Source organism: Lepidochelys kempii, chromosome 26 (genome assembly GCF_965140285.1).
Source record: "Lepidochelys kempii isolate rLepKem1 chromosome 26, rLepKem1.hap1, whole genome shotgun sequence".
NCBI lineage: Eukaryota > Metazoa > Chordata > Testudines > Cheloniidae > Lepidochelys > Lepidochelys kempii.
The window spans coordinates 6,024,533-6,088,263 of NC_136405.1; the positions used below are offsets into that span (position 1 = coordinate 6,024,533).

Consider the following 63,731-nt stretch of genomic DNA (forward strand, 5'->3'; position numbering starts at 1 on the left):
CTTAGGTAGCTGGCATACTGTCTTCCTCCATTGCCAGGAGAAAGACTTTTCTTCACGCCATTCTTGCTGTTTATGGCCCAGGCCTAAACCCTACTTAGTTGAGACCATCTTTTACCAATGAATGCTTGATACGGGTTGGCCCAACTTTGCCAACTCCATTTCACCAAACCCTTCCTTGACATGTTTATAAAAGAACTAGAATAGGGGCCTCTGGAAAGCAGTAGACCCATCTCCTTTCCCACAGGATAACCATCATTGTGGGATTCCTGCTGCCCAGTTGAGAGGTGAATGGAATAGGATGGCACTCTTTTGTGTGAGTCACACGGGAAATTTTTTGGTCAGGCCAGCATCTGTCATCAGCAGCTGACCAGGAGAAGTTCTCATTGTAACAGTGAGGAGGCAAGCTTCTGGGAACAGTACTAGAGAGGGACACTGCCTGCGGTCAAAAAGCATGCACTTCCACTGGTAGGAGAGCTGCAGCCCTCTAGCTGAGTTACGTAATGTTTGAGAGTGAGAGATTTAACCCCTGTCTTAAGGGGAAAGGTCTGGCTTGCCTATTCTCTCTCGAGGAAGTTTTTTGGAAAGCACATGACATCTAGTGCATTCCAAAAGGGAGAAGAAAATGGCTTAGCTTTTTCATAGTTCCAGAGCTATCTCTGGCAAGGATGGTTCAATGGTACACGGAGAGGAGGCACTGCACTGTCAGCATTTGGCAAATCGGCCCATCTCCTGGAACAACATCCCCACCCCCACCCCCAAACTGTACTTACTAACAAACCAACTAGAAACTAAGCTGTGCTCCAGGTGGTAGGAAACTATAAGAACCGATGTGTAATTTCCTCTGGGCTGTTCCGAGCCCTTGAACGTGACAGAGCAATCCTTAGTCTTTTCTCTAGTTTCCCTTCAAGGTGTTCTTGGGAGCTGACTACATCAGGAAATTTGCAGGCTGGAAATTGGGGAGAGTTACCTACGAAACATTCTCTAAGTACACGTGTAGCTGGGGGAGGCAGGTAATCAATGTGTTATTTCAAAGGGGTGCCTGGAAGAGGCTCCTCTCTCTTGTTTGTGCAGGATGGTAGAAACCTGAGGGAGGGAAGGTGTGTGTGAGAGGGGCCGGAGGGATGGCTGAGAAAGGAAATTGACATTAAGTTGAGCTTGTGAGTGTTTTTATTTATATTTCCCTTTACACATCTGATTAGAAACTCAAGTTCCATCTCAGTATTTTAATATCTCAGGTGTTATAAGAAATACTTGTTGAAACACTTCTTGAAACAAAGAACATAACTTATGTCTTGTGAACTGTAAAGTTTTTATTTGTAAAATTCCATAAATTAAAATCTATTCTGTAATGAAAGAGAATGGCAAGTGTGCTCTGTGCAGTATTGAATTCTGATTTAAAGGCAGTATATAGCCTGAATATTAAAGAACTTCCCTGCGGTGAGATCTGTTCAGGTTGCAGAATAGTCTCCCTTGGGAAGAGACTGAAGCTTCATTACTTCAGATGTTTAAAACTAGACTGGGGGGCGCGGGAGGTAGGGGTGGCCTGGAGGGAGCGATCCTACATTAGAAGGCTGGGCTGCATTGGATGATGTAATATGACTTTTCCATCTATAACTTCTGATTTACCCAGCTTGGGCGGATGCTGGCTTTAAGTGCAGTGCTGCATTTTAAACAGAAGATGGCATTGATGCCCACTCACGCATCATTTGATCGGTTGGATACTTTGGTTTGTGGTGCCCCTTTCTCACACTTTGACTTTGTATGTGTTCACCTTCTTAAAACGATATGTCCATTCAAAATGCTGTCTTTGTGCATGCAGCAAGCCAATTGCCTGTTACGACTTTAGAGTCCCCTAGAGGGGCTTGGGGATGCCTTGTGGATCTCACTCTAGTTCACATGAAGCGAGTCTGGGCCAGAGGTGCCTGTGTCATTCTGGCTGCTTTATTTATTTTTTTAAAATGAGCATAGTCAGTTTTGACTCAATATCAGGTTCCAGGCTCTTGTACGCTTAACCCAAAACTGCAGTAGCCCGGTTGTAACCACTTTTGTTTAAATAAATTTTTTTTTTATTGCTTTCAAAAACAACAGTTTCCCACCAAGTTTAAACAAACAAACCTTGAACCATCCTGGCTGCGCTTACAATACATAACACTGAACAATAAATTTTGGACAAATGTGACTTACTGCTGTCCTCCTAATGCAGTGTTTGAGTTGAGAAATCAAGCATGCTCATCCAGATCGTTGATCAGTAAGGTTTCTTCAGGATTAACTTGGCTATGTTGGGCATAGATCAGAGCTTCTTGACTGTTTTAAAATCATGGCTACACAAGTACCTCTATCTATTTATTTATTTCTGTCAGCAACTCTGTACCTCAGACTACTGGCTCAGTTGAAATCCCAGAAACGTTTGCAATTTTTGCTACAGTTAACCCCTCTTCTCTGCTAATTTAAAATGACTTTTCCCCAATTTTAAAAATGGCTCATTTAAACTGTTTTCTCTAAAGATGGGTACCTGTTTACCAATAATTCTCACGCTTCTGGTTTCAGTCACTGCTGCCTATCCTTAATCTCTAAATTTGTCAGTCTCATTCAATTACTCTGCCTGTATAGGAGTACTTGCAATTCCCTTTTTTCCTGTTTAAAGGTGAGCCTAATATTCTTGTTTTGTTAAATGCATACCCTTTGAAGAGCGTGCGTTAATGGAGCCCTGTGTTCTGAGTGCGTGATGTCTCCTTTTGCCTTTTGAAGGGCTAGCTTGAGCCCTGGGGCTAGGGCTGATGGCTGAGTGCCCTGCAGCCTGTTATTTCAAGGGGGCGGCGAGGCAATGTGCATTAGCATGTAGGTGGGCAGTTGGGCAGAGTGGTGGAGGCAGTGTCCTCTGTGCATCGCCATCCCTACACATGTCATCAAAGGAAAACTACTGCACAAAGCTGGGGAGGGGAGGAGAGGGAGTGTCCTCTCACGCCCCTGCCATGCTTTCCTGCAGGATGCAGAATCCTGGGGTCTGGGCCACGCTTTGGGCCTCTGCCGCCGTTGGGCAGGAGGCCTTTCCCCTCAGGCGGTCCCTTCTGTGAGAAGAGGATGCTGGGTGGAGGGGGCCCCTGCAGCTCTGCCCTCAGAGCGAGCAGCACCAGCCCCCTCTTCCCAAGGGCGCAGCGAGGGCGACCCTGGGTCTCCTCCCGGAGGGGGCACGAGCTCTGCGGTCCAGGAGCTGAGGCAGGCTCCGGGAGGCGACCCTTAGCCCTGGGCTCAGGCCGCCTGGATCCCGCCGCAGGCCGCAAGCAGGGCCGGACCCTCGTCACCTAGCAACACTGGTCAGGCAAGATGGGGGGGGGTGGGGAGGAAAGGGTTCCCCGCAGCTTGGTCACGTGCCCTCCGAGGCGGGCCGTTCCGAAAGGCGCCTGCGGGAGAGCGTCAGCGCGGGCGGGGCCGTGCGCGTGCGCCGGGCACGGCACGGGCCGGGCGGGGTGGGGGTGGGGAACTGGGGCGGAACACCAGTGGGGGGCATGCGCGCAGAGGAGCACAGGGACGGGAGGTGGCGCCTGCGCACGAGAGGACATGAGGGGGTTGGCGCCTGCGCGCTCTCTGCTCGGGAGGCGGAGGCAGGGCGGCGCCTGCGCGCTAACGGCGTAGGCTCGGGGACGGGGTGGGGAGAAGAAGAGCTCGGGAGGAGCCGCCGCTGCCCGGACACCGAGCGGATCCGGATCCCTGCGGCGCCGCCAGCAGCGGGGCCTGCTCAGCCGCCGTCGGAGTCCCAGCTCCCCGGGGGAGGCCGCGCGGGGAGGGGCGGTCCGGGAGCCGACGCGGGGAGGCGGCACCATGACCGGGCGCGGCCACAACAAGCTGCCCACGACCGAGCGCATCGTGAAGGGTGAGGGGCCGGGGCCGGGGCGCGGGCGGGCGGGGCTGCCCCCCCCCCCGGTTCTGTGGCGACGGGGCTGCCGCGCTGTGACTGCCGAGGGGAGGGGCCTGGGGGTTCCCGCGGTCTGGGCCCGTAGGGGGAGGCTGGGGCGGTTGGGCTGGGCACCGTTAGAGGCGGCGGCGGGGGGGGGGCGGTTACTGCGCGCGGGGGGGGGGGGCCCGAGTGTGCGCGCGCGGGGGCTGGGGGGGGGCCCTGCCTGCAGGGAGCAGGCGGGTGAGCGGTGCAGGGTGGGGAGCTGGCTTTCCTGTTGAGCTCGCTCTTCACAGGTAAAGGAGGGGGGCGAGGTCAGGGAGTTGAGGGTTGCGCCCCCCCCTCCCCCCCCGCAGGTGGGGCGGTGTGGGCACGTGGGCGACCCCACTTGCCCATTTCCAGTCTGGGCACTCAGCTTCACGGAGACGAGCCCTGGCCAGTGCTGATGGGCTTTGGGCTCCAAGAAGGGTGGAGATTTGCCCTTGCCCTCCCTAGCCCCTGATGTGCAAGGCACCTCGTTTTGTGCCTGCGGCTGAGTGTCTTCCTGAAGTCCTTCTGCTTTGACATGCTGTGCTTGGTGCATGCTGCCCTGGGCTGAGCACCTCACCTCCTCGATGCTATTTTAAAAGAGCTGATGATGTTGGAAGCGGTTAATAGAGAGGAGGGCAAAATGTTAATCGAGAAGTTCCTGGATTAGTTGGAAGCTTGTACAATGTAGATTTAGCTGCCCTAATTAATTTAATGCCATCTCTCATACCCACGTATTGGAGAACATCTATTTTATATGTTTGATTTGTTTAAATTTTTGCTCAGCAGCCGTCCCTGCTATACAATTGCACCGTTACAACAGCTGCTCACTTGGGCATCTTAAATTGTTATATTCAGTCATGCTACCCTGAACCCATCCTGTGACAGGGACTGAGATATGGACAGAAATATGTCAAATTTCACATGTATAGAGCCTCTGCTGACCATTTAGCTGCTTACACTGTCACTTCTACCTACTACTCTAACCTGGGCCCAAATTAATTTTTACCTGTTCAGATGTTAATAGCTGCTGCTTGATACATAGACAAAGTGAAACAGGGTGACAGCCAGGACCCTGAGGTTCCTATGAGTTGGTTAGATGTTTAACATTTGGTCTTTTTTGTGATTTTAGTTTAATATTGCTGCTAGAAATGAGAGGGTAATGTCAATTCAGCTCTCTTGTATAGTAACACAATGTTAGCTTACATTGTAGCTGAGCCTTTGGACTCATTTCTGGGAAATCCTATTAACAACGATGTGTGCGTTGTGGATGCACTAGATTGAATACATTCAGTAGAGAGAGTATCTTTGGGTCTAGACAGCAGTGCGATATCCAGAAAGCCAGAGTTTGGGAATGGCCTTTGATAATTAGTCCTCAGCCAGGTGGAGCTCACACACATGTAGTGAGTTATTCACTGGAGCTTAAAGGGAGACCGTATGATCATTCACTACACAAATGCATGCTGACAGTATGTAGTGAAGCATGGGGGATAGTCTCATAAGGAGGCTGCCCTATAGCTAGAGTGCTGTGATTTGGACTGGCTTTGGATGCCTCGGGAGGAATTTCATCGATCTTTTAAAAAAAAATATTAAAAGGTGGTTGCATTGCACTTATTAAAAAGTGGTTGTAAAATGTATTCACATTTTAAACCTAAAGAGAAATGAGAGCTAATTTTGTTCAATTCCTGCACTGAAAAAGTTTCTCCTGTTCTGTTACAGATTTTAATAATGTTTGTCTTAAGAACTTACATTTCCAAAGGACTGTGAAAACATTAGCCTTAATTATGTTCAGTCATAAGCAAGTGGAAACACTGTAGTTCCTCAAGTTTGTCTACTTATACCTATTATTTTAAAGCAGCTCAGTTTTTCAGTCCTGTGTTAGACCCCCTTGTATTTCTGGTTCATGAGATATCACTATTAAGCAGCTCGGCACAAAACCAAGTGATGTCTGTTTTAACCAAACATCTTAATCGTCAAACATTGTTAATAGTTTCGACGTGGCCAGAAGTAGGTCTCAGTGGAAGCTGTCAAGACATTACTTGAAGCAAAATCACTCAGCTATTAAGATAGGTATAGTTTTGCATATTTTTTTTTTTTACTAAAAAGGCCTGGCATAGATCAAAAGCCTCTGAAGTTTTGTTGCATTTCATAATGGTGGAATGTGATACTTTAGTTAGATGTAAACCCTCTGAAATGGGACTGCAAATGAAATTTCTATTCAGTCCCCTTATTAGCAGTCTCAGCAGTGAGGTTAAGAATTGGTAAAAAGAAGTGGGTCTGCAGCCCACTCCATCAGAGGCATAGAATGGAACATAGAGTAAGAAGATATATATACATACAGAGAACATGAAGTTGCCAGACCAACTTCCACCTTTTCATGTTCTCTGTATGTATATATATCTTCTTACTCTATGTTCCATTCTATGCCTCTGATGAAGTGGGCTATAGCCCACGAAAGCTTATGCTCAAATAAATTTGTTAGTCTCTAAGGTGCCACAAGTACTCCTTTTCTTTTTGCTGATACAGACTAACACGGCTGCTACTCTGAAACCTGTCGTTAAGAATTGGGTGGACCATGGGGGCTGACCTCCCTTCTCACGCCTATTGGTGGATCATGCAGGACAGAGGTGAAGCATGTTGTCAGGGAATAATGCTGTACACCTCTCCTCCTCTGGGTAAATAGGGCATTGATCTACAAAGAAGTAACTTGTAAAAATAGGCCTTCAGACATGTCTGTTGTACAGTAAAGGTTCTATTTCATTGTACATGAAGGATAAACTATCACCCTTGGGTGTAAAATAAATAGTCTGGAAAGTAGTGGTGACAGTGAGAGTAGCTGTCTGCAGTGGGGATCCTGATTTTTTTATCTTAACTAAAAGTTATGTCCTGATGACTCGAGTGGACTGGAGAGAGCAGCCTGACTACTGAGCTATATTTACATTTGTCTTTATGAAGAATTCTTAAAAAAACCTGATATTGTTATTTTAACACTTGGCCAGATCAAGGCAAAGAAACGAGAGCCTCATCTTTACTTCTTCCTGAAAAAAAGTCACCAAGTTATGTCAGTGTGTTGGGATCTTGACTAATCGCTATGAGGAACTGAATTGCTAAAATCTAGTATTTTCTCTTTTGGCTACAACCACCGTTTCATGTTTCTCAGTAATCCGCGTAATAGCTTTATAATGTAATACTTAACACTTATATAGTGCTGCTGGCTAGCCACTAATTTGCAACCCTTCTGTGAAATAAGGAAGCATATTCACTGTTTTACAGCTGGGCAAACTGAAGCCCTTAAGAAATAAAGTGACTTTCTTAAGGCCATGCTGTGAATGATAGCTAATGCTGGGATTAGCATTTAGCAGTTCCTGCTTTGGTCGAGACCACATTGATAGACATCTCCCACAAACAAGAATTGTTTCTTCGGGTTAAGATAGAGTTTATCATCTTTCAGAACTCCCTGTGTGCTCCTCTCTCACAAACACTCAAACTTTGTCAGTCTCATAGCTGCATACGCAGCTTATTTGTATTAAGGGAACAGCATAAGAGGGGGTGAGTTTACAAGCCCTCAGCTTTTCTTTGCTAGTGCTTGAGCTGCTGCTCTGACAATTCACCCAACAAATTTATCATAAGAACGTTCAGTTCTCAAGATAAAAGTGTTTCCTTTCTCGTTTCAGGAGTCTAGTTCTTGGTTTGGATTTTCCAAACATGAGTTAGATCTCAAGACCTATGGCAGCATGCCATTGAGGAGTTAGCCAAGAGAGTAAATAGCAAGTCTAGGAAAGAAGGACTCCTAATAAGAGGTAGCCAAAACTTGGAGATTTCAGTATTTATGGGAATGGAAGACACTGTGTGCTGGTCAAGGTGATGTGTTAACAGTATGGTTGTTCAGCTCAGATGAGGCATAGTTTTTGAGTGGAATATAAATGCACAAAAGATGGTTCATCTTGCTCTTTTTGTGCAGGCCATGTCCCATATATCAGTTGTGGCATGGGCAACTCTTAGTATAGGGCAGCTGTTATTTTTAGAAAGATGGGGTCTGATTATGCAGTCCATATTCGGGCAAAACTCCCAATGATTTCAATGAGAGCTTTACCACTGAGTGAGAGCTGTAGGGTTGATTCTAATTTGGTATATTCTGCTTTTCTGTGGCTTTGAAGGGGTTCCTTCAGATTGTGTCAAAGCGAATCAAGATGGAGCTAGAAAATTCGCTGCTTTACCATGCTAGGTCAAAACTGTTCTGAGGCCTTGCACTTCGTAAAAAGTTGTGGTTTTAAAATATATACCTTGTTAATATACAGTATTCTTATTTTGAAGTTGAATATATTTCTCCCCTATCTGAGGTACTCACAGATGCTGTACAGCTATTTCATAACACACCACATGGATAAAAATATCAAACAAATACTAGCCTAAAACTGCATACACTGGGAATGGGAATCTTATAAGGAGGCACAGAGATGGACCTTAATATGAGGGAAATGTTTATTAAAAGACATAAATATATGTGTGAGGGTCTGCCATAATATTTAATGTTTTCTTTTGTGAGATTAGACAAGATAAACCAACTTAATTGGTTTATCTTGTCTAATGAGAATGAATTTATGAAACACTTGGGGGCTGGGGGAAAGCCTGCTGTAGGTAGTGGTTAAAAGTAAGGACAAAGGGTGCAAACTTGTTTGGGGGACGAGGGGAGCTTTCTCAAATCTTTGGAGCACCACGCTAAAAGTGCCAATACCAGCTGACTTAAGACACATCAGTGGGATCCCTAAAAGCCAGGTGGTGTCACAGCACAAGTACTCATCTGGACAAGGCTCAAGATCTTGAGCATAGATATGGCTATACCATTAAGGGCTATAGAAATCTGGAGATCTCACTGAATATTCCTTAATTAATGACTGATCTTTTCTGCCCCAAAGACACTTCTTAGCTCAGGTGGTCTTAATTTGATGTGGTTTGAGATGGGACAGCTTGCAGCCTGGGCTTGAATTGTCTGCTGCAAAACTCATGCTAACGCTATCAGATCATGTGATGATACATCCAAAAGTGCAACAGAAATCAAATACATTGCAGACCGTGGCACTCTAATACCTTATGGAAGAGTGAAAGATTAAACTATAATGTGCATCTGGGATTAAATGTCTCCTGCTCAGTCCTGCATATTAGAAGTGGGACCACCAGTTCATGTGTCTATCAACCTTTATAATATGAACCTGGCTTGAGCAAGTGCTCTAAACTGGGTCTTGGTAGTTAAAAATATGACTGCTCTCTCGTCGTCATGCTATCCTCTGATTTATCTGCATTTTAGCAGAGGTGTCTAGGCTGCTACTAAAGCCTACAATATGGTAGCAAAGGTATAAAATCATTAGAAATCATTGATGAGGCTTTGTGAAAATATAAAATATTGAGGTGCGTTTGTATTCCTTTGGAGAACCACATATGAAGTGCCGGAATGGTGCAACAACATGGAAAGGAGGGGGAGAATCCCATGTGTAAGTGGCAAGAGTTGCTGTTAATGGGTGAATCTTCTGTATATAATGTGATTTTTCTCTATTCCTACTGTCTGGATATTCTTCTGTGAAAGGTTAAAACTCTGTTCTTCATATTAAGGTCTGAACCTGCTGCTCAGAAGCCCAATTCTCTAGCAGTCAGAACAAATGAGTTCAAATCAGCCAGGTATCTTGATGAAATTAAAATGCTTAGCATTTTTCATTTAATAAAACAAAAAAGACAGGACTCGAATCTACCACTCCTAGCTGTAATATCATTTTCAGTGTTTAACTGGTTTTATGGCTAGAAAATGAAGGAAGGCTGCTTGCTTAGGAATTGAGTCTGCAGGAAGTAGGGCAGGGTGCCGGCTTAAAATAGTAACAAAGGCTGGCCTGTTTGTGATGAGCAGAGCTATTTAGGTAAATCCTGGAGTCCCAGTGGAGGTAGAGCCACACGTTAATCTCAAGATATTAGCTTGTAGACCAGTAATTGACTGAGTTTATCTCTGATGACTCTTTATTGGTTTTCAGGCATCTCCTGTTCAGTCCCTTACGCTTCTGTACGGATTGCCTTGCGATGCCGGGTATGTTTACTAGCTGTACAGTGTGTTAATGGGTTTAGACGTTAAGCAGTTTGAAGCAAGGGAGCGGGCTATGTGAAAGCAGCAGTGTTAATATATAAAACTCAGCTGTAAAGCCCTTCTTCAAGACTGGTCTCTTGGCCTGCAATACTGAGCTGGGTTGGAGTCCTGGGTCAGGAGTACAATGAAAGCTTATGGAGAACAGAATGATTTCTGTTTGATTGGTATTGGTGGGCTCCACAGGGAGGTCAGTCTCTGACTAAAAGGCTGATGGGCTGACAGGATGAAAAACAGTTGGGAGGATGGGGGTTGGAAATGGGATACATGAGGAAAGTCCACATTGATGTGGCAGACCCCAGGAAGGATAGGAGAATGAAATCCTGTTCAGCTCTTTTAAAAGACTTAATTTGCAGGGAATGGTAGTGTTGTGCTATCTAAACTGCACTCCTGACTTCAAACCTCCAATCTCCGAAGAGGAAGTCTCTCTGGCTTCTCTAGCAGCAGCATCTCCAGCTATGAAGCTATAATAGATTCTTGCTATGTTGCCATTAGTAGCAGAGGTGGAGGTGACTGTATTGAGTAATATGACCTCTTCCAGCTGGGAGCCTGGGTATGTTACTTACGTGAGACTCCTAGATTTTATTTATGTGGGATCCAGAAATCTAAATCCATCTCTACACTGTTAATTTTTTTGAGGGTGGGGGTGATGATAAATACCTTCTGGCTTCTGCAAGAGCAATGATGATGGTTTCTGAGACTTAAATTTTGCCCCTCTGCCCCCACCCCAAGCTGAGCAGGACCAGGTGAGAGAGAATATGCAGCATTAGCTCCCATAGCTAGCTGCAAAAGGCTTTCCATTTCGTAAGCAGGCGAGGGATGGTGATCAGGCATAAAATGGCTTTAAAACCAGTAGCAAGATAATTCATCTTATAAAATTGCAGTGCTCAAATTTGTAACCTGAAGATTTCCTAGAGCATAACCAATAATAAAGATATGAAGAAGAATGTTCATTCTGGTGATAGTTGTAGGTTTCTTTGTATGATTACTGTAAAGTGATTTCACTTTTTACCCATGTTCATACCTGTAGGATTAATTTTTTGGCACTTACCAGGTTTTATAACTGATTTATGAGTAAGGCTGTAAGAAAGTCATGATTTTTTTGGTTCAAAAGTTGTTGCCACGGTTTGCTAAAGCTGTGGCTTTGGTGCAGGGCCAAATTTGAGTGTGCCAGGTGCAGTGCCATTCACTCAGTTGGCCTGGCCACCTCCCGTCATGACAGAGGGGCAGCTGGGCCAACTCTGAGTGAGTGGCTCTGAAACCCCGTGAGTGGATGGCATGACGGAGAGCTGGCCAGACCAAATTTGAGTGAGTGGTATTGCGACTTGGTGCATGTGATCGCAGTGCTAATCAAATTTGTGGGAACTACAAGAAGATGTGATGTGTGTTTAAAAGTTTCTGTTTCTACAAGAAAATCACAGCCTGTGATTTTCTTACAGACTTGTATAAGAATCTTTTGATATGTTACAATGGGGTGGAATAACTCCTCTTAAAATGGTGATTGAATTTAGGTGATTTTATAAAGGGGGTTTGGTCCTGCTTCGCTTTATAAGTTGCTTGGAGGTGAACTGCTCCAATTGAGCTCTAATATAGGCTCTTTGGGACTGGAGGGTTAGGTTTTATAATACCATATATTGCAACATCTTTCCTACAAACTATCACAGTGATTGCAAGACATTGTCTGGGTGCAGATGACCGGGAACAGTGGAGTAAAGACATTGTCCGGTGATTTAGAATCTGTTTGTAACCAGAACTGATCCCAGTGTAAACAGCACTTACACTGAAGCATTCAGCCATATGATGAGTATTGGAAGGCAGAGAAATTGTGTCATCCACGATTATACCGTGTGACTTGGTAACTTTTCTGCAGTGGATAATGCAAGTAATTGAAAACTTTGCTACTGGTAGTGATTGTCTCTTGCTCAGTATAATGCAACACTTTGGTCTAAGGCCTGCTGGCTGGGCTCTGCATGCCTGTGTCACAGTTAGCAGTGGAATCTTATGAAAGTGTTTGTGGACGTTACTTTGCTTAGGTTTCCCATATGGAACAGGTCAGCTTATGCCTACAGAGCTGGCTTGAGTCTGATCTTAAAAGTACACTATGTGCAAAATCACGTTCACTTAAAGTAGGTTTAAAACTAGAGCCAACCTCCTCTACCCCCTCCCCCCCCCATGCCGCTGGTAGCGTCAGATTTACATTTACCAGCAGGTGGGGAATTTGTCTTTGATACAAAGACCCTACTGTTTTTGTATTAATAATCTATTAGTGGACTAGCTGTCAGCTTGCTAACCTTGTGAAAACAGGTGGTGAATTTCCCTGTCTGCTGACATCTAGGAATCCCTTCTGGTCTCCTTTGGTTAGCTCACTTTTTTAAGTAGCTGCAGCTGTTTGCTGGGGACCTCATGCTTTTTTTTTTTCCCCCTCCAAGCTTAATGATGACCCTCTCAAGTCAGCTGAGGAAATTATCCAGTCTGATGGAGCTGATGGAAGGAAAATGACAAATCTGAAGTTGGGTGGCATACTGTTGAGTGATTTTTCATAGTAATATGTGTATTTTTAACTGCTGAAAAGTCTGTAGAGCTTCAGTGTCTCAAAGATTTTTCAGGGCTTACTGCTCTCCTTTCTCTACGGCATCTAGCAGTTTGAGATTGCAGTTCAGGTTCCTTATATTACTGAGCCATCAGAGTACTGAGTCAGAACAGAGTAAGTCATGGTCCCTGCCCCAATAAGCTTAAAATCCAAGACAAACCAAAGACAGCAGATCAGTCATTCAGCTTTGGCTCATTAGGAGCTGGAACTGTTGCATAGCAGTGCAGACACTTTAAAACTAAATTCAGCTTTCCCAGGCAAGTAGAATATTGGTGTCTTAGTCATCAGTGGGAAAGGTGGGCGAATAGATTTAGTGTTCCAGTGAGTAAATTTTCATGACTGTCTTGTAAAAACTGAAGTAAAACAGGGCTTCTGCAGGTAGAAGGCTAACACTACTGGTCTTCCCAGAAGACATGTGTCATGAATTTGGGTCTCGATGTTGAGCTTGGTTTGCAGGGAAATCCCATTGGCAGGAAATGAATCCATGCATGAAGAGTTAATTTACATAATGAAAGTTTTGTAGCTGCTCTTCTTGCTATGAGTTGGGTGGCTGATGCATAGCAGCAGTCTTAAGTTGCCTCTGTTTTAATAGTACTCCTATTTCAAATCTCACGGCACTCTTGTGAAACCATAGTCCTCTCTCTACAGATGCTGGGGAAAAGGGGAGCAACATGCCCCCCTGTGTGTGCAGAGAGCCTTATATCGAATTCCATTAAATGGAGAGGTGAGAAATGGCAGAGTTCTACACTGTCTTAGACTTAGTCTGCATTGGAAAAGTTTTCCCAGCATAACTATACCAACAAATGCTCCCAGTGTAGATGCAAAAAGAAAAGGAGTACTTGTGGCACCTTAGAGACTAACCAATTTATTTGAGCATGAGCTTTCGTGAGCTACAGCTCACTTCATCAGATGTTTACCGTGGAAACTGCAGCAGACTTTATATACACACAGAAATCATGAAACAATACCTCCTCCCACCCCACTGTCCTGCTGGTAATAGCTTATCTAAAGTGATCAACAGGTGGGACATTTCCAGCACAAATCCAGGTTTTCTCACCCTCCACCCCCCCACACAAATTCACTCTCCTGCTGGTGCTAGCCCATCCAAAGTGACAACTCTTTACATAATCAAGTCGGGCTATTTCCTGCATAGATCAAGGTTTTCTCACATCCCCCCCACCCCCATACACACACAAACTCACTCTCCTGCTGGTAATAGCTCATCTAAACTGACCAAGATGCAGTTTATCTTGGCTAAAGCACTTAATTGCATCTGCTTGAGGGCATTTGCCAAAATAAAAATATAGTTGGGGGCGGGGGAGAATCTCACCCCTGACTAACAATGATGTGCCAGCAGAAGTTACTCGTTGTAGACCTGGCCTCGGAGCAGTAGCTGGAAGGTTAGGCTGTGTTGTATGTTGCTTCCAAACTGTTCTTGTGGACTCAGATCTAGTTGGCTTTTATTTTCTAACCTCCTTGTATTTACCAGTAGGTCCCTCCACAGGGTGGGAAGGGCTGTGGGGTACACTTTCAAAAGGAGCTTATAAAAGTGATTACACTCTTGGCACATACTTTATTATGTCTGTTTGCATTTTGAAACATTAAAGTGTAACTTGATTATTGGAATTAGATGCATGTGACTTATAAATAGACATAGAGGGCCAAATTCTGTTACGCTGTTGGAACAGAAAGGTGAACTTGGCCTCAAAGGTTGAGCATTGCTCCCTTACTGGAATGCAGTTGATAAGCGATGTAGTGGTGAGACTTTAGGTTCTGATTTCTAAAGGGAGCATTTCAATTCAGTGGTATATCTCAGGGTGACTTGAATCTAGTATTGTGATAACTTACTGTGTTTCCCTCTTCCCCCATGGAAAAAATTGTTCAACTTTAGTATGAATGATTTTTTTAAATATTGTGTAGATTGTTTAGGATTTTTTATAGGCAGCTGTTTTTATCCTAATTTCAGAAGAAATGATCTGGTTCAGTATGAAGGGTAGGGTAAGCTTTCTGAATCTGTTCCATATAAAGGATTAATTTTCATTCAGAAGATACAGCTGTCTTAGACCGGTTTCATATTAGATCAAAATTTTTAGTGAGCCCTAAAATCACCCCTCGGAAATCAGGTGCTTAAACACTCCTAATCTATTTGAGGTAGTCACCATTCATTAAAAAATGAAGTATTCTGTAAAAACAGGGAAGGAGGGTAAGATATTCAGAGTCTGAAATTCAGCATATCTACGTTAATAGGGACATTGAAAGTGAATCCAGGGACTGTCATGGGGACCTTGGCTGTCTGCAACAGTAAATACCCACATGATGACGATTGGCCTGACTTCCAAGGTGCTGAGAACTTGTGGCTCTTGTCCAATTCAACTGGATTTGTGGATGTTCTGAGATTCAGGCACCATATTCATATCAGAAAAGGAAAATTACGATTTACAAGGGAAATACGATAATCTGCAAAAGTTTAGGTGGTTAGAGAGGAACAAAGAGCAATAAAGTGGTGTAATAATAAGTATTTACATAGTGATCATGACATCCCTGTGAGGTAGATGCTCGTTTTATTAAGTGGCCTGCCTAAGGCATGAATTGCGTTTGGATTAATAGGATCAAACATTAATGGAGCAAGTTATATTCTGCGGTGGGTAACAGGTTAGAGGAGCTGTTGTTTGCTTCATGTTGTGATTATTTAGTTTCCATGGTGCTTATTTAGCTGAAGTGGTAATTCTGCTGTGGCTCATCAATATCCCTACTTGTGCCAGAGTTGCTTTAAACTGAATAATGGCAAAGATTATTTGTCTGGGTTGGTCCATGCTTCAGAAAGTTAGGATGAAACAGATCTCAAAATGGGGCTCTAGGAATGAAGAGATCCTGGGGTTACCAGAGATTTGTGCAGATGATCATTTCAAGAAGTAAAGATTATTCAATGGAAAATTTAATTCTAGCTATAAATATATTGGGGGAACTAACAGCAGGTTTGAATTTGATGAGTTTACTTAAATGTTAAGGGTCAGCCTGGGTTCAACCCCTTTGAGGAATCAGTCTGGGGAAAAGGTAAGAAACCTAACTTGGTTTCCTGTTTAGACTGTACACCTATAGCAGTTATCCATAGGACAGGCCTGGTCTTTTTAAAAAATATTGGGAAGCCTTTGCCTGCCATTAATGTTTACAGCTCTGGTTGTAAAGGCAATTTCATGCTCGGTCTCTTCCACTTTACAGCCTCTACTTTTAAATATGATTTCTCTCTCCTGTTCCCTCCCCCCAAATGTCCACCTTTAACCTTTGCATCGTGCTTCTGTCAGATCTCGCAGGTGACGCAGGGTTGGGTTGGTCCAAGGTGCTGCAGGAAGCGTGTGTTGAAGATTTAATATGTGGTATTCTTCCTTCTGAGTCAGTATGGGCCCAATGCCCCAGCATATTGCTGAGGACAGTCTATTATTTATTTGTATTCTAGCACGTAGGAACTGCTGGTGCTGCTGTTAGCTGGGGTATAAAACAGATACTGATGGCTTGTTAAAAATTCCATAGCACTCTTTTCATGTGTCTTCGAGATGTCAGCCCAAGAGTTCTGCCCAAATTTCATCTGGAGGGATTACATGCCATTCCCCTTGCAGTTTAACTTCACTATGTCTGTTCATTTCCCATCTCTCAGTTGTGTACTTGGTTTGAGCTGTTTCTAAAATGCTCTAAGGTCTTGGGATGAAGGGTGATATAGAAGAGTAAATTAGTAAATTCTGCATGTGTGGGGTGACGGAAGTTTGCAGCATAACGCAGGCTGAAGGAGGAACTTGTTATGGTGCCATGGAATAAAGAGAAATAGTGACACAGATTGACTAGAATATTGCTGTGGCTGTATAAAGATGTCATCCATTGCTTGCCATCCAAGTATTTGTTCCCTGTTAATTACTGTTACAGCTTTGCGCATTGCTGAAACTTTAGCCTTCTGTGGACACAGGATGGCACACTGGTTACCTTTCATCACTGAACCAGGTGGATTTGTTCAGATTGAGCCAATTGACTGTGAAGTAATAGTCTGAACCCTAAAAATATGCAATCAGCTCTGTTGAGTAGAAGAATGTTAAGTTACAAGTGGACAAAAAGAGAAGATCTCAGGAAATATAGCATTGCAATGTTTTGGAATAGAAAATGCCAGAGACCTGACATGCATGCTATTCATAATTTAACACAGGAGATAGTTTCTTGTAACCCTTTAAAAGGTTTTACAGAACTGAATCCAGTACAGCATTTTTATTGTGAATGTTCCTACCTTGAGCATCTGGGTTTGATCTTGGCAATAATTATTTCATAGAATCATAGGGCTGCAAGGGACCTCAAGAGGTCATCTAGTCCAACTCCCTGCTCAAAGCAGGACCCATCCCCAAGTTTTACCCCAACTCCCTAAATGGCCCCCTCAAGGATTGAACTCACAACCCTGGGGTTAGTAGGCCAATGCTCAAACCCCTGAGCTATCTCTGCTGTAACAGGTGGACATCTGTTGTCATGAATTGTCAGACTGTTAGCTGATTGTCAAACTTTTTAGATGTCTAGTTGCAAAGTGGTAGAAAGCATGAAATGTTTGGAAGCTATTAGAGTCTCCTTTAAATAGATTTACGTACTATCTATTACCTAAATCTATTAAAGGAGACTCTTTCAAGTTAACTTTTGTATGAGTGTAGAAATGACAGTCTCGCCAAAATCCACTGTGACTTGTACCAAGGTGAAAGACTATCTGAAAGGGTATGGTTCTTGTCAGAACTGTTAGCTGTTCTTTCAGAATGCTTGAAATGCCTTCTTCCTCCCCCCCCCCCCCCCCAGGCTTTTAGCCATCTGTTGAACTAACCAGCTGTAATTCCTCCACTCATCTGACTAGAAGCAGACAAGAGAAGGAGCCCATTGCAGTGAATGACTTTTCAGGTATGCTCCCATATTGGGTTCAGGACTTGCAGCATAATTTCTCTGATGTTCACTACTGAGCAATACTCTGTCATTTTAATCCTGAGCTGCTGCTTTTGACTGGAAGTCTTGGATGGTTTGAAACTTAAAATCTGTCTTCTCTGTCTGGTTCTGTCCATCAGAACCATTAATGGAGGGCTTGGGAACAAATTAGTCTGTACCAATCATCATTTTAGGCAAATGCTTCTTATTCCTTTTTCAGTAATGAGTATTGGTTGTTATTTTGTACAATTGTCCGAGTAATGGTAGTAATAGAGTTTTTGTGTTTCCGTTTTCATGGCATGGGTCTGATCTTTTTAAAGGTGTGGATTACTTAACTCTGATCTTGTTTAATGCTTGTTACCATGATTTCTTTGATGGGTGATGAGCATTTTTTTCTGAACACATTGACTACAGTGTTATAAAACTATGCTCTGGATTGCATTGCCTAACCCAGTCTATGCTCAAGAAGACTATTACCATGTTTAATAGATGTGTAGCATTAGTGCAGCTGTGACCATCTTATGAACATTTTAAGCTGTAATGTAGAAAAGGTGCAGGCCTTCTACTTAAAGGGCATGAAGATTTGGCAGTGGCAGAGTGACGTTTTGTGGGTGAGTGGGTTCCACACTTGAGCTGCCTGATATCTGGTTTTGCAGTGTTTCAGAGAAGTGGCTTTTTGTCAGGTTGTCATTCTGTAAATAACCTTTTGCCATATTCAGCCTCTTAGTTTGCAGGCTAAGAATACCTACAGTTGGTGTGTACACCTGGACTTGTAAATATAGAGCATGTTAATTTCACCAAACATCCATTCTTGCACTGCAGTGTGCTAAGGATATTGCTATCCTCTTACTTTTACTGAACTTCTTGAAACACAACTGACCCCTTAATCCATTTTAGATCATGGATGTTTACACCTCAAAGTTCACGTGCCATCGTGTCCCTTTGTCTTTGCATGGCATGTGGTATAAAATGTGTGCTGTTTTGCTAACCAGGAATTCTAATCTATTACTCATTATACTAGGTGTATATGGTGCTTTGCAAAATCATATGCCCCTGCCACAAGGATTTTGTCGTCTAAATTAGATTTGACACAGGACACGATGGTAAACAAAAGGAGCGGGCACGAGGATCTTAGTGAATGATCACGAGAAGTTCAATGTTATGTGCACCTTCCACCCTCTTTGAACTTTCTTAAACTTAGTATTTATGGGCAGTGTCTTGGGAGCCTCGTGTCAGATCAATTTAGTAGTCTTCATCTTCAGATTACTTTGACAGTCTGTAACTATCCTTCTCATCCCCCTGTGAGATAGGTAAGTATTTATACCTTCTACAGATGGGGGAGAATGAGGTCCAGAGAGAAATGTATAGCCCCATGGTGTGAGACGATGGCAGAGCCAGGGATTGTGCAGCTTCCAGTCTCTTGATCTAACCACTAGATGGTGCAGCCTGTACCCTATGCTAACTAAAGGTAGTACTATAAAGAAACTTCCTCCACAGCACCTTCTTACAGTATCGACCATTTCAATGGGGTTGAGTGCAAATGAGGGCAAAATCTATAATGGTGAAAATTAGTACATGGAATAATTACTTGCAGTGAGTTGATTAAAGCCTTTATTCAAGTTATGCTGGCTAACAGGATTATTTGCTTTGGCAACACTAATTACTTAAGTGCTCATCCTTATCACTTACTGTGTGCAGGAGGCATAATCATTGCTTAATAATATTGGTTGGGTTTTGTTTTGGTTAGAGCCTCAGATTTTGACCTCTCTGTCTGGTTGGGAGGATTTTTCATCTGTCCTCCTTGTGGACTCTGGCATATTTGGTCCTCTCCAGGTATCACAACATGCTTAACTACTATTCCAGCACCTTTTGACAATACTGGCATAAAGAACAGAGAACACTGTTTTTGGCTTGGTCTGTGGGAAGTGAAGTGAGGAGTATATTCCCATATACAGTAGGAGAAACAGTAATAATTGGCACAGATTCTCCTCCTTGGTGTATGTATGCAGCACCCATTCCGCTAGGGTCACTGCAGAGTGGTGGACAAATTGGCGGAGCAGAAAATAAGTTGATCATGTATATCCGATTCCGTTGGGAGTTAACAATCACATAAAGCTAGCGGTGAAACTTACATAAAAGTTCTTGGCTGCTCACATCAATGTATTGGCACAAATAATCCTCATTTTATCTTACATAAGACTCTACTAATTAAGACTACTGGGAAATGGCAAGGCAGAATTTGCCAGAAGTTTTTCCTGGATTGTTTCTGAATTGTGGATGGTCACTGCCTCTTCTGTGGTCACATACCCTTTTCATTAAACATGCTATCCTAAATTCTGTGGTCTGACTTTTTCTTAAGTGCTTTAAATGCTTAGGGTGATGTTAGAGTTACTGGCCATCTTTAAGACTTGAGAAAGCAATGACGTGGTTGTGACGTTACACTCCATATGCTTTATGGAAATATGCTTATGAGTGTGAATATGATGCAACTGGAATATGCTTTATGCAGCAGGTCTCTTGTAAGGTATCATAAAAGAGGTTAGGTTAGGAGTACTTGTGGCACCTTAGAGACCAACCAACCCATTTGAGCATAAGCCCCCGTGAGCCACAGCTCACTTCATCGGATGCAGACAGTATGCATCCGGTGAAGTGAGCTGTGGCTCACGGGGGCTTATGCTCAAATGGGTTGGTTGGTCTCAAAGGTGCCACAAGTACTCCTTTTCTTTTTGCGAATACAGACTAACACGGCTGTTACTCTGAAACCTGTCATAAAAAAGGTTATAACCTACTGAATATATTCCTTCTATTCGTATGCATGTATCAGTCTTGTATCTGAAGCTAGAAATATGAAATATAACTCTCAGGTCCTATTGTAATTATGCAAAGTGTGGGCCATTAATGGTCGTTTAGAATCTTGATGGCTCCCATTGACTAGGACAGTTGGTTGTAAATGGTTTAGTTACCTGCACGCCTTCCTGTGTACTCGTGGCCCAACCTAGGAAGAATGGAGACTAGGGGTTTTACAGTGAGATGTGACCATATCACATGATACTGGAAACCATCTTAATCCTTGTACTTTTCCACTGATGAGGTGGGGGTGGGGACAAGCACAGACAAGATTCCGGCCTTGTGCCTAAGCTATAAAAGGAGGTGGAGCAAGACAAAAAGGGCTGCCAGTCATGAGACAACCCCTGCTTACCACTTGAGAGGTTTGCTGGATCTAACACAGACTGTACCAAGGAAAAGGATTGGGCCCAGACTAGGAAGGAGTCTAGTCTGTGGAAGAAGCTTATTGGAACATCTTTGAGGGTGAGATATTACCTGTAATCAGTTTCTTAATGTATTAGGCTTAGACTTGCGTGTTTTGTTTATTTTGCTTTGTGACTGACTTTGTTCTGGCTATTATTACTTGAAACCATTTAAATCCTACTTTTTATACTTAATAAAATCACTTTTGTTTATTAATAAACCCCGAGTAAGTGATTAATCCCTGGGGGAGCAAACAGCTGTGCATATCTCTCTCTCGGTGATGCAGAGGGTGAACAATTTACGAATTTACCGTGTACAAGCTTTATACAGAGTGAAATGGATTTATTTGGGGTTTGGATCCCATTGGGAACTGGGTGTCTGGGTGCTGGAGACAGGTAACCTGCTGGGCTGTTTTTAGTTAGTCTGCAGCTTTGGGGGCGTGGTCCGGTCTGTGTTGCAGCAGGCTAGCATGTCTGGCTCAACAAGGCAGGGTTTTAGAGCCCCAAACTGGCAGGGAAAACGGGCTCGGAGGTATTTGAGCACATCAGGTGACAGTCCCAAGGGGATCTCTGTGACCAAACCCGTCAGTGGTATATTGGCTACATAAAATAATTCCTGATTTACCTTGAATTTTCTTCTCTCCCTTATGAGTCATTTGACTTTCAAATTCTATGAGTCCGCCATAAGGCGGAGCTAGCAGGTGGCAGGATGACTGCTGAGTTCCATACAAGAATTAACTTTTAATATGATTAGTTACAGTAGTGCCTGAAAGCCTCAATCAGGATGAGGCCCTAGTGTGCTGGGTGCTGTACACAGATTTGTACTTCACTCATTAGTGTCCCTCTCCTTCTTTCCTTCCCCTGCTTCCAACCCTACTCAGCTGCCAAATCCTGCAATTTCTTTCTGACAACTTTCAGTTAATAAAGTTACGTCACATTATTCCAGTCACAGAGTGCTGGACTGGGTCTCCTTTCATTACATCCAATCTTGTTCTTCTTCTCTCCTACGTTCCACGTTATTTGGAAAATAATGTTCGGCTTCTAAGACACTCTCTGCGTATGCCTGCACTGCAATTATACGCCCTTGGCTGGCCCATGCCAGCTGATTCAGGCTTGCAGGGCTCTAAAGGCTAAGGGTCCCAGAGCCTTGGCTCTGGCCTCAGCCCAAACGTCTACTCTGCAATTAGACAGCGCCTTAGCTGGAGTGAGCTGGCAGAGGCCAGCAGCAGGATTTTAATTGCAGTGTAGACCTACCCTCTGGTGTAGACTTGCTGTCTTTCTCTCTGCCCCTGGGTTCCAAACTAAGGGCATGTCTATACTATGGGGGAAAGTCGATCTAAGCTACACAATTTGAGTTACATTAGTAGCGTAAAAAGAAAAGGAGTACTTGTGGCACCTTAGAGACTAACCAATTCATTTGAGCATGAGCTTTCGTGAGCTACAGCTCACTTCATCGGATGCATACCGTGGAGTACGGTATGCATCCGATGAAGTGAGCTGTAGCTCACGAAAGCTCATGCTCAAATAAATTGGTTAGTCTCTAAGGTGCCACAAGTACTCCTTTTCTTTTTGCGAATACAGACTAACACGGCTGTTACTCTGAAACCTGTAATTAGTAGCGTAACTCAAGTTTGCGGGGTTCACACTATGCTGTGTTGACGGGAGATGCTAGCCCGTCGACTCCCCTGACTCTTCTCTTTCCAGTGGAGTACCGGAGTCAATGGGAGAGCGGTCTGCAGTCTAGCCGATCTTCACTCCTTAGGGCTTATCTCCATTTCCATCATAGGTGAAGACAAGCCCTAAGGAGCTACTGTATTTGCAGTTAAGAGAGATCAGTTACATTTCTGTTAGTCACTGTATTGTTTGATAAGCAACTTTACCGTGCCTATAAATTCAGCAGTTTGGCATATTGAACCTCTTTCATTGATGATTGCTCGGCACATCAACTTCATTTGTATTTCAGTAATATTTTTGTGTTGCATCTGGTTTAGAGTTAAGAGCAAATCCATTTTCCCAGCACATGGTCATAACATTGAAGTTGGGGATGGGAAAGACCTGGTACCTTACCTAGTCACAGTTGGGTTTGTGTGCTGTGACACTTGGAGATGCAGCCCATGCAGGCACACCCAGGGGTGGGAGTGACTAAGGTGTCTTTAAGCCACTTTTGTGCCCTCGGGATTCTAGGTAGTTCCAAGGGCAGTCCTCAACTGCTTAGGGACAGCAGTGCTAATTACAGTCTCCACAGAGATATGCACTATGGCCTGTGTCACAGTTGATAAGGGATCTGCATAAACAGTACCTGCACCACAGGAATTTTCCCTGGCCAGATAAGGGGTTTTTCCTGTCAATTTATGCTCCTAGTGGTGTGCAGTGCCCCAGGGGAATCCCTAGAAGCAGAATTCCTCCTAATATAGCTGTACCCTAGCCTCTTCTTCCCAATGCAGAATTGTTCGCTATGGAGCGTTTTACTAGTAATGACGGGTTTCAGAGTAGCAGCCGTGTTAATCTGTATTCGCAAAAAGAAAAGGAGTACTTGTGGCACCTTAGAGACTAACCAATTTATTTGAGCATAAGCTTTCGTGAGCTACAGCTCACTTCATCAGATGCTGTAGCTCACGAAAGCTTATGTTCAAATAAATTGGTTAGTCTCTAAGGTGCTACAAGTACTCCTTTTCTTTTTACTCGTAATGCTTTATCTTGAGTATTTAGATACTGCAGTGATGGGGGCTGTAGGAGAAAAGCCGAAGCTAGATGGTTGAAAAGATACATGGTTATTTAAGGTGTTTCTAAAAGGAAATGGAAGCAGGACCCATGATCATCTCAACACTACATCTTTGTGATAAGAGAGGCAAATAGCTACAAGCAAGTTGTTGTATGTTGTCACCATCTTTAGTTGGGGGACACTTTTACATCTGCATGACTGGATTTTACCTTTAGTTTCCCTTTCTTGCTGTTTGGAGAACACCCACAGCATTCAGTTTTTCTGGAGCTAATTTTTCAGAAATAGAAACACTGTGTCCTTGAAATACTATGCAAGGGTCACTTGTGTTTTATTATTTTTAATTTATCCTGGCCTGAGAGATAGCAGATGGGAACCTTAATTTGACACCTCTAACAACTCATTAGAAATTTTTCTTCCGAATTTCAAATACTTCCCTTCTCCTGGAAGCCTCTAACAAATAACACAGTTCTGTTTCATGAAAGTGTAGTGGCTTTTGATGTGTCACCTTCTTTAATGTGGTAAAAGTTAAGCAGTGCATCTCAAAGGTATGCTTAGATATTGAAGTGATGGGTGCCTTAGAATATGTACAATAAATGAATACAGGGTATCATCATGGCTAGCCAAGTGGTACCCTGAGCTGAGCCTGTATGAGTCACACTTAATTTGTGCATGTACTGAATAAAGTGCAAGGTGTTGTAGTGGTGAAAGCAACTTCCTGATAAGCTATGCAGGTTGAGCTGCAAGCACTAACGGTCATCCCCTAAGCTCTAGATAACCAACATTCGATTGCTGTCCTCTACAAACAAGTACATTTGGTTAGTTATTCTACTGGTATATAATATTTGCACCCATAACCCATCCCTTCTAAAACAGTGTTATGGTAGTGGTTTCAATCACTAAAGTCAGGAAACGCTTCAGTTCCTACATCTACTGTAGTTTTGCACCCCTTTCACCTGCCCCAGGTACACAGATAACATTTTGCATGGCTGTATATGGTGAGCTCTAATGTGAGGCTGCCTGTTAGTTGGGTTGGAAGCATAACTTTGATATTGTTGCATTTGAGAAGACAAATGTGTATTGAAACAGATGCTTGTGACTGTTCATGTCTGAGCGCTGGACAGAAGTCTAATGCTGAAATGTGAGTATGAATCCCTTTAAAGAGACACATTGCTAATGTCTTTGCTTCTGTTTTCTAGCTGTCCCATTTCCTCCCACGCAACGGCTCACACTGAAGGAAGTGTTTGAGGATGGAAAGCCCAGGCTTGATGTCTTGAAAAGCCATTTGGTGAAGGAAGGGCGGCTAGAAGAGGATGCAGCATTGAAGATAATCAATGATGGGGCTGCCATTCTGAGGCATGAGAAGACAATGATTGAAGTAGAGGCTCCAATCACAGGTCAGAGAGAGCTTTCTGAAGCTGAAGTCACATATAAGGGCTGTCTAGAATTGCAAGCTGCCAAAAATAGCAGATCTGCTGCTGCGTGTTCTTTCCATCATTTTTCAGGCAGTGGGGTTTTAAAATTGCCTTTACTCCCAGAAGAGGGAGCATTTTGGTTGCATAGGTAAAGTTTTTACAGAAGCTGGATATAATGCCACAGTAGCTTAGGTCAAAATGAAGCCATGCTCCCTGTTGCTGCCATGATCTTTCTCTTCTCAGCATGTAATTCCCTTTTTTGCTCTCCTTCACCCCCCTTAGTGTGTGGTGACATTCACGGGCAGTTCTTTGACCTGATGAAGTTGTTTGAAGTTGGAGGATCACCCAATAACACCCGCTACCTCTTCCTGGGAGACTACGTGGACAGAGGCTACTTCAGTATAGAGGTGACAAATAAACCTGTGTCTTTGGGGATTACGATGTTAAAGTCTGAACTAAGCTGAACAAATATTTATCTCTTACACCATTTTTAGGTTCCAGTATGCTTCTGCATAAGAGGAAGGCACGTTGCCTATAGGTCCTCTACTTGCAGTGTGATTTATTAGAGAAGTTTTATTAACCAATGGGACATTATTTTTGAGGCAAGTTGAAAGTTGTGCCCTCAATATGTAGAGACAGGAAAACAACTGTGGAAGGGTTAATGTCTAAACTCTTGATTCTGAGTCTGTAGCTTTAATTTCACATGTGGCTGGCTGTCTGATTGTGAGCAGAGCAAGAGGAAGAGTTGATCACAGGTGCACTCCTCATATCGCCCATAACACACAAGGAAGCAGTGAGTTTCCTAGCAGAGGAAGAAGAGATACTACCTACCCATTAGCCCCTAAAGTATTCAGTGTTGCATGAATGTAAAAGGCTGGAGTTAGAGGGTGGAATTTCATCCAGAACATTGGCCTGAATAGCCACACAATAATCACAGTAGAGTGTCCTCTAACTACATACCTAACTATGTTGTAGCTTGGTCTGGTCCCTTTTTAAGCCTTTGTCAGTGTAATGTCTGTCATCACACCAGGATTTTGTGACTCCATTCTCTGATCATGTGGTATTGCAGCTAGGCAAAGTTGAGAATTGTTGGTCTTAAAGGACAGATTTAATTGACTTTGATCAGTCACAGTTAGCTACTAGCTCTCTGAATGGTTCCTGGTAACTGAACAAGCACATAGTTCTCATGTCAGGAGGTGGTTGTGGCTTGTCTTCATGTGGAAGAGTTACTAGTAAATGCCACAGACCCTCAGGGGTGCTATCTCACTTTGCATGAAAGTGGAGTTGACTACTAAAGAAGTGCTTATTCTAGGTACAGACACAGTATAACAAGTGACATTTGAGACTGTCAGAGGACATAAGATGGCCAAACTAATGATGCCAGGGCTTGTGGGTCTTGCTTCTAAAGGTAATAGAATAAGATGCTGCATAGCAATGTCAGTTAATGTCAGATATGAGAACAAAGGTAATGAAGACCTGACCTATTGGAACTCAAGCAGAATTTCTGTTTGCAGAGATCAGTTAAGATATAAGTCGGGGACTACAAAAGGCAGCAATAAGGGTATGTAGTGTAAATAGTTCTTTGAAGGGTATTTAGTGGGGTACCACTGACTGACTGTTTTGGCAGCTGCCTGGTCTCCTTTCATCCTAATACTTCTGGGCTCCTACATATTGACTTTAAGCCAAGGTGAGACACTGAGCAGTTGCTGGGAGAGTGGACACGTTGATGCTTGAGAGATTGGATTTCTCATGTTCAGCCAATAGGATTTCTGGAGTGCTGGCACTGGTGCCTTTGTGTATTATTTCTGGAAGGGAGAAGGAAGGACTGTAGTTTCATACTGTTCCTACTTAAACAGTTTGGTTTGTGCATACTTCAGTGTTGTGTGTTTAAATGGATTTACCTGTCAGAGATATTGCTGGATGCCAGTTTAATCCTTCAGTGATCTGAGGAATATTTCTTTTGTGATGTTAAAGTTGTGCATACACAACAGCATATGCTCTACAGAACATGGACAGGGAGGTGACTCCCCACTCCCCAGCCTTTGATCCTGGGATCTTATCACAGATAGGCTAGATTGTCAAGCATGTGGGAGAAAGATTAAGGAGTAAGTGCTTAAGTACTATGGTGGTGGGCGCAATTTGGACTAAAAATGGGAAAGCATCAGAACCAGGAAGAAGTGTGTACAGCAGGCAAGGAAAATGGATCACCAAGTAGTCTTTCTGGGGAGAGAATTGAGCTGAGAAAATCTTATCACGGAATAAAGGCAGCAAATTTGAGTTAGTCAAATTTTGCTTGGTCTGGTCCCTTTTTAAGCCTAATACATCTTAAAAGTTGGAGACCTTTGTAGAGCAACCCAACCCTTTCAGTCTTTGGAGACATTTGGGACAGCTGTTCTTTGTAAGCTGTCAGCATGAATCCCTTTCATGCCATTCTTGACCCTCCTCTCCCCCTTTCCCTTGAGTCCGCAGGGGAGATAAAGCCATGAAGCATTCTCTTTCCCCACAGAGCAAGCATTGATCTTTCACGAAGCAGGGTGGGCTTTGATTAGTACATGCGGGGGCTGATCCAAATGTCACTGATAAAAAAGAATATAGAAGGCTTGTTTCCCTTGTGCTTATTGATGTGTGCCTTTTCTTTCCACCTACTGCAAAGTGTTGCCTATATGTTGCAAAGTGTTGCCTAGAGAGATTCCCATTTGGGTGTGTAATAAACTGCAGCAGCACCAGTTTCTATAGTGAAATGTCAGCAGTTCAGCAAACAGCTTGGACAACAGCTGTGTGGGCAAAGAAGTGGCTAGTTAACAAGTGGCTGGTTAATCTAGTTCTTTATGGTTTTTTCAGGGTTTCTAACATATACAGTGAAAACATTTTCAGAGGTGACTGGATTCAGAAGGCTGGCTGCTGTGATCTGAGATACTTGAGTGCCTTAGTTTTGCAGGCACAGTCTCTTTATGACAGAGATTCAGGTAGTTGCAAGGCAACCAGATTTTGCTGTGCTTTCCAGTTTAAAAAGGTGAGGAATGCTGGCATCCACAGGCCCTTTTGTGAGTCATGGCACAAGCTTGTGCATCCATATGCTGGGAGGGATATTATCAAGTGTCTTCCCAGAGCTACTGATGATCATGACCTTTTAACTGAGTGAAATAGGATGTAATTGTATAATTGCCTCCTGATGTATGCAGTCAGGAAGCAGGATGCAAAACTGGGGATCAGGGAGGTGTTAAGGCAAACTGTATTAGTTGTTGGGGACCCAAGTGACCCCTGGAAGATACCTGTGTGGCCATTAATATTTAATGGGTTGCCAGGGTAAAAGTGGCTGTTCATAGCATACAAACTGAGTATTCAACTGTGCCCAAAGGTCAGTTCGGTCAGCTCAGAGATCTTTACCAAATTCTTTCTGGACCCACTGTTTGTGTGTTGTAGTTTAAAAGCAGCATCCTATGGTGATAGTTAAAATGAGCACAAAGATGCCACAACATTTTTTTGTTGTACAGAAGTTGAGGCTTCTGATTGCAAAAGGGAAATAGTCTCCGGGAAACGTTTGATCTTCGTGCCTGTCATTTAAACCCATCATTGCAACTGGGTCTAATTTAGCTCATTATTTGGCAGCTATTGCAGAAGACAGGGATTGACTAGGACCTAGAGACTGAACTCTGTCTCTCCAGAGTGGGGTTGTTGATCCCTATTGTGCAGCAGTCTGTGAGGGAAGCTGGCATTGTTGCTATTGCTGTTTTAGTACCTGTTCTAGGGATAAACAGAGGCATCTGGTCTCCAGAGCTGTCAGCACTAAACTCACACCCAATAAGTTAAAAGTAAAGGAAAATGTTCTCATTCCTAGTGATCTCTTGTAGTGAGGTGCAGTCTGGATGCTATACTATAGGCTATGTGCCTAGCACAATGGAGCCTAACATGCAGGCAATATCTGTGCTAAATAAACATACTTCATTTGTTCCCTTTCTCAGATGCAAGACTGTAAGCCATTATATTACAATATTCAGAGGCTGGTTAGAATTGTGGCTCGGATTGAGATCAGTTCCACATAGCTTCCTCTTTATGAATTTTTCCTTCCTTTCATATCATGGGTGCCTTTCTCGGAAAAAGAGATTCATTTTGTTATAGATAGTATTGTAGGTCTCCTGCAGGTCTGGTGGTAAAAGCTGACTGGTATTCTTGCTTGTAAGGAGCCATGATTTTGCAGTCTTTGTAATTCTATTATGTAAGTTCTGGCTGTTTACTGGACTGTTTTGTTTCACATACGAAACATCTAAGTTTAAGAAATAAACAGCCTGTGCACTAGCAGACAGTTTTTCTGCTGCCAGTGATGTGAAGGGGGTTTGGTGACTGATTATCCCCATCATCTGGAAGTGAGAGAGGAGCTGCTTTTTAAAACATGCCTATATTATTGTGTGGTTTCTATAAGATTTTTAGTCAAACACATTCTGTGCATCTTCCACTTTTGCGAGAATCTCCTGTCTTAGAGGCTCCTACATACAGGCATTTCAGCAGTTGTGTGTTACCCAGTGTGTCCTGTGCACTGTATTCAGAAAAGGACCTAATGTATAAGCACCAACAGCAGGAGTGATACTTTAACCTAATTTTTCCCCTTGAAAATATCAGCGGCTAAAGGACAGGGCACTGGACTGGGACTCAGGAGATCTGGGTTCTACGTCAGATCTGCCAGTAACTGTCTGTGGCATTGGACGATTCACTTCCTCTTTCTGGCCCCCCATCTTGTCTCTTGACTGAAAGCTCTTAGGTGCTGGGAATATCTTTCACTCTGTGCACAGTGCTTCATGTGATGGGGTTCTCGTCTTACATGGAAACTCTAGGTGTGGTACCATAATACAATTTAATAAAATCTGTTTTCTTAGATATAAAATAAAAGAAATGACCAGAAACAGAATCAGTTTTATCTATCAGTAGAGGTGAAGTGATGGTGGTGCAGAGCTTTGCTGGATTAATTTGCCAAGTTAGATTACATCAGGGCTCCTTGTTGTCATTGTTTAATTACAGAATTTAATGTATGGTACCTCGGCAGGGCTAGAGTGTACGGTTTTATCCAGGATGATTAAATATTGAAGCAACACAGTCAAAGTTGGTAAGCCTAAAATTAGATCGAACAGCTCTTGTTTTGGTTTTCAGGTATATGCACCGAGTAGAATTCCTATAAATCTCACTAAAACTAGAAGGCAGCAGTAAAGAGGTGTGATATAAAATTGCACACCTAGAGTGCTTGCTTTCTTTTGCATCCCTCAGTTTGGAGGCCAGATGTACTTTTTTTTCATGATCAGAGGAAATCACCAAAAATTGACCTTCGGGTTGGCACTGATGACTGGCCCATGTAAAATGAGTTTTGGCTCACTCCAGTTCCAATTACCAGTAGAAGTGTCCTTAAAAAAAGACACAATAGCTCTAATAGACCCATTTTCTGGAGCACTCCTCCGAGTGGCCAAGATTGACCGGATTCAGGAGACCAAACCCCTAGAGATTGTCTAGCCAAATAAAGGTTCAGACATGTTGACAGGAAACCTTGCATGGTCATGGTTGTAGCTCTTCATTGTGGTTTAAGAGAACTTTGGTCTCTAGAGTGGGATTTCTAATTTTAGCATATTTCACAAAATTCACATTAAAAATTAATATTCTAGTAGACTTAATGTGGGGCCTGCCAACCTTGACAATGTCACTACAATTTCTAACAAGTGTGCTTATCACAGCCTGGTTGACCCTGCTGGTGATTCTGATATTACATCAGAGAGAGAAAAGCAATGAATGTTTGAAGGGAAACTGACCCCTCTCAGAGGGGAGGGCATGTTTTGCTTTTACACCTTTTCTTTCAGTTTGACTCTGTTCTGTCTTGTTAGCATTATTAAAGAAAGCAGTGATAAGCTTCTCTTGCTAAACCATGTAAGCTGTAAATTCACTTTGATTTAACACACCAAACTATGTGCAATTGTAAATAGAAGCTGGATTCATTCTCTACCCCATCCTGCAATAAGACTGAATAATTCTCAATGTCTGTTTTCGCATAATATTTTCAAATAGCAAACATTTAATCATTTTCTCTTGCTTTGTCCATCCATTACATTAGCAGTATGCCAGAATACATAACCCATTAAAGAAAAAAGGCGGTCTGAGCAGAAGTTAGACTTCTGGAGCTCTTTCTTTCTGTTCCCTGCTTTGCCAATGACTGCCATTCCTCACCCACCCCCGTACCTGTTTTCCTATCTATAGAATGGCAATACTTGCCTATTTCAGAAGAGGGATGGAAGGCTTATTATTTATAAGCACTTTATAGATGCAATTTTTATTAATTTGTAAGTCTCAGCTGACCTTTTTTAAAGGAACATATCTCTGTTTATAATGCTAGTTATGTATTTGCATAAAGGGACTCTTAAAAAGGTTCTTCAAGGCCCCCTACAATTTGATTCCTTATGCTTCATTTAGGAAATGTTCCATCATGCTTTATTGCAGGCAATTCTGATCTCCTTCTTGTAAGTAGTGGTAAATCTTTTGTATGAGTGTCAGTTTGTAAGGGAAGAAATTAAATATTCATGTACGCCTTGGTGCATGGCTTTAGGCTTTAAGGTCACAGACAAAAAAAAGGGAAATTGCATTCTCAAATCTGGTAATCCATAATTGTCTCAAGTTGCTACTGCAATGTTGTAACCATTTAGTAATCTGTTTCTAGGCACAGAGCCTTGGAAAATCTGGATAAGGGATCTCTTTGTAAAACACCAACTAAAAAAATCACATGAATGCAACTGTAGTTATCTCTATTACTTCTTATCATGGCTCCTGTAGAGACATCAACAGGCTGTTCAGTGCTCTTTGAACTATGTTTCTCCTTATGTGTTCCCTTTCTCAACACCGGTGATTTTTTCAGGTCATTGTGAAATATCCATACACAATTTGAGATTAAAATGTAAAGTTTGATTTAGAGTTCTGTAGATTTTGTTCTGTTGTCAGAAAGCATTGTTTCATGGTTACATCCATTATTCTACATGACTATATTTTTTTTTAAAAGTACGTATTTTAAATAGCTCTTCCCCAGGTTGCTAACATGATGAGAGATGATTTAAAACTGAAAGAACTTTTAAACTCTGATTTCCACGCCATCATTTCTATATTCCCCCCTCAGGCAGTGAAACCAGCTTAGTCAGTTCCCTGATCTTCTGTCTCCATCCCTCATGTTAGTTTGTGTCGTTTATAGTAACTTTCATTTTCTGGTTCTCATGTGCTACCCCTGATCTGTGACATTTAGGTTGCAAACACACCAGGATAAAGTTGAAATTGCAGAATATTTATAAATTTGTGGGGACATTTCTCCTATAAATAGTCTTAGTAAAACATTTTATTCTGGATCTAAATGGGCAACCTAAATTACCTGACAATGTTGCATTATCTGTAGTAGTAATTAAAATTAGGATTGTGTAAGCATGTCTCTTCCTTTAAGGTTTAAATTCTGTAACATGCAGAGAGATGCTTCAGAACTACATGGGGCTCTGGAAATCCTTACATTTACCTAGGCAGAAAGGCTCCTTATTCTCTGGAGATTTTAAGGTTTCAAATGAGTAAATCAGAGTTTGCCTGGAGGTTCAATATTTAAGTACCTTGATGTTTTAGCCATCTGTAATAGAAACTGGATTGAAGTTGGTTTGTCTCTGCTCTGGAATTAATTTTTTATACCACAGCAGCTGGCTTCTGGAATACTGTGCACCCAAACCAGCATGTATTAAGTGCAAAATTGGCTTTCTGATGTCAACCTTCATCTTCCATGTTGTGAAAGAATGTACAGTTTTTGCAGCATGTCAGCCTAAAGGGCAAGTGCTTGTTACAAACTTTAATCCAAGCCATACTGTTTGTTGTCATAACAGATTACCTTCCAACTCTCAAAATCGTCAAGGCAAACTTGATATCACTTCTCCCATGTTAGACAAATCAGCTGGTTAAGTCAGTTTGCCAACCACAGGATGATATAAGTATCTTCTCTTTAGAACATTTATCTTCAGAGCTTCCTTGGCAAGCTAGCCTGGAGTATTTCTCTGGCCCTAGTAAGGCAGTCGTGTCAATTTGATATTGGTCTGTTCCACAGTGACACTGAGGCACTTGTTCAGTGACACTGTTCAAAGCAAGCTTGTGAAACTTTTTTCAGCCCCCAAAGGGTTTTGAGTTTTTCCTGTTTGGGGCTTTTTCATTTCTTCAAGCATCTATATCACATGAATATAACATGTACTCAGAAGTTTGGTTTTTTTCCCCCCCATACTAGAAACATGAGGCTCTAACTAATATTCAACACACTTGATATAATGGTCAGCAAGGACATAATGATCTTCAGTTTAGGTTGCAGGTGGGACAGCTGTAGAGATACTGTCCATCTGTTTGTGCTTAGCTGCTCTGAAAATGAGTGTTCTTACTTTGGTTTCTGCTGATAGGGAGGAAGGAAGGAAAAGCTGCCCCCACCCAATGCAAAGTTGGTTTCAGTTGAATGAGATCTCATCTGTCAGTTCTCTAGCTCAAGCCTAATATAGAGAAATGTGTGCTGTGGCTTTTCCCCCCACTGGTGAAATTGACCAAGATAAGATCTGATGCTGCTTATGGAACTAGCTTGCTCTTAAGGTTCTACTTGAAATCAACTCTTTGGGTTTATTTTAAGACGGATGAACTTGAATGCCTGTTATTAAATGAGGATATTGATATAACAGGCACCACAGAAACTTGGTGGAATGATGATCATCAAAGAGAGACGATAATTCTAGGGTATAAAATATATAGGAATGACAGAATAGGTCACACTAGTGGGGCAGTGGCACTACATGTGAAAGAAAGCATAGTCAAATATAGTAAAAATCTTAACTGAATCAAACACAGAATCTCTATGGATAGAAATTCTATGCTTGAATCAGAGTATAGCAGTAGCAGTATATTACTGACCACCTGACGAGGATGGTGACTATGATTGTGAAATGCTTAGAGACTAGAGAGGCTACAAAATCAGGAAACCAATAATAATGGGGGATTTCAACTATCCCCATATTGACTGGTAATGTGTCATGTCAGGATGGGATACAGAAATACAATTTCTAGACATCATTAATGACTACTTCTTGGAGCAGCTAGTCCTGGAACCCACAAGGAAAGAGGCAATTCTTGATTTAGTCCTAAATGGTGCACAGGATCCAGTCCAAGAGGTGAATGTAGTTGAAGTGCTTGGTAATAGCAACCATAAATGTCATTAAATGTAACATCCTTAGGGAAAATACCAAAGAAACCCACTACAATAGCATTTAACTTCAAAAAGGGGAACACAAAAGTGAGGAGACTAGTTAAATGGAATTTAAAAGGAAGAGTCACCAGAGTGAAATGCCTGTAAGCTGCATGGAACCTTTTAAAAAGCACTGTAATAGAGGCTCAAACTATGTGTACACCCCAAATAAAAGAGAAAACAGGAAAGAGCACCAAAAAAGCCTCCTTGGCTAAACCACCGAGTAAGAGGTGTTTAGAGATAAATAGACATCTTTTAAAAATTGGAAGTCTGATCCGATGGAGGAAAATAGAAAGGAATCGTAGGACTGGAAGGGACCTCGAGAGGTCATCTAGTCCAGTCCCCTGCAGTCATGGCAGGACTAGCGAACATACACTCTGGCAAGTCAAATGTAAAGGTATAATTAGGCAGGCCAAAAAAGAATTTGAGGAGCAACTAGCAAAACACACAAATTAACAGCAAATTTTTTGGAAGTACATCAGAAGCAGGAAACCTGCCAAACAATCAGAGGGACCACTCAACGATCGAAATGGTAAAGGAGCAATCAAGGAAGATAAGGCCATTGCAGAGAAGCTCAGTGAATTCTTTGCATTGCTATTCACTGCAGAGGATGAGAGTGAGATACCCACACCCGAGCCATTCTTTCTAGGTGACAAATCTGAGGAGTGGTCCCAGCTTGAGGTGTCAGTAGAGGAGGTTTTGGAACAAATTGATAAATTAAACGGTAATAAGTCACCAGGACCAGATGGTATTTGCCCAAGAGTTCTGAAGGAACTCAGATACAAAATTGCAGAACTACTAACTGTGATATGTAACCTATTGCTTAAATCAGCCTCTGTACCGGATGATAGGAAGATAGCTAATGTCATGTTGGGTTTTTTTTAAAGGCTTCAGAAGTGATCCTAAAGATTATAGGCTGGTAAAATGAATTTCTGTACTATGGTTTCAACCAATTTGCCTGGTACTGAACAGAATTATCAGACACTGAGATGAACACAGTATGTTGGGGAAGAATCAACGTGGCTTTTGTAAAGGGAAATCATGCCTCACTAATCTATTAGAATTCTTTGAGGGGGGTCAACAAATTTGTGGATAAGGGTGATAGAGTACTAGACCTTCAGAAAGCCCAATGTCCCTCGCCAAAGGCTATTAAGCAATGTAGGCAGTGTGGGATAAGAGGGAAGGTCCTCTTGTGGATCAGTAACTGGTTCAAAGGTAGGAACCACAGGATAGGAATAAATGGTCAGTTTTCACAGTGGAGAGAGGTAAATAGCAGAATCCCCAAGGATCTGTATTGGGGTTAGTGCTGTTGAACGTATTCATAAATTGTGTGGGGAAAAAGGGGTAAACGGTGAAATGGCAAAGTTTGCCGATGATATGAAATTACTCAAGGTAGTTAAGTCCAAAGCTGACTGAGAAGAGTTAACCAGTTTTGTGAGATCCTTTTGTGACTGGCAACAAAATGGCAAATGAAATTCACTGTTGATAAAGCAAAGTAATTAATGCACATTGGTAAACATAATCCCAACTATAAATACAAAGTGAAAGGGTCAACATTAGCTGTTACCACTCAAGAAAAAGATCTTAGAGTCATAGTGGATAGTTCTCTGAAAACATCTGCTCAATGTTCAGTAGTGGTCAAAAAAGCAAACAATTTAGGAACCATTAGGAAAGGAATAGCTAATAAGACAAAATATCATAATGCCACTACATAAATTCATGGTACACCTTGAATACTAGTTGTCCCATCTCAAAAATATTAGAGTTGGGAAAAGTACAGAGAAAAGCAACAAAATTTATTCGGGGTATGGAACAGCTTCCATATGAGAAGAGATTAAAAAGACCAGGACTGTTCATCTTAGAAAAGAGACAATTAAGGGGCAATGTGAGAGGTCTAAAAAATCATGAATGGTGTGGATAAAGTGAATAAGGAAGTGTTCTTTAACCCTTCACATAACACATGAACTAGGGGTCACCCAGTGAAATTATTGGGCAGCAGGTTTAAAACAAACACAAGGAAATATTTCACACAACACACAGTCAACCTGTGGAACTTGTTGCCGTGGATGTTGTGAAGGCCAAAACTGTAACTGGGTTCAAAAAAGAATTAAATTTTAAGTTCATGGAGGATAGGTCCATCAATGTCTATTAGTCAAGATAGTCAGGGAGGTAACCCCATGCTCTGGATGTCCCTAAACCTCTGACTGCCAGAAGCTGGGACTGGATGACAAAGGATGGATTATTTGATTAATTCCCGTGTTCTGTTCATCCCCTTCGAATCATCTGGCACCGGCCACTGTCAGAAGACAGGATACTGGGCTAGATGGACCGTTGATCTGATCCAGTATGGCCATCCTTATGTTATTTCAAAACACTCTCAGTAAAGTCTATAGATGATTAGTGCCCTACAAAAGGTTTTATGACATACCATCTTCTCCTTCCATCTCGTTTGTAGTGTGTGCTGTATTTATGGAGTTTAAAGATAAATCATCCCAAAACGCTGTTCCTGCTTCGAGGGAACCATGAGTGCAGGCACCTCACAGAATACTTCACCTTTAAACAGGAATGTAAGTATGCCCAATTCTCCTCAGTAATGACATAGATGCACTAGCACGACCTGGCCAGGAAGTCCTCTATTGGGCCTGCCTTGGATGGCCCAGCTGGCTTTGGCAAATGTATCTGCACCTAGCTGTCCTCTTGTTTCCAGTATTCTAGCACGTTGCTTTAAATGCTGCTCAGTATTTTGGGTTGAACCAATCCTATGGAGTACTGAACATATGCTAAAGTAGCATTTGAGTTCTCTTGGTAAAAGGAATATGAATGCAGATAAAAGGAGCACAAGCCCATCTCCTGTGTTCCTGTCTTACTGACAAATGGTTGCATGCAAAGTCCCCCCGTCTCCCCCACAGCTTCTAGACCTAGCACCCTGTAATTACTGCCAAGTGACTTTCAGTTCAGTTTGTGCAGCTGGAATTGGTGATTACAACTGGAAGAAAATAAAGGACTCTTCCTAGTGTTTGTACTGGGCGAATCATTACCGCTAAGATAATTTTATTTTAGTTAAATATAGTATTTATAACTTTTTAAAGTATGTGAAACGTCAAGTGGCGTGCCAGCCCTGGAGACTGAGATCCTCTCTCCACACAACAAGCATAGCAGAAGCAGCAGTTGTGTGTGCTTTGACCCTTACCTGAAAGAGTTGTCTCTAGAAGGCATGCAGTAGTTCAGTTCTGTGGCTCAGACTGCTGTCAGAGGGGTCAAGTGTGACAGGAAAGTACCTGTTTGTTCAGAAATGAGCTGAGGCACAGCTTGCTTCGTGCTGAACACTGAAGAGCCATCTGATGGTGGTCGTTAATGCTCCTGACTGAGCTGGGCTGGATTTGAGCCAGTGTGCTAGAGGTTAAAGGTTCTGTATACTGTTCCCAGTATCCCCTGTTAAAAAGCATAATAAACAAAAACTGCCTTTTCTTGTACATAAATGTTTCACTACAGAAGCCTTTTTGAGCCACAGAAATAAGGGCAGGAGAAAACGAAAAATTCAGTAATACCACTTTTTCCTTGTAGATGAAGGTCAATCTTACAGTAACAGTAAGATTTTTCCAAGACATGGTTGAGATGAAACATCACCATCTAAGATGGCTGCCAGACATGAGACGATGTGTACTTTGATATGGTGATCTCCTAATGTGACTGCATGATGTTGTAGGGTCTTACTACTTCAATAACACCTGAGGGGGAATGTTTCTGAATCCATCTGGCAGCTTGTTGTGAAAGCTTAGTTTCTGCATTTAGGAAACCCATATCAATTCTGTGACGCTTACTGAAAACCTTCCTAGCCTGTCTGTTAAAACAAGCAGCAAAAGACATCCAATTGCAGAGCATTAATGGTTAAGCCAGCAGGTGTCTGGACATATTGCTGCTTAGAACAGCACCTCCTGTTGTATCCATAAAAAGAAATTGAAAACATTGGCTTTTAGAATGCATTTTAATGTGGAGATTGTTGAATGTGACTTTTTTTTTTTTTTTTTTGAGCCATTTGGGCCAACTCAGCACGCTCAATAAGAGAACTTGTTCTCAGTGGCTCCTTGTAGGGGAAGGAACCAGATCACTTTGTGTTCTAATCCAGTCGGGCCTCGGGTGGAAAAGGTTGGGTCAGGTCAGTACTCAGGAGCCCCTGAAATAACACAAGTGGCAGGGAATGGTGCTGAAAGTGCCCTGAAGGGCTCTTTGCTCTCTGAATCAGTAATGAGCTAGTGCCTCAGCGTGGTGAGAGAACAGCTACTAGTTGATTGTCCCCCTGATATCAGGCTGAGGCATAAAGCTGAGAACCTGACCATATGTGGGCATTAAAGATTATATGCTATTTCTTGTAAGACTTGGTGTGTTAACCCCTGGCATCCTGGTCAAATTCTAGCTCCTTAGCCTCCCCGAGTCTCCCTTGGAGCACTTGTATCCAACTGAAACTGCAATTCCTGATCTAAACCGTTACATGGTATTGCTGTGCCAAGTTAAACAGCTGTTGCAGTTCCTAGTGTATAGTCTGCATAGTGGTTGAAGCTTGTAAGATTCTTTGGGGTCCTTTGAGATGAAAGGTGCAATATGACTGTAAGATATTTACGTGATTTTATTAGTCAACCAAGTTCTTTCTAACCTTTGGCAAATGCTGAGGCGCCTCTTCCAGGAAGTTCTTGGTATGGAGGTAATATGCACTAGGATAAATTAATTTCTGAGCTTGAGGGGAGAAGATTAAAGTAAAAGTTCCTAACTGGGGCCACATTGGAAGCCTTTTGACTTTCAGGGTCATAAAGTATTTTCCTAGACAGCTCTATTAATGGGCTAGAGGAAAGCTTTGCTTAGAATGTCATAGGTGTAGACTGTTTCTATTTCACTGTCTATATTGGCTTCCTGGAGTCTCTCTGACAATGCTCCTACAGATCAAGGCCTTTGCTGCCAGTTCCTGTAGTATGTTAGTCTGAATGCACGAACGGTCTGGAACCTTTTCATTCAACTTGATCAACCCACATTGGGTAGAAGATAAATCATCTTCTCTCTCTCCCGCCTGCTCTCCCCATTAGGTCGAATCAAATATTCGGAGCGAGTGTATGATGCATGTATGGATACATTTGACTGTCTTCCTCTCGCCGCCCTCCTAAACCAGCAGTTCCTGTGCGTCCATGGAGGACTGTCTCCAGAAATCACATGTCTAGATGACATTAGGAAAGTAAGTAATCTCACTCGTCATTCACACTGACATTTTTATTGGGCATTTGTATTACGAGGGTTCGATTTTTAGTTGCATACTCACACAACCCATCTCTGGTGGACATGAGTTATTGCTTCCTCTGGAATCTTGGATTGTTGAAGTTTGGTCTTAATAGGGCTTTCTTTGATCCCTTTACCGAAAGGGGTTGTCTGCAGTTTAAGCATCGGGTTCGATACCCTCCTGGGAGCCCAAGATCCAAGCAGGAAAAAATCAGCTTTTTTTCTTTCTGAGGTAAAGAAATTGAGTTCCAAGCAGTTCAGTGTGTGTGGGCCTTTTGGACACTATGTAAACAAGCCAAAGCCCTGTCTATTGCACAGACATTACACTCCTTAGTCCTTATTATGGAGCGTTCGGTGCACTGGTTAACAGCCTTTGCACCCCACAGGTGGCTGCTGCATATAAGTAGTTTGACATTCTTCGTTGAAAAACAAGCTATGGACGTTTGATATTCCTCCATTTTATCTGCTGTTTGTGATACTCCCCCATGTATCTTGAGACAGCATTATGGTCTGTAGTTCTGCAGCACAGCTCAAGCTACTTTGTGTTTGAGGGTAATGGATCACACACTTTTCTTCCTCTCTCTCCCACCTCATCCTTAGTTCTCTCACGCAGCCAGAGCTGGTTGGTTGCAAGGGCCTGACAGATTGTCCCAAAGTTGGGCCTTCAGTCAGCAAAACTCCAGGCTAATTAAAGGCCTTTGGGTTGGTTACTATGACTTGGTTCCAACTCTTCTTCCTAAATTGCTACTTGGTAGCTTGTCACTGGTATAGTTTGCATTTTTAAGTCTGCAGTATGTTTTTTGTTGTTGTATAGAATTTACTTTTTCTTCCACCATGTAACAAGTTAATAACATCCTTGATGCTGATGGCATTGAATTTCTGTAGACACTTTGAGTGTAGGCAACATTCTCTAGTGGTTAGACCAGGGAGCTTAGTCAGATAGTATATGCTGGTTCTCCCAGAGCAAAGATCTTTTCTGAATGTTTTGAGGGAAAAGGGAAAGCAGGCAGGGGCAGAAAGCCAGGTAACTCATGAGCATCCAAGTGATGACCAGATGGCTGCCACTCAGACTTTGCTCCCCAGAAGATTGGAAAAAGGGAAGGGAGGAAGCTCAAATCTGTTGAGTAGACTCAGTAAGAGAGGTGTCCAAAGCTCTAATCCTAATTCATTCGAACTAGCCCATCTCCAGAGCTCTTCTGCTTAGGGGCATGTGCCCCTTCGTTACAAAGCCACTTGACCTCCACAATTGTCCTCATTTTGTGTGCACCTTCCAGTTAGACAGGTTTAAAGAGCCTCCAGCCTTTGGTCCGATGTGTGACCTACTCTGGTCTGATCCATCAGAGGATTACGGCAATGAGAAGACGCTAGAGCATTTCACTCACAACACTGTTCGAGGCTGCTCCTATTTCTACAGGTAAGCAGAGTTTCAGTGGGGCTCAGATGAACTATGGCTTCTGACTTGTCCTGGGTAGTGTTTTAAAAGCAAATGGAGAGAGGGATTGAAATCCAATTGTGGTGTTAAATGCCCCTACTTACCAAGTTCTTGGGTTGTCTGTGTTAGCACAGAAATACATGAACTTGCTTTAAAGCTGTTTTTCCCCTATGGGAAATCTACTTGGGTGGTACTTGACTCCCTGAAGCTGCCCCAGGATGCATCACTTGATGAAATTGCAAGTATCCAAGGTTGTAATGAGACTTCTGGTACCTGTTGTGGTGCTTTTGGAGAGCCTTTCAGGGGCCAGAAGGTATCAAGGGGATTTCAGAAGGAAAGAAATAATTTTAAAAAATTAATTTTTTGTACTTGGCTCCTTGCAACCTGGCTGGTTGGGATTTAGCATAGGAATCCAGACTGACTGTTTCCAATGTGCTTTGTGATGAATCTTTAAAAGATGGCACTATACATGGTTGTGGCCTTATTTCAGAGGCGCTGAGTGGTTGCAGCTTTCATTGGCTTTGAAGGGTGTGACTACACTGCTGCTGGGAGTGAGCCTCCCAACCTGGATGGATAGACTTGTGACTGCAGGGCTCTAGCTAGCTTGCTACGAATAGCATTGGGAACGTTGCTGCACTGGCTGAGGCTTGCTCTAGCCACCTAAGCGCGAAGCCAGAGGATCAGGTGGATCCGAGCTCGGTGGCTAGTGCAAGCCTCCACTGGTGTACTAACATCCACGCTGCTCTTTTTAGCACACTAGCTTGAGCCATGCAAGCATCAGTCTGCCAGCCAGGCTGGGGGCTCGCCCCCAGCTGTAGGGTAGACCTATGCAAAGATGCTGAGTACGTCTGAAATCAGCCCACAACTATGTGCAGTGCTTTCATTTAAAGATTTAATTCCAAAGCTCATGAGACCATTAATGCTCTTTGTTCTCATTTCTCCTGCCTCCCTAGAGGAGGGAGGATTTTTGTCTTTGCTACCTGCTAATGTATTTAAAACTCTTCTTTTCAGTTACCCTGCCGTTTGTGAATTTTTGCAAAACAATAGTTTGTTATCTGTAATCCGAGCTCATGAAGCCCAGGATGCCGGGTAAGTGCTGCAGTGCTAGGACTGTGCAAGAATGGGTTTTCTTGATTTTTTTTTTTTTTTCCTACCCTTAGCCAGACCAGAATGCTAACACCATGCCCTGCCTTCTAGGTACCGAATGTACAGGAAGAGCCAGACAACAGGCTTTCCATCGCTAATCACAATCTTCTCTGCACCAAACTACCTAGATGTGTATAACAACAAGGGTAAGGCTGGCAAGGCCACATCTCTGCAGTTGTTTTGGATGCCAGTGCTGTTTTAATATTAACCCTTAGGAAACCCCTCTCCAACTTCCTCCTTCTGTTTTGTTGGCAGTAGCCCCAGCTCACTCCATCCTTCTCATTTGAATGAAGCCTCTTCCACTTCCCTAGGTGCGCGCACAGCCTGTGAGCCAGAACATGCTAGTCACTGAGCCCAACTGCATCGTGCTAGCTGCTGTGTGCTGCTACCCCTCTTCTACCAGCCTGGCCTGACCTGCTGATATGATTCTACTCCCACTCATCTGGTTCTCAGCTTTCAGGGGGAGGTGGGTGTCTGGGAAGTGACAGCTGGGGAAGGAGGTGGGATAGCTCAAAACAGGCTCCTCAAGATCCCTGAAGTTAGTATTACCTTTTATCTGCCACAGTGGTCTGATGGAAGCCTAAGAAAACATCTCCTCTTCAATGTGATGTGTGCCTGGGGTAAGCTAGGGTTGAATCCAAAAGAGCTTCATTAAGTGTCATTTTGACAAAAGCCTGTAAACTCATAGTGAAGGTTGCCACTCTGTGAATGACTTGACCCTATCCCAACCCATGTGTTGAAGTACCAGTGCACAAAGGAATAAAGAAACCATGGAGTTAGTAGCTTTGGATCTGAATTTCTTTCCTTTAATCAGTTGAACTTAGATACTTCAGCATCACATTATTTTCCTTTTTTGGGTGACGGCACTGAATGAGAAGTAGCTCTGCTATTAGCATTGCAGCTGCATTCAAATTGGCAGCAGATTGTTGTCATTGCTAACTGAAGTCACGCACTGTTTCGCTGACATCATCAGGTCAGTGGGTCCACAGGACACACTATAGCTAGAAGCGTTTGACACATGTAAACATGAAGGAGAAGGAGGAAGAAAATTGTTCAGAATAGTCCGTGGTGGTTAGAAATACAAATAATGGGATGAAAATGAGCAAAGGTAAAATTTAGGCTGAGAGCAGGAACTCTTCCCTAAGAGCCTGATCTGTAGGGCAGAGGAATAGTCTTGAAGAGGAGTTGGTGGCAATCACTTAGTTACTCTGGACGCAGACCAAGTGTATGCTTCAGAGGGAGCAACCTTAAACTGCTTGGTCAAGAGTGCTTAATAGGCCTTCACCTCTGATTCTGGTATCTGTGGGAGTGTCAGCTTGTACCATGTCATCAGGGGCCCTTAAATGAATATTGACATGCATTGGGAAAAGGAGGATTGCTGTGAAATTAGAACCACACTGAGTACTAAAAGCAGTTGTGAATCTTGTTTCTAAAACTAAAAGCTAAAGCATTTTTCTTAGTCTAAACTAGACTAAGTAGCAAACTTAAGCAAGAGCCCTTCTTTCCCACTCTGACTTTAACTGGCTTTAATTGGTTATTAAAGCGTCCCCCTCTAAGATGGCAAGTTTGCATGCTGTTATAAGTAAACTGTCCAGTTATAAGCCCTGGGGGAATGACATGCATGCTGGTAATGGTGACTGTGCCACTGTAACATGCAGTTGCTGTCCATGTTCATAAACTGTAACCCCTCTGATATTAAATAAGAAGTGAGGGAAACTTTCCGCCTATCTTTCTAACCTTTACTTAGGATCCAAGAGTTTCTAGTTCACGGTTTCTTTGAGGTGACCGTTTTGAGGCTTCTGAGCAGAGTGTACTTTTTCTTTAGAGTCTCATTATATTGTCCTGGGGAGCTATATGGAAGATGAGCTATTGTGAAATGTCTAAAACTTCATGCCCTGTAGTCGTTGATAAACTGAAAATACCACTTAAGCCTCTTAATTCTAGATAAGTAGTAGTTTGGTGCTGCGCAAATGGAACTGGTTGTCATTGTTTGATCACTAACGCTCAGTGCTAGAGGGAGACAGTCTTTGCGCCTCAAAGCTCACAGTGCCTGCATACACACACTCCCTCCCTCTCCTTTTCTAGCTGCTGTGCTGAAATATGAAAACAATGTCATGAACATCAGACAGTTCAACTGTTCTCCACACCCCTACTGGCTTCCAAACTTCATGGATGTCTTCACATGGTCTTTACCTTTTGTAGGGGAAAAGGGTAAGAAAAATAAAGCATTCAGATTTCTGTTTGGCCTAAACAGTGACAGATCATAGCACTGTATGTGATAAAAGCCTCCTGAGGGTAACTAAATATCTGTAAATATCAAATCAAGGGATTATCTCGGAAGTTTTAAATATGTGGTGCAGCTTGGCAGTGTAAAATGGTATGGATAAGTAGTTCAGACTTATCATGACCTATTGTACAGTAGTAGAACTCTGATTGCTAAAGTTCGTCAGATTTTAAGTTTCTTTGGGGAAAAAAGTCTGCTTTGCCATTACCAAGAAGTTAAATAAAATGGTCCCTGTTTCACAGTATTTTTGTACTGATGAACCAGCCCTGATTAGGTAATTCCCCCAACTGTGCTGACATCTTCCATGGTACACAAAGAAAGAGGTAAATACGATGTAGATGTGTGGTCCATCAGAAAGAGCATTCACCACAATCAGGGAGAGGCTTTGATTTCAGCTTTAATAAGGTATGGCTGCCTAAAAAAACAGATTGTGCCAAAATTCCAGCTTCTTCATAAAGGAGCACTGCTCTCTCCCAAACAGTCTAGATTCTCTTTCAGGGCTTTAGGTTTTGGGGATAGCTTAAAGGTCTAAAATGTTGACTCTGTTGAACCAAAGATTGAAATTCCAGAAGAGCCGACATTCCCTGAAACAGATGGAGTATTATGCAGTTTTTATGGGGTAGGGGGAGATGAGGGGGAATGGGAAGGGCCCTTAACTGAGACCCAATCTCTTCTGCATGAACACTGTGGATACCATACTCCCTGACCAGTTCCCATGCAGTTGTGCAGCATTCTGTGCAATGCTCAGATTGCGCCCACCTCTATGACGGAGGATCTCAAGTATCTAATCAAATGTATTTTGGGATCCTCTGCAATGAAAGATGCTGCAGAATGTAGCTATAAAACATCTTTGGGCTCCCTCTTCAAATGTATAAATGACTGATCTCATTGGTTCAATCCAGCTCACCATCTCAGATACCCTCCCCCCTTGAGCTGTGTGAGCGCCAGTCCCCTCTAATCTTCCTACCGATTTGTCACTACTTCTTGCAGTCACAGAGATGCTGGTCAACATCCTCAACATATGCTCTGATGATGAGTTGATTTCAGATGGTGATGAAACTTTGGAAGGTAACAACCTTTATTACAAGTTGGGCTGATAACAGTGGTGAGGGAATGGTTTAAAGCTAAGCTAAGAGATTGGCATCCACTTTAGAACTAGAAACAAAACTGTCCCTTTGCGATCTAGTGACAGTGAAGTGCATAGGGTTGTACTTATTTGTGGCAATGCACTCCTCGCTAGATAATCTGAAGAATGATTTCCTGGCATTACGAGGTCATGGGATTATTCCCCATTTTATTTTTTCTGACTCAAACATTATTACCCAATCTACTGCTGCAGACAGTCTTTCCGCTGCTACTCTGCCCCTCTAGATCTAAACTTTAACACTCAAGCACTGGGCCAATTTGTCCTTCCTTTTCATACTAGCTCCAGAAATAGCAGCCAATTATTTGGTCTTGATTAGTGATTTTTGAAGTGATGATGTGTGAAGAAAGCTGAATGCAGGTGGAGTAATACATAAATTTTGATAAATGGAAAAGTACTGAGAGAAAATAAAGTAAATGTGGCATGGAAGTAGTAGGGAGGTATAATGTAACAAGGTGCCACTTCTATCAACAGGTGGAGACTTTAACCCGCTTCTCCCATTGAATTTCATTTTTGATTTTTTTTTTTCCCCCTCCCTCCCATGAAAATTAAATTTGTTTCTTCTATCTCTGTCTTCATCTCCTTGTTTCTTGGTGTCTCCTCTCCCTGAAGATCACTACATTTCAAGCTATCAGAAAGGTACCCAGCTAGAATTTGCTGCAAGCTTAATTCTCACTGCCTGTGTCACCAGATTCCTTGGAGTGGATTTGAATAGCTGACTAGTTGGGGAGGCTCTCCATCCCCCTTTCAGTTTTAACATAAGCGCCGTGTGGTTTTTTAACCCTGCTATGTTCCTCTAGGAACTTGAGAGTTGGGGTCACATTTCTATTTGGCTTCCAAATGCAGCCACCTAGTGCATGGCTGAACCATTGGTGCATGTTCAATCTCCAGTTCGGCTTGTACTGTTCTAATGTTTGATAGTGCCATTTGAAGAGTCTTAGCTGAGAGGAGATGTATCTATCCTATTTTATCATCAATCACCTTCCATGTTTTTCTCCCAGCATACATAGTAAAAGGGGAGTACACCTACCTCACTGTATGTTTGAGTGAGAGTCAAAGCAGAGTTGCAAGGCAGTGTGTGTTTATGCCAGAGGTGATGCTTGTGTGACCACTCTCCCTTCTACAAGCACAGCCCAGCATTCCAAGGTATTCATCAGCGGTCAGATTTGTCTGTGTTCTGCCTTACCAAACTGTCTACATGGCTGAGTCATTTGTGTTACATTCTGTGTAACGTGATCTGACCTGTCGAGTAAAGATCTGCTGCTTCCCGCAAGAACTGTGAGATCCATTCTTCTGGTGGTTCTGCTCTTTCCTTAGACCTTTATTCTGTGTCATTTTGTCAGTGTCACCATTCTCATTTCCATTCCTACTCCCTCCCAAGAGATTGTTTTCTAGAGAACATAACTGTAAATTTGTAATCCATGATTTCTCTTTCCTAGAGCCAGACAGATGCCGCATACTGACATTACCTGTGGCTTTAAAAGGAGGGCAGAAAATCCTTACACAATTTGTTTTCTTTCAAAGCAGGCACGACCGTCCGTAAGGAGATCATCAGGAATAAGATCAGAGCCATTGGGAAGATGGCGCGTGTTTTTTCAGTTCTCCGGTAAGAAGGCAACTTGGGAGTGTTTTGTGTGTGAGCTTAAAGTGCAATCTGGGTAGTGGGGGGTTGCTCCTCTGTCTGACCCGTATGAGTGAAGGTAGTAGTATGCAGGCAGGAATCCAGCTGAGAGAGACTGCAAAACTATATCAAAATGGGGAGTCTGGGTTTGGGGAAATTGCTCCCATCTATCCGTAGTCTGGTGCTGCAAAGCTGATGGTCAGTCCTGTTCTTCGGGGACTACAAAAACCTCCATCCCATCAAAGCTAGCATCCTCATCAACAGAAAAGATTAGACCTGTAGTGGGGATCCCTCCAGATCAGAGGTGCATTTCATTTAAATAAGGAAGTATTGGTTGAAGTTGCCATTGGCTTTGCTGCACGTCGTCCTAGTAAATAGAGCATCTGAGCCTGCAAGGTTGTATTAAACTTCCTGGTGGAAAAAGACATCAAATGGAAGCTGTTTGGATCACCTTCGGCAGTTTACTGCCAAGATGGTACAGACCTAGGCTTGAGGGTTACCCAAAGGTAAGTACGTAGCATTCCCCTAGGAGGGAAGGAATATTTTAGTGAGCATGCCGCTGGCTGTAACCCTCTTGCCTAAATGCTGGTTCTGATAAGAGTAATCCATCCTTCTACATCCTTTTTTTTCAGAGAGGAGAGTGAGAGTGTGCTGACTCTCAAGGGCCTGACTCCCACAGGTACACTGCCCCTGGGAGTCCTCTCAGGGGGAAAGCAGACTCTACAGACTGGTGAGTACATGCGAAATAACCCTTTCAGTGAGCTCCATGCACAGTGTATCTCATGCTCCAGTGTTACACGTGTACATAGGTGCTTCTCGACGTGTGGCTTGGGACATGCGAGGGAGCCACCAGCACTTGTTTGGAGGAGTCAAGATTCTCTATTTGCCATATCTGGTGTTCTGCTGAAGCAGAGCTAGCACGGAAATATCTGGCCTTCAGGTGCCACCATAAACCATTGGGCCAGTTCCTACAGTTCCTCTCCTGCAGCACCATGGGAATGGGGGCAAAGGATTCTCGGGAGGACCATTGTGTGGGGTCTTAGGAGGGAACGGTTGAGAACTCCTGGTATGAAGTGATACAAACTGGGGTGGGAGGTCTTTTCTAAAATACTAGTATAATCTCGTGGTCAAAGGGTTGTCCCCCCGCTCTTAGCATTGCCTCCAGGCATTCTCTGCTTCAGCTACTCTGCTGCTGCTGTGTAACAATGTACATGAATAGTACGATAAATGAGTCTGCTTTTTAGGGTTTTTTTGTCAAAATAAATCCCTTTGTTTTCAACCCTAATATTATGATTCCAGGAGGGGGGAACTTATATTTTTACTTTGAAATAGGTTAGTTCTCTCAAGTATGTTTTTGAAGTTCAAACTTGGCAATCCCAGTGACTTGGTCCATTGGGTTTGAGTAGCTTTCCTGTATGCTTGTTACTTTCTCTGTATTTTTGGCAAGTACGCTTGTTGCTCCCCACCTGGGCTTCCCACCAATCAGTCTCAAATTATATTAACGTTCTGAGAGTAGCACTGATCAAACCTCACATAAGTAGTGTGTTTCAGGCCACAGGGGGTGGAGATTGGCTGGTGGTCAGGGAATGAGTTATTATCGTAACGTGTGTCCCCCAGAGGGAATCCCGTAATCTAGTGTTTTAATCCTTTCCTGCTGCCAGGTCTTCAGTACTGGCATATAATTGGCCTGCTTTTCTTTCCAATGAGCATTGGGTGATTTCCTGATGGCTCAGAAAGAGATGTGTTCTGGGACTGTGTCTCTTTGTTTAAATATTTCATGGGTGCTTGAGAGGAGACTTGCTATTGGGTTTAGAGGATGTAGCATCTTCCCAAGCTTTGTAGGTTTTCTTTGTCCAAGGAGATGTGCGAGTTTACTTTATGCTCTGTCCAAGGTGATTTCTGCCACACTGATTAAGCTACAGGCATGAGAATAGAAAGTCAGTAGGTGAGAGAGCAGGTGTTCACCTTGAAGGTGTTCTGATGACCTTGGGATACAAAAGACTAGAGCCGGACTTAGTCATGTAGCATTGTTTTATGCAGCTCTAGTTTGAAGGATGATGCATGTTATAGACCGGAGAGATGCAAACAAGCTTAGGACACAGACTTCTGTCTATTGCTTTTTTAGGTTATTCCTCTCCCCAGAACGCCCACCTCCTCAGGGGTGAGGTGCAATGCAGACATGTCCCAAAGTTTCTGAAGAGCTACGCTTTGACCTGAAGTGAAGGATTTTAGCTTTACACAGCTTCATAGTGAGCTTTGTGGTTTGATCATAATAGTAAGAGAGATGGCAGATCAATTAGATAATTCCTGCTGCTCTTACCCTGTCCTTCCTCCTCCTCGTTCAGTCTCTGTTGACTTCCCCTCTTCTGTATGAAGTCTGAGCTTCTCACCTTCAAGGCAATCATAACTCCACTGCTACCTGCATCTCCATGCTCAGCTCTTAAGCACCATCCTGCTTCTCATGCTCTCCCCAAGTCTCTCTCCTGGTCATTCCTTGTCCTTCTTGTCCACTCCTAACTTCATGCTGCCTTCCATGCTACCCATATGCTTGGAACATGCACCAAATGCCCTCCTTCAAAAACCACTCTAGAAACTCCCTTGTTCTGTCATGCATTCCACAGATAATGTCCACACTGAGTTGTGAGCATTCAGTGTTGTATTGGGTCATCTTGTGCCCTCATTGTGAGGGCGGGGGGGCTGGGAGTTGGTTTGCTCCCCTTCTCACCGTCTCTGCGCCATTTACAGATCTTTCATGACATGAGATTAACAAGAGTCAACTAAAGATGCTCAACCCGGAGCTACAATGTTAACGCACAACGCTATCCCTTCCTCACCCTCTGTCTGGAAGCCTGAACACGTGACCTGTGCATTATGCCACAAGGATTTAACAATCTCAGGCACTCTCAAGCCTAAAGGGGAAATAGATTCCAGTCAAGGTCCCTCCATTGAGAATGCCTTGCTACCAGGTGTTCTGACAGGGGTTAAGCGCACAAGCACGTTGACAATCACAGCCGTTCCGGGGGCGGAGGGAGACATGACATTGCTGAAACCTTATGGTGTCCTGTTGCTTAGTAACCCTTTTTGTGGGAGGAGTTGAAGCCAAGTAGGTTTGAAATATCTGCCTGTGCTGCGTTCTACTTCAAGACATCAGGAGCCGAACAGCCTAGTTACTGTGCTACTCAGCACTCCGCTGCCAGAAAAGGAGCCAACCCCCTTTCCTTCCCCTCCTGTCCAAGTGCCAGCCTGTTGGTTAAGGTCAGCTGCTTCTTTAAATGACAAGGGCACTTCTGCCACAGGTAGGTTTGTGCACTGCAATCTCCAGGAGGCAGTGAGTTCCATCCATGGAAGTCTCCTTCCCAGAGCATCACTGAGCTGAAGGCAATAGCTGGTGCCCATTAAATGTGGCATTCTTCAGTTTGGGAGGTACCAGCCCCATGGCTGTCATGGGACACACATGCACCTGGCCCAGGGGGTGCTGAAAGGCCAGCCCTGTTAGTTGCTTTGTTAATTTTTTTGGACTCAGCAGTTTGACATGGATGGTGAACTTCGTGCCACAAAGAGGAAGGAGGCTCCCAAACAGCCTGAAGCTTGAATCCTCAGCTGAAAATCCCAGCTGAGTGAAATCCCCTTCCAGTCCTTCTGTCTCTAGTTCCTGTCAGTCCTTCTCTGCCAGCTGATCTTCATCACGATCCTTACTGGGGCGGGGAAGGTTGTGGGTCTCTAATGGCAGCAGTAATGTTAGTTCACTCACTCTTTTCTGTCTTCATTTTTGCATGCCACTGTTCCTCCTGTCTTACAGCCACAGTAGAAGCGGTAGAGGCACGGGAAGGTATGGCTAGAATCCTGCGAGAGACTCAATCATGTTTGTCTGCTAATTTTAAGGAGCTTTATCAGCAGTATGAAAGCTTTTTACTCTTGCATCACCAAAAAGGGGGGAAGATTGGCCCCTTCTGGGGAAATAAATAACATATTGGGCTACCTCAGATCTGTCTCAGCCTTGGTGTCCCAGAGATGAGTTGGAATGCTTAATTTCATGAGACCGGGCTTCTGGGACTGCTGTATTTCTGTAGCAGGATCCCAGACTGAGAATTCGGGTGTCTCATCAAGGTCCGAGTGTTGATTCCTGAAACTTCATCACTGGATGGTTTGTTGCTCAGCTCGGGCCTTTGACGATATGTTTCTGAAGGCTGCAAGAACAGTTGACCAAAACAATATAGGAAATATTTGATTGTATTTATTGCTATCGTGGCTCCTTGGGATCTGATCTCAGCCTTTCCCTAACCTTCGGGTGGAGTTAACACAGTGTGGAGAGGCAGTATCCTCTCTGCAGTTAAAGTAGTAATACCAGAGTAATGAAATTACTGCTTTGGAAACTTACTTTCTCCTTCGCAATTTTATCGGATTTACATTGGGTAAAACCGCACTATTTGGAGATTACGATATCCGAAAGAATTTAATCTTTAAAAACACTTGGAGCAAAACCTTTTACTTAAATCTATTGTAAAGCAAACCAGCTAAATGCTTTGTGTAGGGCAGTCCCTGCAAGGAACTTGAATTACTGCAAGGTTGAGTAGAAACAAAGACATACGCATCTGCAGTGGGGCTCTGTCCCATGTGTTTAGCTCCTGGTCATGCAAGATAAAATGCTTCCTTTCCGATCCAAGGATTAGCTCTTTCTCCTCTTTGTGGTGTTGCAGTGCGTGGTTTTTGTGTTGAAGTAAAACACCCTTTGTTGATTTGTCCTCACTATTTTTTTTAGTATTACGTTTTTCAGCTTTGAAAGTGTGCTGCTATTTCACTGCATTAACTCTTCAGAACACAGGGCACATGTCTGGCCTGCAAGTTGCCCCCGCTAAACAGTATCGCAAGGGAAGTCATAAGTGAAAACCATGCAAATGAGCACTGGCTTTATTTGTGCTGCTGAGTAAATTGAACTGGGCCCTAGAAATCGGTTTAGTGAAACGTAATGCAACTCTACATGTCACCAATAGAACTCTGCCAAGTGCATGAGACAATAACAGAATCATACAGAGATCTGCTACTTACTTTTTCTTAACCAGACATGTGCTCTGTAGCCACGACTCTCGGTTCTGTAGTATGGTGTGTGCTGATAGGCTGTTCCTTGGTATGCTGTTGCACAGACTGACGCTCTTCTTTCCCCTCCTTGCTCTAGCCATCCGTGGATTTTCACCGCAGCACAAGATCCGCAGCTTCGAAGAAGCCAGAGGGTTGGACCGCATTAACGAACGCATGCCGCCGCGCAAAGATTCAGTGCACCCAGACGGGCCGGTGAACTTGGTAACCTCAACAAACTCTGCGGAAAAGAATGGCACAGGGAAGAAAGCTTAGTAATGGTTCTAATGCCCAATCTGCACCACTAAAGGATCCAAAACTTAATGAATTTTATTTATTTATTATTGGGGTGGGATAGGGATGGGGAGAAATAAACTTAACCTGGAGGCACGTTCATAATCCAGTTTGCATCCATTCTGTAAGAAAGGTGACCATTTTGTAATTTTTTAATTTATGTTCAGTATATAAAAAGTCCATCTTTTTTAATTTAGAAACCAATCTAATTGCTAGTGCATATATGAAGTGTTGTGCTGTACAGCTGACCTCTCCCACACAGAAGGGGATCCTCTGAGGATTTAAAAAAAAAAAACCCACACAGAGTCCCAAGCAACTTTGACTTTGGTACAGTTTTAAATTAGCCTGTGCTTTCAAAAGCAGCAACTTTCATTTTAAAACATGTTTTCACAACTGTCTTCACTGAGTTTGCTGTTGTTTTCTTCAACTTTTGTTGTCTAGCTGCATCCGCTGCTTTAGCAATTGATTTTGTGGAAGATGGCATGCTGCGTGGTGCGACTGGCTTAGACCCATCCTTCACTTTTTGGAAGAATTTTTATCCTAGGTGATGTTAAAGTGGATAGTTCAGATTCCAGCTGGGGTGTTGCATTATCTCTTGGGGATAAGGGTACAAATTTTCCAGTTCTAGCATATTTTTTTCAGGATTCCAATAGAACGAAAAACTTGTTAGTATGACCTGGAAGGTGGGCATGGGAAAGCATCCCCTCTAGTCACTATTCTTTCTAAAGCTTTTGGTTTTCAGACTCTGTGAAGCAAACCATTTGCATCGTTCCATCAGTACAGACAACACTTGAAGTGCATCTAAATGTTCTTTACAGAACACCATGCATTTTGATTTACAGTCCATTGAAACAGGAGTAGGTCAGTGCATACTAGGGAGCATTTAGTGCACAACAGCAAGATCCATGTAGCCAGTTAATGTACTAGGATTTACACCCTAGCTTGCCGTGCACTGTGTCTTGACAAGCCCTTGGTGTTGGTGTTGCCACAGGCAGTAACAACCAGGACAGACAGACCAACCCCACACCCACCCACTATAAGGGATTAGGCGAGCAAGAACCTAGTGGCCAGTGGAGGTATGGAAGATGTATGCTGTATGGAAGATGGTGAGCCATCCAGGGAACATCAGTGACTCCATCTGAAAGAGGGAGTAATTTACCTGGCCACAGATAAGTGGATAGATGGCATGGGGAAGGATTGGTGATGTATATTGATCATTGCCCCCTTCCCCTAAATATCTGTGCTGTTGAATGGTCAGTGCAGAGAGGGACTTGTGAAACACGTACGTTCTTGGAAACCTCTGTGTCCTTTGGTTGTACTGCGGAGGATAATTTTTAGAGAAGAAAAGTGGCTTGGAGAACTCAGTGGATCTGGGCTAGAGATTCTTGAAGGCAGTTTGTATAGTATATCTCTTAGTGAGTAGGGGGAAAGGAGATCTCTTTCGGGGATGGTGGGTTTCTACTATAAATGCACCAGTGGGGATGCCAAAAGATGGCCACTATACACTGTAAAGTGTTTTGAAGTTGGAATCTAAATAAGCAAAGTACCCAGTTTGGTTCATTTACTTATTCAGACTTTGACTGAATCCAGTTTTGAAACCGACTTTGAAAAATCCAAACCTGGTTGCTTATTTTTACAAAATGCATACTCCTCATTTCCTGCCTTTCCCTTATTGGTCATTTTAGCTAAATCCCCTCCTCTTTATTCTATTGCAAAGCAGCATCACTCAAATGCTAGTCCCTGGCTGCTTTTCACTCGCCTTCCCACTTGAACAAATGTATGACATCTCGTGCCACCAAGCAGATGAGGCAGATGAGCAGGGTTAAACTCTACCCTCTAGGTGATCCACACACCCTGTTCTCTGTTTTGTCTTGAAGTCCCTTGATGTTACTATCTTTCCTTCATGCTGTGGGCATAGTCGTTGATTCTCAGTCCCAGAGGAAGGCAGCTGCCTTACAGGAATCTTTTAAATTGTCACTTCTAATGATATGTCACAAACTTAATTTCATACCAGTTATTTAGGACACTGCATCTGAGCAGATGGGGGTTTTAGCGATGGACTCTTACAGTCACGTGTCACCATTTTTTTTACATGACTGCCGCTTTGTGAAAGTGAGTGTTTTTGGAAGGCTTGTCTGTTTCTTACTCCATGTGGGGCAAGGGGTCCCTTTCGTTATCCCTTTTCTTTCTATGGCATCTGTTCCAAAGCAGGAATAGACCTAAACATTACATCTTCCTTTTAAAAGATGGATGGTAGTGCAGTATGCTGCCCTACACACTCTGACCTGGCTGAGATCTTCTCTGAGCAGCATCTCTGGTTCAAGAGCCATGTGGCAGGCACCAGAAGGAGATGAATCTGTCCCTCCTTAGGGGTTAGTGAATAACAGGGGGCAGATGTTTGACTAGGTGGGATCCCTCCTGTACATAGTAATGGTGGGAGGAGAAGACACTGCCAAGGTATCCTCTGCTCATCACGCTTTGGAAGCTTAACACTGACCGTTGTTTCTGCGCCAGTTACAACGGAAGCTTTGCTCCTGGGCTCTGGGCTGCTGGTGTTGGCTTTCTTGAAAAGAAAAGGGGTTTGTTCATGAAACGCTGTCCTGTTCTGTGCTTTTTTTTAAAAGCAGGTCGCACTTCAGCCCTACCAGCTTCTACTGTAACCCTCTTTGCCCTTACTCCTCAAAGAAAAAGATCAGTTTCTGTTTCAAACCTGGAGGCTCACCATAGCATTGCTTAAGTGGTGTTTGCAAAGCATGGAGCTTCGAAACCATAGTTACTGGAGCTGCGTGCTTGCCGCAATTATCCTCAAATAATCGGGGGACATAACTGGGGGTGACAGCTGGCTTCCTAAATTCTGATTGGCTTGTGACTTAGCAATATATTGAGCCAGAGGGGGCTTGTTTTTAAGCTTGCTAATTGTTGGGTGTTCCTTAAACAGGAGTCCCGAGTCCTCTGCTAATTGTCAGTCAATGAGGCTGTCTCCGATGGGGAGGAGCCCAGCTCTCACATTAGTCACAATCAGTTTGAATGAGCAGTACTGAGCGGCTCTGACAGCAGTCACTAGCCCAGCATGTTGTGGGCGGAAGGAGCTCTCTGGGTGACTCATGGCTTCCCCATGCAGGAGCTATCCGGTCTTTCCCCTCCTTATTCGATCAAGCTGAGAGCTGCTGGAAACGTATTCCATATCCCACACAAGCCCATGCAGATAGGATGCTGTCAGGCGAAGAACAGCCTCCCGTTGCTATGGGAACAGTGCCAGGGTCTGTGTTTCTTCAGCACAGTATGCAGTGTTCTTAATGGGGCGAGGGGGTGAGCAGCAGCGCAGATTGGGGAGAGTGGGTGTTAATTACCCCTTAATTGATGTTCATCTTGTAACCTTCCCTGTCCTGGCTTTTCCTGTTTAATTCAGAGGTTAACTAGCTCCTGTTGCGCCGAGTGGTGCTGTAAGTGGGTAGCAGTCTGTGAGCAGTGGTGATCGTGCATTGACAGTCGGGGAAGAGTGTACCATCACCAGCTGTGGTTGTCTTGGGCATGTTGAGATTCCACCTGCAATCAGAGCCAGGAGTGGCCAGGATTTTTGCTTTTAAAATGTAAACAGTATGTGAACCAACCTTCAGTGCTAAGCATTTAAACCTTGCAGTCCCCGTCACTTCTGTTCTTTGTGTCCCAAGGAAGGAGGGGGAGAGATACCTCGAAGCCTAGGCCTTTGAGTGCTGGGCAGCTCTGGAAAGAAAGCAGAGCTCATTCCCAGCAAAGCATCATCCCACAACCACAGCCTTTGGTGTGAGAGGGGCTCCTGTCCTTCTGCATTGTAACAGACGAGTGCAAAGAACTGTGGCCTTCAAAGCCATGTCTGAGAGAGGGAGGTGCTTAAATATTTCCCCTGCTCCCAGTGCAAAAGTATTGCAGAGACATGAAGTAGTTTCTCCTCTTCCAGCTCCCCATCCCATCTCCCAGAAACCCAGCACTGGTTCTGCCTTGGAACTATGCATGTCTAAAGAGGCCTCATCTCAGAGCTCCATTCCGTCCTCTGTTTCCATCCCCTCTTGCCAGCCAGCTGCAGAAGCTTGACAAATGAGACTTTGCAAAAAAAATAAATAAATAAATAAATAATAATAAAAAAAACACAAAAGCCAAGGAGTACAATCAGTCCATGGAACTCCAGACTATTAAGGGCAGTGCACTCCTTTCTCCACAAGGCTGTCCCTAGCAGCCTGTCTTATTTTTGCATGTTATAGCAAGGTGCATGTAACAAGGAGGGAGTCAGCAATGGGATATTTTAGCATTGGGAACAAAGGTGCATTCACCTTGTTTTGGGAGAACCTTTTACTGTGATGCCATCCCGCACACCTATTTTTAAGGGCCTTCCTTGGCACACCACCACACTCGGGTAAATCTTACCTAGCTAGATTCTTGTAACGGAACAGCTCGGAGGCTTGTCTGCCTCAGACCCAAAGGACGGTCAAGCCCCTAAGAACATGTGTTGGATATGGTGATGATAACTTAGGTTCTCGCCGCTGAAGGAGCATATGCCCGTTGCCTGGAGACTGCCTCCTTTTTTCTTGCTTTTTTTAGTTATGTTTAAAGAAAAATGGTGAAAAATGTTATTTATTGGCAGAAATTATTTAATATAATTTCTCTTTTTTGTGAACAAGGAATGAATTTGTTAGAACTGTCTTAATGTAAATTGGAAGTCATCTTTAAAAAAAAAAAGTTAAAAATTAAATGACAGTCATTTGGCTCTGGAGTCTTTATTTAAATCGAATTCACTGTGGTGCGTCTGAGGATCATAAGAACAAGAACATAAGAATGGCCATACTGGGTCAGACCAAAGGTCCATCAAGCCCAGTATCCTGTCTACCGACAGTGGCCAATGCCAGGTGCCCTAGAGGGAGTGAACCTAACAGGTAATAATCAAGTGATCTCTCTCTTCTGCCATCCATCTCCACCCTCTGACAAACAGAGGCTAGGAACACCATTCCTTACCCATCCTGGCTAATAGCCATTAATGGGCTTAATTTCCACGAATTGATCCAGTTCTCTTTTAAACCCTGTTATAGTCCTAGGCTTCACAACCTCCTCAGGCAAGGAGTTTCACAGGTTGACTGTGTGCTGAGTGAAGAAGAACTTCCTTTTATTTGTTTTAAACCTGCTGCCATTAATTTCATTTGGTGGCCCCTAGTTCTTATATTATGGGAACAAGTATATAACTTTTCCTTATTCACTTTCTCCACACCACTCATGATTTTATATACCTCTATCATATCCCCCTAGTCTCCTCTTTTCCAAGCTGAAAAGTCCTAGCCTCTTTAATCTCTCCTCATATGGGACCTGTTCCAAACCCCTAATTCAGGGGCTGGTAAACTTTTTGGCCCGAGGGCCACATCGGGTTTCAGAAATTGTATGGAGGGCCGGTTAGGGGAGGCTGTGTCTCCCCAAACAGCCAGCTGTGGCCCAGCCCTCACCCCCTATCTGTCCCCTCCTGCTTCTCGTCCCCTGACAGCCCTGCCAGGACCCCTGCCCCATCCACCCCCTGCCCCCGCTCTCTGGCCCCTGACCGCCCCCGGACCCCCTGCCTCCCCATCCAACCCCCCCTCTCCTTCCTGACTGCCCCCCCCCCCGGGATCCCTGCCCCATCCAACCACCTCTTCTCCCTGTTCCCTGACTGCCTCCCGCTGCCCCATCCAACCCCTACTCTCCTTTCTGACTGCCCCCCACGGACCCCTGCCCCCTCCAACTATCCCATCTCCCTAACTGCCCCCGGAACCCCTGTCCCCATTCAACCCCACTGTTTCCCGCCCTCTGACTGCCCCAACCCCTATCCACGCCCCTGACCACCCCCCAAACTCCCCTGCCCTCTATCCAACCCGGACTCTCTGCCCCCTTACCATGCTGCCTGGAGCACCAGTGGCTGGTGGCCCAGCTGCGTCAGGGCAGGCACTGGGCCGCCCGGCTGGAGCCAGCTGCACAGCACAGAGCACCAGGTCAGGCCGGGGATTGCCCCAGGAGCTCACAGCCCCATGCCCAGAGTATTGCACCAGCGGCGCTGAGAGCTGAGGCAACAGGGGAGGGGGCGAGCCTCCCTGGCCAGCAGCTCAGGGGCCGGGCAGGAGGGTCCTGCGAGCCGTAGTTTGCCCACCTCTGCCCTAATCATTTTAGTTGCCCTTTTCTGAACCTTTTCTAATGCCAGTATGTCTTTTTTTTTTTTTTTTTTTTGAGTTGAGGGGACCACATCTACGCAGTATTCAAGATGTGGGTGTACCATGGATTTATATAAGGGCAATAAGATATTCTCCGTCTTATTCTCTATCCCTTTTTTAATGATTCCGAACTTCCCGTTTGCTTTTTTGACTGCCGGTTGCATGCTGTGTGGACGTCTTCAGAGAACTATCCACGATGACTCCAAGACTTTTCTCCTGATTAGTTGTAGCTACATTATCCCCCATCATATTGTATGTATAGTTGGGGTTATTTTTTGTACATTTATCTACATTAAATTTCATTTGCCATTTTGTTGTCCAATCACTTAGTTTTGTGAGATCTTTTTGAAGATCTTCACAGTCTGCTTTGGTCAGTGGGTTTCCGGTCAGTGGGTTTCCAGTCATTGGCATATAAGGCCTGGAGAGGAAAATCCTGCTTCTGTTTGCACAGGGATTTGTTCCTCAGAGTGATATTTTTGGGATAGGAATGCCCTTTCCATGTCACATGACCTGCAGCCACACCACTGTTGTGGTGATCTCACATGGTAACACTGCTACCTACTTCTTATGTATAACACTTTGGCCAGAGATCTCGCACCCTATAAAAAGGAAGATCAGTTTTTGACAGATGGGGAATCAGACACAGAGAGGGGAAGTAACTTACCCGTCACCCAGCCGAGCCAGGAATAGAATGCAGGTTTCCTGACTCCGTCCATTGCCTGAGGCACTGGCCCACACTGTCTCCTGCCGCAAAGTCTGGCTGGGCTGACTCAGGACTTGATGGGAGGCTTCGAAGAAGCAGGTTGGGGGTGCAGGAAGTTCTATTTTATTTAGGTGTATTAATACCATGGTTATCACCATAGCCTCAGACTACCTCTGTGGTGCCCTGGATCTGGTAGGTACTCTCCTCTTAGCATGGCTCATGGAGCTGTGCTCTAGGACGGAGTCCTCTGCGTAAGAGGGGCTGAATAATCATAGTGATTAAAGATGGCCAGTCTTTTCTTAAAGATGCGGGTGTTTAAATACAGTGAAACTCCAACTCAGCTAACACTACTGTGCCTGGCTAAATTCCCTCTTTTGTTTCCAATGGATTCTTCTTCCCTTCCTACCTTAAACTGTGGGATAGTGCATTCACCACAGCTGCTGCATTGCAGGCTAGAGGTTGCTGATATTCCTACATTTCACCTCCCTCCCCAGGTAGGTTGAGGGTTAATTATAGTTGTAAGGTGCTCAGATCCTTGTCTGAAAGGCAGAGCAGTAGCTGGTACTATTCCAGCAAATGCCTGTGAGTTGTCCCCCAATCGCTATTCTGTAAATAGTGTTGTCCTTTACTGTCCCAGGGCTTTCACGGGGAAGCATTATGGTCTGGAATGGGCTTCATTTTTAAATTGTACTTGGGGGTAGCTCGTCTTCACCACCCCCTCTACTGAAAACTCGCCAAGCCAGTGCCCGATTCCCATGTTCTGCCTGGATTTGCTGTTTTACACCAGAAGAGGGGGCTGTTGCTCTTGCAGAGAATCCCAGGTCAGGTGCTGAGATGTTGGTGTTGCTTTATTTTTAACATTCAAAACTGAACAGGGTTTATTGATAAGTCGCTTGCACCCGGCCTCCTCCGCTGTCTCTTCCCCCCTCCGCCCCGGCCCCTGTTTAGCACAAGCTGGCGGGAGAGACATTTCCCCCGAGTCAAGTGCAAGGATCTGAATGGATCGAGGCTAAGGACTCTTCCCTCTTGTGCTTCTGTATTTTTTTTAATTCCCTGGTCATGTCTGTGCAGAGATAATTTCCATTTTCTGAACTGTGGCCATCGAATAAGATGTCACAGGCTCACACGTGGTCTTACTATTAATTTATATTCCAGGAGGGCCTCAAATCTTCACCTGAGACCAGGGCACCTGTGTGCCAAGCGCCATACACAATGGGTGGAGACAATCCCTGCTCTCAAGAGCTTTCAGTCTAACCAGACAAGACAGGGACGGGGAAGGGTGTTGCCCTAGGTCACACACAAGTGAGTGGTTGAGCAGGAAAGAGAACCCAGCTCTCCTGACAGCCAGTCTGGTGCCTGATCTGCTGAGACAGGCTTTCTCTCGTAAAGCTGGGAGTGGCATGTGAACACCCAGTAAGATTACAGAGGGTGGTGATAAATATTATATATGATGCCTATGTTTTCCGATTCCTCCTTGAAACTGCCCCCCCCCCTCCTCACCCTAGAGCAGCAGTTCTTCCCCTACCCCCTCTCAGTGGCATTACGGAGCAGCAATTGAAATTCTTCCCAGTTCAAGTTTGACAGGGAGGGTAACATTCATATGAGTCAAGTGACATGTGCGTTACAAAGACACAGTAAAACTAGGATGGAGATCTCTGTGGAGGAGGAGATAGTTCACCAAGGATGACTGAAGGAGGATTAGGTAATGTGTATAACATGACTCTGATCTTGCATAACAGTTAGAAAACACTGCTGGGCTTAGTTCCGGCTTTATTACTGTCAACAATGATTGCGTATAGACTGGTGCCAACTGCCTTTTAGGGCCCTTCTGCCCTTCCCCTGTAATGCTACAGATCCTGTAGTGAGGAGAGCCATGTAAATACCAAGAGGAAGCGATGAGCCTTACTGCACCTTATGACTGTGCTGTTCTCGCTGTTTAAAATGATCTCAATGTGAATCAGGGGCCTACGTTTTAGACCAGGGGTAGGCAAGCTATGGCACGTCTGCCAAAGGCGGCCCATGAGCTGATTTTCAGTGGCACTCACGCTGCCCGGGTCCTGGCCACTGGCCCGGGGGCTCTGCATTTTAATTTAATTTTAAATGGAGCTGCTTAAACATTTTAAAAACCTTATTTAATTTACCTACAACAATAGTTTAGTTCTATATTATAGACTTCTAGAAAGAGACCTTCTAAAAACGTTAAAATGTATGACTGGCACGCGAAACCTTAAATTAGAGTGATAAATGAAGGACTCAGCGCGCACTTCTGAAAGGTTGCCGGCCCCTGTTTTAGACAATCATTGCTGTCCATTTATCACTGCCCCTTGGAATATGTGCAAATGTCTCCCAAATTTGCTGTAGGGGGTGGAGCCCTGTTCTGAGAGTGACTCCCTCAGCAGGGGTTAACTTCATCCTATAGCTAGTTCCTGCTAGTGTCCGGTGTCCTCCTGTGGGCTTTTCAGAGGTTAAACAAACGCTCAGCTATCTGGTTCTCTTGCTGGCCTAGATCTCTGAATGGAGATTGAATTCCACCTGCTGGAGTTACACTTTTGCTGTTTCTCTTTAGAGTCCTATTCCCCTCCTGCTAAATTCTGAATGGTGGCTTTGCAAACATGACCAGTCCCATGCTGCTCTTTGTGGCTACTTGCCAGAACCCCCCTTGGGGCGGTGGCAGGTCTGAGCAGAGGCGACTAGAGGCTGCAGTTGATGCCTTAACAACACACCACAACAAAACATGTTCGACTTACCTCATGCTGTTCCACTGTATTGCTGGTCCAAAAATGACCCTACTGCAGGCAGAGCTGCCAGAACAGCTACACCATATACCCGCAGGCCCCGTCCTCTCACGTCTTCCTTTTTAGGATCTCCAAGCACTTCACCAATTGTGATACATTCAGCCTCTCAGTGTGCCCAGTTTGCAGATGAGAATCCGAGATTCATAAGCATTCGGTAACTTGCCCAAGGTTACATAGCAAATAAGTGCCAGGGCTGGCAATAGAACCCAGGAGTCCTGACATTCTGCATTTGTCTCTTCTCCCTGTGCAGTAGAGGTCATCCTGTGCATGGGGTGGACTCGATCCTGTGTGGTATGGGAAGCCCTTGCTGACTGCTGGAAAGTATGCCCCCCTTGCACAAGGCGACACAAATAGATACGCGGCTGTTCCTCTGGGCTCGCGGGGACTCGATCAACATTAACCTAGGCCAGGCACAAAGGAGCACACAAACCCAGGTGCTGGAGGGCAGCAGCAGTGGCTGTCACGTGTGCCCTTCCTGGAGGCATCTGAGGGGGGCTTCCAGTTGCTTGCTGATCTGATGGGGGTAGCGACCGAGTGTGGCTTTTGAAATGTGTTGATGTACTTCACGAGCATCCTCAAGGGAGACAGGGCCAGGTCAAGTCCTGCCGCCTGAGCCTGCTGCCAGTAAGTCCTTGGAAGGTTATGAGCACGAAGACCAAGGGTAGTGCTAAGCCAAACAAGCGATGAAGGGCCCAGCTGTGGCATGCTTTTCTTATCAGCTTTCCTTTCACCTTGTGAAATCTAGTCAGTTACCTTCAGCTCAGCAACATATACCCAGAGCTAGATGGCTTGCTTACTACACCTTATTACTTATTAATTATTATTATTGTTTAACATGTGCTGTTCAGCGCTTGCCCACTCTGGTGTCTTAAAATGCTTCTGCTGCATCAATTCCACTGGATAATGGTGAGTTCATCTTTAAATACCAAAGGAAGAACTTTCCCTGCAGGACAAGTGGTTTTCTGAGCCTTCAGCATGTACATAAGCTCTATTAGGCAGGTACCTGTACAGATGAGATATCAACAAGCAGATGTAGCCCCCTGATTGCACTCTTGTTATTCATTCTGCCCATTGGGATATGCTAGGACATCCAGGGGTTGACTTGTTTTCCTACGGTAAAACATGGAGTTAGCTACGCTGCCTGCTTATACATGAATGCCTTGTGCAGCCGCTTGCTGGACCTCAGTCCCCTGCGAGAGCTTTCTGCTTGAGTTATGGAAAATCAAGCTGGACAGAGCCCTGGAGAATATACCATAGGGAACCATGCTGCCTTGGCCTGAGGTGCCATAGACAAGGTGTAATCTCATCTGTCTTTCCCCATTTCTCATTTCTATGGTGCTTTCAGTGTGAAATATGAGGCCAGTGACTTTGACTGCATGCACTAAGCCAGTGGTCCTGAACTATAGATAGCAAAACTTGCCTAGACTTCAGCAATAGCGGGAGAAGACCCCATAGCCTAGCCCAGGCAGGAGGACCTAGGCAGAAGCAGAGTAAAATAAAGGGTAGCATGAAATCTCTCTCTCCCTACAGGTTCCTCTATATCCCCCCATCACAGTAGAAAATCT

The 63,731-nt window shown here is 43.9% G+C and overlaps 1 protein-coding gene across 3 annotated transcripts; it reads left to right on the forward strand.

Moving 5' to 3' along the window:
• Window positions 1–3,615: 3,615 nt before the first annotated feature.
• PPP3CC (protein phosphatase 3 catalytic subunit gamma) lies at window positions 3,616–57,203 on the forward strand. 3 transcript variants are annotated; one of them, XM_073325349.2, is made up of 14 exons: window positions 3,616–3,871; window positions 24,735–24,932; window positions 25,233–25,357; window positions 36,668–36,779; window positions 39,288–39,433; window positions 40,749–40,888; window positions 41,918–41,995; window positions 42,104–42,198; window positions 44,138–44,263; window positions 45,327–45,404; window positions 47,005–47,086; window positions 47,734–47,831; window positions 50,901–50,930; window positions 52,275–57,203. In XM_073325349.2, exons 1-14 carry the CDS (start codon window positions 3,820–3,822, stop codon window positions 52,448–52,450), a joined length of 1,536 nt encoding a protein of 511 aa, XP_073181450.2. In that variant the 5' UTR covers window positions 3,616–3,819; the 3' UTR covers window positions 52,451–57,203. The 3 variants fall into 3 exon arrangements, with proteins under 3 accessions (XP_073181450.2, XP_073181451.2, XP_073181452.2); XM_073325350.2 differs by having other exon boundaries at window positions 47,008–47,086; XM_073325351.2 differs by lacking the exon at window positions 50,901–50,930.
• The last annotated feature ends 6,528 nt before the right edge of the window (window positions 57,204–63,731 follow it).

Coding starts and splice junctions, on each gene's coding strand:
- PPP3CC (XM_073325349.2), top strand. CDS start 3,820: ATGACCGGGCGCGGCCACAACAAGCTGCCCACGACCGAGCGCATCGTG. Junction 41,996..42,103: donor CATGAAGCCCAGGATGCCGG/GTAAGTGCTGCA, acceptor CCTGCCTTCTAG/GTACCGAATGTACAGGAAGA. Junction 44,264..45,326: donor ACCTTTTGTAGGGGAAAAGG/GTAAGAAAAATA, acceptor TACTTCTTGCAG/TCACAGAGATGCTGGTCAAC.